Source organism: Mus caroli, unplaced genomic scaffold (genome assembly GCF_978045245.1).
Source record: "Mus caroli unplaced genomic scaffold, Mus_caroli_1 scaffold_7, whole genome shotgun sequence".
Lineage (NCBI taxonomy): Eukaryota > Metazoa > Chordata > Mammalia > Rodentia > Muridae > Mus > Mus caroli.
The window spans coordinates 91,812,102-91,884,190 of record NW_028227262.1 but is presented as its reverse complement, the minus strand read 5'-3'; the positions used below and the strand labels follow the sequence as shown (position 1 = coordinate 91,884,190).

At 39.5% G+C, this 72,089-nt stretch overlaps 2 protein-coding genes and 1 pseudogene across 2 annotated transcripts; all 3 read left to right on the top strand.

Moving 5' to 3' along the window:
• The first annotated feature begins 10,158 nt into the window (after positions 1 to 10,158).
• LOC110288947 (isopentenyl-diphosphate Delta-isomerase 1 pseudogene) lies at positions 10,159 to 10,939 on the top strand (annotated as a pseudogene).
• Positions 10,940 to 23,167: 12,228 nt separating this feature from the next.
• LOC110287705 (putative vomeronasal receptor-like protein 4) lies at positions 23,168 to 28,832 on the top strand. The gene is made up of 2 exons (XM_085840589.1): positions 23,168 to 23,336; positions 26,302 to 28,832. The coding sequence occupies exon 2, from the start codon at positions 26,352 to 26,354 to the stop codon at positions 27,261 to 27,263; it is 912 nt and encodes a 303-aa protein (XP_085696715.1). The 5' UTR covers positions 23,168 to 23,336; positions 26,302 to 26,351; the 3' UTR covers positions 27,264 to 28,832.
• Positions 28,833 to 55,870: 27,038 nt separating this feature from the next.
• Positions 55,871 to 67,135, top strand: LOC110288195 (vomeronasal type-1 receptor 90-like). Its single transcript, XM_085839688.1, has 2 exons — positions 55,871 to 55,886; positions 65,764 to 67,135. Exon 2 carries the CDS (start codon positions 65,816 to 65,818, stop codon positions 66,725 to 66,727), a length of 912 nt encoding a protein of 303 aa, XP_085695814.1. The 5' UTR covers positions 55,871 to 55,886; positions 65,764 to 65,815; the 3' UTR covers positions 66,728 to 67,135.
• Positions 67,136 to 72,089: the final 4,954 nt, after the last annotated feature.

Below are 72,089 nucleotides of genomic sequence, written 5' to 3'. Positions count from 1 at the left end.
ATAGCCTTTGGTAGAAGGATCTGATGGTGTTTTGGATGTCTTCAGGATCTGTTGTTATGTCTCCTTTTTCATTTCTGATTTTGTTAATTAGGATGCTTTCCCTGTGCCCTCTAGTGAGTCTGGCTAAGGGTTTATCTATCTTGTTGATTTTCTCAAAGAACCAGCTCTTTGATTGGTTGATTCTTTGAATAGTTTTTATTGTTTCCACTTGGTTGATTTCACCCCTGAGTTTGATTATTTCCTGCCGTCTACTCCTCTTGGGTGAATTTGCTTCCTTTTGTTCTAGTGCTTTTAGGTGTGTTGTCAAGCTGCTAATGTGTGCTCTCTCTAGTTTCCTTTTGGAGGCACTCATAGCTATGAGTTTTCCTCTTAGAAATGCTTTCATTGCGTCCCATAAGTTTGGGTATGTTGTGGCTTCATTTTCATTGAACTCTAAAAAGTCCTTAATTTCTTTCTTTATTCCTTCCTTGACCAAGGTATCATTGAGAAGAGTGTTGTTCAGTTTCCACGTGAAGGTTGGCTTTCTATTATTTATTTTGTTATTGAAGATCAGCCTTAGTCCATGGTGATCTGATAGGATGCATGGGACAATTTCAATATTTTTATATCTGTTGAGGCCTGCTTTGTGACCAATTATGTGGTCAATTTTGGAGAAGGTACCATGAGGTGCTGAGAAGAAGGTATATCCTTTTGTTTTAGGATAGAATGTTCTGTAGATATCTGCCAGATCCATTTGATTCATAATTTCTCTTAGTTTCACTGTGTCCCTGTATAGTTTCTGTTTCCATGATCTGTCCATTGGTGAAAGTGGTGTGTTGAAGTCTCCCACTATTATTGTATGAGGTGCAATGTGTGCTTTGAGCTTTACTAAAGTTTCTTTAATGAATGTGGCTGCCTTTGTATTTGGAGCATAGATATTCAGGATTGATAGTTCCTCTTGGAGGATTTTACCTTTGATGAGTATGAAGTGTCCCTCCCTGTCTTTTTTAATGACTTTGGGTTGGAAGTCAATCTTATCAGATATTAGAATGGCTACTCCAGCTTGTTTCTTCATGCCATTTGCTTGGAAAATTGTTTTCCAGCCTTTCATTCTGAGGTAGTGTCTATCCTTTTCTCTGAGATGAGTTTCCTATAAGCAGCAAAATGTTGGGTCTTGTTTGTGTAGCCAGTTTGTTAGTCTATGTCTTTTTTTCGGGGAGTTGAGTCCATTGATATTAAGAGATATTAAGGAAAAGTAATTGTTGTTTCCTGTTATTTTTGTTGTTAAAGTTGGCATTTTGTTCTTGTGGCTGTCTTCTTTTAGGTTTGTTGAGGGATTACCTTCTTGTTGTTTCTAGGGCGTGGTTCCTGTCCTTGTATTGGTTTTTTTCTGTTATTATCCTTTGAAGGGCTGGATTCGTGGAGAGATAATGTGTGAATTTGGTTTTGTCGTGGAATACTTTGGTTTCTCCATCTATGTTAATTGAGAGTTTGGCTGGGTATAGTAGCCTGGGCTGGAATTTGTGTTCTTTTAGTGTCAGTATAACATCCGTCCAGGATCTTCTGGCTTTCATAGTCTCTGGTGAAAAATCTGGTGTAATTCTGATAGGCTTGCCTTTATATGTTACTTGGCCTTTTTCTCTTACTGCTTTTAGTAATCTATCTTTATTTAGAGCATTTGTTGTTCTGATTATTATGTGTCGGGAGGTATTTCTTTTCTGGTCCAGTCTATTTGGAGTTCTGTAGGCTTCTTGTATGTTCATGGGCATCTCTTTCTTTAGATTTGGGAAGTTTTCTTCTATAATTTTGTTGAAGATGTTTGCTGGTCCTTTGAGTTGAAAATCTTCATTCTCATCCACTCCTATTATCCGTAGGTTTGGTCTTCTCATTGTGTCCTGTATTTCTTGGATGTTTTGAGTTAGGATCTTTTTGCATTTTACATTTTCCTTGATTGTTGTGCCGATGTTCTCTATGGAATCTTCTGCACCTGAGATTCTCTCTTCCATCTCTTGTATTCTGTTGCTGATGCTCGTATCTATGGTTCCAGATTTCTTTCCTAGGGTTTCTATCTCCAGTGTTGCCTCATTTTGGGTTTTCTTTATTGTGTCTACTTCCCTATTTAGGTCTAGTATGGTTTTGTTCATTTCCATCATCTGTTTGGATGTTTTTTCCTGTTTTTCTGTAAGGACTTCTACCTGTTTGATTATGTTATCGTGTTTTTCTTTAAGGATTTGTAACTCTTTAGCAGTGTTCTCCTGCAATTCTTTAAGGGATTTTTGTGCTTTCTCTTTATTGTCTTCTGCCTGTTTAGCAGTGTTCTCCTGCATTTCTTTAAGTGTGTTATTAAAGTCCTTCTTGAAGTTCTCTATCATCATCAGGAGATATGCTTTTAAATCCGTGTCTAGCTTTTCCGGTGTGTTGGGGTGCCCTGGACTGGGCGAAGTGGGGGTGCTGGGTTCTGATGATGGTGAGTGGTCTTGGTTTCTGTTAGTAAGATTATTACGTTTACCTTTCGCCATCTGGTAATCTCTGGGGTTAGTTGTTATCGTTGTCACTGTTTAAAGATTGGAGCAGAAGCTGTGTTCCACTCACCAGCAGTCTCTAAATCCTGCGGCGGGGGTCGTGGGTAGCTGACGGTACCCCGCTGCTGGTCCAGCCGGAAGAGGCCTGTGGTCCTACACAGGCCGTTTTTCTGCTTCCCTAACTAATGCAGTCTCTGGTCCCGCGTGCAATTGGATTGGAGCAGAAGCTGTGTTCCACTCTCCAGAAGTCTTAAGATCCTGTGGTGGGTGTTGTGGGTAGCTGGTGAGTGTCAGCTGACCCTGCGCCCCAGCTGCCCCGGTGCTTTTCTGACCGGAAGAGGGTTGTGTCCCTATGTAGGCCGGATTTCTCTCTCCCCAACCAGAGCAGTCTCAGGTCCCGCGTGATTGGACTGGAGCAGAAGCTGTGTTCCACTCACCAGCAGTCCCAAAATCCTGCGGCGGGGGTCGTGGGTAGCTGGCGGGTGTCAGGCAACCCTGCGCTCCCGCTACCCCGGCGCTGATCCGGCCGGATGAGGCCTGTGGCCCTTCTCAGGCCGCTTTCTGCTTCCCTAACTAATGCAGTCTCAGGTCCCGCGCAATTGGATTGGAGCAGAAGCTGTGTTCCACTCACCAGCAGTCCCAAAATCCTGCAGCGGGGGTCGTGGGTAGCTGGCGGGTGTCAGGCAACCCTGCGCTCCCGCTACCCCGGCGCTGATCCGGCCGGATGAGGCCTGTGGCCCTACTCAGGCCGGTTTCTGCTTCCCTAACTAATGCAGTCTCAGGTCCCGCGCAATTGGCGGGATTAGATCTTCTTTGAAGGTCTGATAGAACTCTGCACTAAACCCATCTGGTCCTGGGCTTTTTTTAGTTGGGAGACTATTAATGACTGCTTCTATTTCTTTGGGGGATATAGGGCTGTTTAGATCATTAACCTGATCTTGATTCAACTTTGGTACCTGGTATCTGTCTAGGAACTTCTCCATTTCATCCAGGTTCTCCAGTTTTGTTGAGTATAGCCTTTGGTAGAAGGATCTGATGGTGTTTTGGATGTCTTCAGGATCTGTTGTTATGTCTCCTTTTTCATTTCTGATTTTGTTAATTAGGATGCTTTCCCTGTGCTCTCTAGTGAGTCTGGCTAAGGGTTTATCTATCTTGTTGATTTTCTCAAAGAACCAGCTCCTTGATTGGTTGATTCTTTGAATAGTTCTTCTTGTTTCCACTTGGTTGATTTCGCCCCTGAGTTTGATTATTTCCTGCCATCTACTCCTCTTGGGTGAACTTGCTTCCTTTTGTTCTAGTGCTTTTAGGTATGTTGTCAAGCTGCTAATGTGTGCTCTCTCTAGTTTTCTTTTGGAGGCACTCAGAGCTATGAGTTTTCCTCTTAGAAATGCTTTCATTGTGTCCCATAAGTTTGGGTATGTTGTGGCTTCATTTTCATTGAACTCTAAAAAGTCCTTAATTTCTTTCTTCATTCCTTCCTTGACCAAGGTATCATTGAGAAGAGTGTTGTTCAGTTTCCACGTGAAGGTTGGCTTTATATTATTTATTTTCTTATTGAAGATCAGCCTTAGTCCATGGTGATCTGATAGGTTGCATGGGACAATTTCAATATTTTTGTATCTGTTTAGGCCTGTTTTGTGACCAATTATGTGGTCAATTTTGGAGAAGGTACCATGAGGTGCTGAAAAGAAGGTATATCCTTTTGTTTTAGGATAGAATGTTCTGTAGATATCTGCCAGATCCATTTGATTCATAATTTCTCTTAGTTTCACTGTGTCCCTGTTTAGTTTCTGTTTCCATGATCTGTCCATTGGTGAAAGTGGTGTGTTGAAGTCTCCCACTATTATTGTATGAGGTGCAATGTGTGCTTTGAGATTTACTAAAGTTTCTTTAATGAATGTGGCTGCCTTTGTATTTGGAGCATAGATATTCAGAACTGATAGTTCCTCTTGGAGGATTTTACCTTTGATGAGTATGAAGTGTCCCTCCCTGTCTTTTTTAATGACTTTGGGTTGGAGGTCAATCTTATCAGATATTAGAATGGCTACTCCAGCTTGTTTCTTCATACCATTTGCTTGGAAATTTGTTTTCCAGCCTTTCATTCTGAGGTAGTGTCTATCTTTTTCTCTGAGATGAGTTTCCTGTAAGCAGCAAAATTTGGGTCTTGTTTGTGTAGCCATTTTGTTAGTCTATGTCTTTTTATCGGGGAGTTGAGTCCATTGATATTAAGAGATATTAAGGAAAATTAATTGTTGTTTCCTGTTATTTTTGTTCTTAAAGTTGGCATTCTGTTCTTGTGGCTTTCTCTTTTAGGTTTGTTGAGGGATTACCTTCTTGTTGTTTCTAGGGCGTGGTTCCTGCCCTTGTATTGGTTTTTTTCTGTTATTATCCTTTGAAGGGCTGGATTCTTGGAGAGATAATGTGTGAATTTGGTTTTGTCGTGGAATACTTTGGTTTCTCCATCTATGTTAATTGAGAGCTTGGCTGGGTTGTAGATTGGGCTGGAGTTTGTGTTCTTTTAGTGTCTGTATAACATCCGTCCAGGATCTTCTGGCTTTCATAGTCTCTGGTGAGAAATCTGGTGTAATTCTGATAGGCTTGCCTTTATATGTTACTTCTCCTTTTTCTCTTACTGCTTTTAGTATTCTGTCTTTATTTAGAGCATTTGTTGTTCTGATTATTATGTGTCGGGAGGTATTTCTTTTCTGGTCCAGTCTATTTGGAGTTCTGTAGGCTTCTTGTATGTTCATGTCATCTCTTTCTTTAGATTTGGGAAGTTTTCTTCTATAATTTTGTTCAAGATGTTTGCTGGTCCTTTGAGTTGAAAATCTTCATTCTCATCCACTCCTATTATCCATAGGTTTGGTCTTCTCATTGTGTCCTGTATTTCTTGGATGTTTTGAGTTAGGATCTTTTTGCATTTTACATTTTCCTTGATTGTTGTGCTGATGTTCTCTATGAAATCTTCTGCACCTGAGATTCTCTCTTCCATCTCTTGTATTCTGTTGCTGATGCTGGTATCTATGGTTCCAGATTTCTTTCCTAGAGTTTCTATCTCCAGTGTTGCCTCATTTTGGGTTTTCTTTATTGTGTCTACTTCACTTTTTAGGTCTAGTATGGTTTTGTTCATTTCCATCATCTGTTTGGATGTGTTTTCCTGTTTTTCATTAAGGACTTCTACCTGTTTGATTAGGTTATCCTGTTTTTCTTTAAGGATTTGTAACTCTTTAGCAGTGTTCTCCTGCAATTCTTTAAGGGATTTTTGTGCTTCCTCTTTATTGTCTTCTACCTGTTTACCAGTGTTCCTTTGTATTTCTTTAAGTGTGTTATTAAAGTCCTTCTTGAAGTCCTCTACCATCATCATGAGATATGCTTTTAGATCCGTGTCTAGCTTTTCCGGTGTGTTGGGGTGCCCTGGACTGGGCGAAGTGGGAGTGCTGGGTTCTGATGATGGTGAGTGGTCTTGGTTTCTGTTAGCAAGATTATTACGTTTACCTTTCGCCTTCTGGTAATCTCTGGGGTTAGTTGTTGTCGTTATCACTGTTTAAAGATTGGAGCAGAAGCTGTGTTCCACTCACCAGCAGTCTGAAAATCCTGTGGCGGGGGTCGTGGGTAGCTGGCGGGTGTCAGCCGACCCTGCGCTCTATCTACCCAGGTGCTGGTCCGGCCGGAAGAGGCCTGTGGTCCTACTCAGGCCGGTTTTCTGCTTCCCTAACTAATGCAGTCTCAGGTCCCGCGCGCAATTGGATTGGAGCAGAAGCTGTGTTCCACTCACCAGAAGTCTTAAGATCCTGTGGTGGGTGTTGTGGGTAGCTGGCGAGTGTCAGCCGACCCTGCGCCCTAGCTACCCCGACGCTTTTCTGACTGGAGAGGCTTGTGGCCATACTCAGGCCGGATTTCTGCCTCCCCAACCAAAGCAGTCTCAGGTCCCGCGTGATTGGACTGGATCAGAAGCTGTGTTCTACTCACCAGCAGTCTCAAAATCCTGTGGCGGGGGTCGTGGGTAGCTGGCGGGTGTCAGCCGACCCTGCGCTCTAGCTACCCTGGTGCTGGTCCGGCCGGAAGAGAGCCGAATGCCTAATTTCATTTCTCCTCAAACTATTCCACGAAATAGAAACAGAAGGTACTCTACCCAATTCATTCTATGAAGCCACAATTACTCTGATACCTAAACCACAGAAAGACCCAAACAAAGAAAGAGAACTTCAGACCAATTTCCCTTCTGAATATCGATACAAAAATACTCAATAAAATCCTTGCAAACCAAATCCAAGAACACATCAAAACAATCATTCATCCTGACCAAGTAGGCTTCATCCCAGGGATGCAGGGATGGTTTAATATATGGAAATCCATCAACATAATCCATTACATAAACAAACTTAAAGACAAAAACATCATGATCATCTTGTTAGATGCTGAGAAAACATTTGACAAGATCCAACACCCCTTCATGATAAAAGTCTTGGAAAGATCAGGAATAAAAGGCCCATACCTAAACATAATAAAAGCATTATAGAGCAAACCAGTAGCCAACATTAAAGTATATGGTGAGAAGCTGGAAGCAATCCCACTAAAATCAGGGACTAGACAAGGCTGCACACTTTCTCCCTACCTATTCAATATAGTATAATATAGGGAGTGGGTGGCTTGGGGAGTAGGGCGGGGGGAGTGTATAGGGGTTTTGGAGATAGTATTTGAAATGTAAATAAAGTAAATATCTAATTAAAAAAAAGAAAATGGCCATCATACCAAAAGCAATCTACAGGTTCAATGCAATCCCCATCAAAATTCAAAGACAATTTTTTATAGTCTTTAAAAGAGCAATTCTTACCTTCACACAGAAAAAGGAAAAAAAAAACTCAGGATAGGCAAAACAATCCTGAATAATAAATGTACTTTAGGAGGAGTCACCATTCCTGATTTTAAACTGTACTAAAGAGTTATAGTGATAAAAACAGCATGGTATTGGTATAGAAACAGACTTGTTGATCAATGGAATAGAATACAAAGCCCTGATATAAACTCACAGAATTATGGCCTATTAAACTAATAAAATTTATTTTAAAATATACATTCAGTATTGATATTTTTTAAGTCATCAAAAATAATTTATAATAGTTAAATGCGGACACAAGTCCCTTCCGGTGCACTCCAGCTCCGGGGTGCCTTGCCCACAGAGTCTCCGGACACCTGCAAGGACCCACACAGGATCCCCCACGGGACCCTAAGACCTCTGTTGAGTGGAACACAGCGTCTGCTCCAATCCAATCGCAAGGGACCTGAGACTGCATTAACTAGGGAAGCAGATAACCCGGCCTGATCAGGGGCACACGTCCCTTCCAGTCCACTCCAGCACGGGGTTCCTTGCACACGGAGTTTCCAGACATCCCCAAGGTCCTCACATAACCCTCCCCGGGATCTTAAGACCTCTGGTGAGTGGAACACAACTTCTTCCAGGAGGGAGGTTCCAACACCAGATATCTGGGCACCTTCCGTGCAAGAAGAGAGCTTGCCTGCAGAGAATACTCTGACCACTGAAACTAAGGAGAGAGCTAGTCTCCCAGGTCTACTGATAGAGGCTAACAGAGTCACCTGAGGAGCAAGCTCTAATCAGAGACAACTATAACAACTAGCTTCAGAGATTACCAGATGGAGAAAGGCAAACGTAAGAATCCTACTAACAGAAATCAAGACCACTCACCATCATCAGAATGCAGCACTCCCACTCCACCTAGTCCTGGGCACCCCAACACACACGAAAAGCAAGATCAGGATTTAAAAGCATATCTCATGATGATGGTAGAGGACATCAAGAAGGACTTTAATAACACACTTAAAGAAATACAGGAGAACACAGCTAAACAGGTAGAAGAACTTAAAGAGGAAATACAAAAATTCCTTAAAGAATCGCAGGAAAACACGACCAAACAGGTGATGGAATTGAATAAAACCTTCCAAGACATAAAAAGGGAAGTAGACACAATAAAGAAAACCCAAAGTGAGGCAACACTGGAGATAGAAACCGTAGGAAAGAAATCTGGAACCATAGATTCGAGCATCAGCAACAGAATACAAGAGATGGAAGAGAGAATCTCAGGTGCAGAAGGTTCCATAGAGAACTTGGGCACAACAATAAAAGAAAACGCAAAATGGAAAAAGATCCTAACTCAAAGCATCCAGGAAATCCAGGACACAATGAGAAGACCAAACCTATGGATAATAGGAGTGGATGAGAATGAAGATTTTCAACTTAAAGGGCCAGCAAATATCTTCAACAACATTATAGAAGAAAACTTCCCAAACCGAAAGAATGACATGCCCATGAACATACAAGAAGCCTACAGAACTCCAAATAGACTGGACCAGAAAAGAAATTCCTCCCGACACATAATAATCAGAACAACAAATGCACTAAATAAAGATAGAATATTAAAAGCAGTAAGGGAGAAAGGTCAAGTAACATATAAAGGCAGGCCTATCAGAATTACACCAGACTTTTCACCAGAGACCATGAAAGCCAGAAGATCCTGGACAGATGTTATAGAGACACTAAGAGAACACAAATGCTAGCCCAGGCTAATATATCCGGCCAAACTCTCAATTACCATAGATGGACAAACCAAAGTATTCCACGACAAAACCAAATTCACACATTATCTTTCCACGAATCCAGCCCTTCAAAGGATAATAACAGAAAAAAACCAATATAAGGATGAAAATCATGCCCTAGAAAAAGCAAGATATTAATCCCTCAACAAACCAAAAAGAAGACAGCCACAAGAACAGAATGCCAACTCTAACAAAAAAAATAAAAGGAAGCAACAATTACTTTTCCTTAATATCTCTTAATATCAATGGACTCAATTCCCCAATAAAAAGACATAGACTAACAGACTGGCTACACAAACAGGACCCAACATTCTGCTGCTTACAGGAAACCCATCTCAGGGAAAAAGACAGACACTACCTCAGAGTGAAAGGCTGGAAAACAATTTTCCAAGCAAATGGTATGAAGAAACAAGCTGGAGTAGCCATTCTAATATCGAATAAAATCGACTTCCAACCCAAAGTTATCAAAAAGTCAAGGAGGGACACTTCATACTCATCAAAGGTAAAATCCTCCAAGAGGAACTCTCAATTCTGAATATCTATGCTCCAAATTCAAGGGCAGCCACATTCATTAAAGACACTTTAGTAAAGCTCAAAGCACACATAGCAGCTCACACAGTAATAGTGGGAGACTTCAACACACCACTTTCATTAATGGACAGCTCGTGGAAACAGAAACTAAACAGGGACACAGTGAAACTAACAGAAGTTATGAAACAAATGGGCTTAACAGATATCTACAGAACATTTTATCCTAAAACAAAAGGATATACCTTCTTCTCAGCACCTCACTGGACCTTCTCCAAATTTGACCATATAATTTGTCACAAAACAGGCCTCAACAGATACAAAAATATTGAAATTGTCCCATGCATCCTATTAGACCACCATGGAATAAGGCTAATCTTCTATAACAACATAAATTATAGAAAGCCAACATTCACGTGGAAACTGAACAACACTCTTCTCAATGATACCTTGGTCAAGGGAGGAATAAAGAAAGAAATTAAAGACTTTTTACAGTTTAATGAAAATGAAGGGAGCATGCTGCGAATAGGATTGAATTACAGCTCTCCGCACAGCTTCTCAGCACCTGCAGCCGGAATCTCTGTGTTCTAGGCCAGATCAGACATTCTGTCACAATGCCTGAAATAAATACCAGCCATCTTGATGAAAAACAGGTTCAGCTTCTAGCAGAGATGTGTATTCTCATTGATGAAAATGACAATAAAATTGGGGCTGACACCAAGAAAAATTGTCACCTTAATGAAAACATCGACAAAGGATTAATACATCCAGCTTTTAGCGTCTTCTTGTTTAATACTGAAAATAAGCTCCTGTTACAGCAGAGATCAGATGCCAAAATTACCTTTCCAGGTTGCTTCACCAATAGTTGCTGAAGTCATCCATTAAGTAACCCAGGCGAGCTGGAAGAGAACAACGCCATTGGTGTGAAGTGAGCAGCACAGCGGCGCTTAAAAGCCGAGTTGGGAATACCCTTGCAAGAGGTTGATCTAAATGAAATGAATTATCTAACAAGAATTTACTACAAGGCCCAATATGATGGTATCTGGGGTGAACATGAAGTTGATTACATTCTGTTTCTGAGGAAGAATATAACCTTGAATCCAGATCCCAACGAGATTAAAAGTTATTGCTATGTAACAAAGGAAGAAGTCAGAGAAATTTTGAAGAAGGCAGCCAGTGGTGAAATTAAGTTAACTCCATGGTTTAAGATAATTGCAGATACTTTCCTCTTCAAATGGTGGGATAACTTAAACCATTTGAGCCCATTTGTTGGCCACGAGAAAATACATAGATTGTGAATGTGTAAATGATTTGAAAAATTTTCTACCTGGTAAGAATGGTTTGGTTTGGTTTTAAGTTGGGCCCTCTTGTATGATGCATAGGTATTTTACAACCAGAATTTGTTTTGAGAAAAGAAAAACTCAACTAGCTTACAGTTTTATATTATATATCCCATATATATACACTGATGTCTGTAAAAGACATTTGGGAGAGTTTATTGGGAAATTATGCCATAAGTAAAACTTAATTTAGCCTGTCCAAATACCTGGCTATGACAAGATTGAGGAAATAACTAGAACTCATATTTTACATTTGACAGACACTTTCAGAACACTTTGCCAATTGCCAAGTGTTTTTTATATCATTTGATTTTTATCTACCTCAGAAAATTGAGCAGAAGGCACTGCTTGGCTGCTTTGAAACAGCACTAAGAGGTGAAATGGGCAGGGCTCAGGAGACAGCTCAGTGTACCATGATTGCCTTGCAGGCATGATGTCATGGCTGTTGAGTCCCTAATCCTAAAGATAATTGTAACAGCAATAGCAACAGACAGAGCAGGTTCAGAGGAAAGTACATGGCTCTCTCGGTCTTCATACAGCATGGTTAATCTCAGGAATCCCTGTATAACCAATACGGTGGATGTTCAAGTCAATAGAATGCATTGTATTTGCATATTACTGACTACACTTCACCTCATCTCTGGCGTGGTCATGACACTAAACATAGCGTAAATACTCATGTAAATGAATGTTGTACTACGCTTTATGATAAGGAGAAGTCTGCATGTGCGGTACAGATCAAGTATTAATAGATAGTTGCTTGAGCCCTTGGATGTTTGACGCACAGATTTAAAAGGCCAGTTCTGTATACTAATTTTTGTCATTCTCAGTTGATTTTGTGCTTTAGCCATCCTGAATTTATTATTTTACTACTTAAAGGTAACTGTTACTTTTGGTAGTAATGGTAACTGATTAGCTATGCAGCAAAATCAGCTTACAGTCCTAGTGAAAAAGATGGTTAGTCATACGGTGGGAGTGAGTTCTACTCTAAAGAGTTGGGAAAACCTTTGACTTTATCATGGCTGGCCCTGGATCCTCTTGTTGGAGGGGGTCTGGTTTGAGTTAGATAATTTAGTAGCATTAGCACCCCTTTGTTAAGACAACAACAACAAAAGAAAAATCTAGGGAAGAGTCGGGAGGGGTGTTTCTTTCTCTGTGTAGCTCTGGCTATTCTAGAACTCAATTTGTAGACTAGGCTAGCCTCAAAACTCAGAGATCACCTTCCTCTTACTCCCAGGTACTGGGATTAGATTGTACCACATGGCCAGCAACAACCAGAATTTTAATGGGTGATAATCAAGAGTCCCATAACGGGCTCACTGTCCTATGATCAGGTCTTATTTTAGAGGTGGAAGTGGGAAGGAGTAGTGGTGAGGAAACATACAGTGACTAGACTGATGTCCCAGAATAGGCATGCATTAAGATTTTGAGGTTATAGAATAGGCATATATTGATACTGTGTTTTGATTCATGTTCTTTTAAAACTTGCCACAGGTGTGTCACATTTGAGCTCTTTAGACACCTTTATTCTTTTTTTTTAATATTTTTATTACATATTTTCCTCAATTACATTTCCAATACTATCCCAAAAGTCCCCCATAGCGCCCCCCACTTCCCTACCCACCCATTCCCATTCTTTTGGCCCTGGCATTCCCCTATATTGGGGCATATAAAGTTTGCAAGTCCAATGGGCCTCTCTTTCCATTGATGGCCGACTAGGCCATCTTTCGATACATATGCAGCTAGAGACAAGAGCTCCAGGGTTCCGGTTAGTACATCATGTTGTTCCAACAATAGGGTTGCAGATCCCTTTAGCTCCTTGGGTACTTTCTCTAGATTCTCCATTGGGAGCCCTGTGATACATCCAATAGCTGACTGTGAACATCCACTCCTGTGTTTGCTAGGCCCCGGCATCGTCTCACAAGAGACAGCTATATTTGGGTCCTTTCAGCAAGATCTTGCTAGTGTATGCAATGGTGTCAGCGTTTAGAAGCTGATTATGGGAAGGATCCCTGGATACAGCAGTCTCTAAATGGTCCATCCTTTCATCACAGCTACGAACTTTGTCTCTGTAACTCCTTCCCTGGGTGTTTTGTTCCCAATTCTAAGAAGGTGCACAGTGTCCACACTTTGGTCTTCATTCTTCTTGAGTTTCATGCGTTTATCAAATTGTATCTTATATCTTGGGTATCCTAAGTTTTGGGCTAATATCCACTTATCAGTGAATACATATTGTGTGAGTTCTTTTGTGATTGTGTTACTTCACTAAAGATGATGCCCTCCAGGTCCATCCATTTGGCTAGGAATTTCATAAATTCATTCTTTTTAATAGCTGAGTAGTACTCCATTGTGTAAATGTACCATAATTTCTGTATCCATTCCTCTGTTGAGGGACATCTGGGTTCTTTCCAGCTTCTGGCTATTATAAATAGGGCTGCTATGAACATAGTGGAGCATGTGTCCTTTTTACCGGTTGGGACATCTTCTGGATATATGCCCAGGAGAGGTATTGCTGGATCCTCCGGTAGTACTATGTCCAATTTTCTGAGGAACCGCCAGACTGATTTCCAGAGTGGTTGTACAAGCTTGCAATCCCACCAACAATGGAGGAGTGTTCCTCTTTCTCCACATCCTCGCCAGCATCTGCTGTCACCTGAATTTTTGATCTTAGCCATTCTGACTGCTGTGAGGTGGAATCTCAGGGTTGTTTTGATTTGCATTTCCCTGATGATTAAGGATGTTGAACATTTTTTCAGGTGCTTCTCTGCCATTCGGTATTCCTCAGGTGAGAATTCTTTGTTCAGTTCTGAGCCCCATTTTTTTAATGGGGTTATTTGACTTTCTGGAGTCCACCTTCTTGAGTTCTTTATATATATTGGATATTAGTCCCTTATCTGATTTAGGATAGGTGAAGATCCTTTCCCAATCTGTTGGTGGTTTTTTTGTCTTATTGATGGTGTCTTTAGCCTTGCAGAAGCTTTGTAGTTTCATGAGGTCCCACTTGTCAATTCTCGATCTTACAGCACAAGCCATTACTGTTCTATTCAGGAATTTTTCCCCTGTGCCCATATCTTCAAGGCTTTTTCCCACTTTCTCCTCTATAAGTTTCAGTGTCTCTGGTTTTATGTGAAGTTCCTTGATCCACTTAGACTTGACCTTAGTACAAGGAGATAGGAATGGATCGATTCGCATTCTTCTACATGTTAACAACCAGTTGTGCCAGCACCATTTGTTGAAAATGCTGTCTTTCTTCCACTGGATGTTTTTAGCTCCCTTGTCGAAGATCAAGTGACCATAGGTGTGTGGGTTCATTTCTGGGTCTTCAATTCTATTCCATTGGTCTATTTGTCTGTCACTATACCAGTACCATGCAGTTTTTATCACAATTGCTCTGTAGTAGAGCTTTAGGTCCGGCATGGTGATTCCACCAGAGGTTCTTTTATCCTTGAGAAGAGTTTTTGCTATCCTAGGTTTTTTGTTATTCCAGATGAATTTGCAGATTGCACTTTCTAATTCGTTGAAGAATTGATTTGGAATTTTGATGGGGATTGCATTGAATCTGTAGATTGCTTTTGGCAAGATAACCATTTTTACAATGTTGATCCTGCCAATCCATGAGCATGGGAGATCTTTCCATCTTCTGAGATCTTCTATAATTTCTTTCTTCAGAGACTTGAAGTTTTTACTATACAGATCTTTCACTTCCTTAGTTAGAGTCACGCCAAGATATTTTATATTATTTGTGACTATTGAGAAGGGTGTTGTTTCCCTAATTTCTTTCTCAGCCTGTTTATTCTTTGTGTAGAGAAAGGCCATTGATTTGTTTGAGTTAATTTTATATCCAGCTACTTCACCGAAGCTGTTTATCAGGCTTAGGAGTTCTCTGGTGGAATTTTTAGGGTCACTTATATATACTATCATATCATCTGCAAAAAGTGATATTTTGACTTCATCTTTTCCAATTTGTATCCCTTTGATCTCCTTTTGTTGTCGAATTGCTCTGGCTAGGACTTCAAATACAATGTTGAATAGGTATGGAGAAAGTGGACAGTCTTGTCTAGTCCCTGATTTTAGAGGGATTGCTTCAAGCTTCTCACCATTTACTTTGATGTTGGCTACTGGTTTGCTGTAGATTGCTTTTATCATGTTTAGGTATGGGCCTTGAATTCCTGATCTTTCCAAGACTTTTATCATGAATGGGTGTTGGATCTTGTCAAATGCTTTTTCCGCATCTAAGGAGATGACCATGTGGTTTTTGTCTTTGAGTTTGTTTATATACTGGATTACGTTGATGGATTTCCGTATATTGAACCATCCCTGCATCCCTGGGATGAAACCTACTTGGTCAGGATGGATGATTGTTTTGATGTGTTCTTGGATTCGGTTAGCAAGAACTTTATTGAGGATTTTTGCATCAATATTCATAAGGGATATTGGTCTGAAGTTTTCTATCTTTGTTGGGTCTTTTTGTGGTTTAGGTATCAGAGTAATTGTGGCTTCATAGAATGAGTTGGGTAGAGTACCTTCTGTTTCTATTTTGTGGAATAGTTTGTGAAGAACTGGGATTAGATCTTCTTTGAAGGTCTGATAGAACTCTGCACTAAACCCATCTGGTCCTGGGCTTTTTTTAGTTGGGAGACTATTAATGACTGCTTCTATTTCTTTGGGGGATATAGGGCTGTTTAGATCATTAACCTGATCTTGATTCAACTTTGGTACCTGGTATCTGTCTAGGAACTTCTCCATTTCATCCAGGTTCTCCAGTTTTGTTGAGTATAGCCTTTGGTAGAAGGATCTGATGGTGTTTTGGATGTCTTCAGGATCTGTTGTTATGTCTCCTTTTTCATTTCTGATTTTGTTAATTAGGATGCTTTCCCTGTGCCCTCTAGTGAGTCTGGCTAAGGGTTTATCTATCTTGTTGATTTTCTCAAAGAACCAGCTCCTTGATTGGTTGATTCTTTGAATAGTTTTTCTTGTTTCCACTTGGTTGATTTCACCCCTGAGTTTGATTATTTCCTGCCGTCTACTCCTCTTGGGTGAATTTGCTTCCTTTTGTTCTAGTGCTTTTAGGTGTGTTGTCAAGCTGCTAATGTGTGCTCTCTCTAGTTTCCTTTTGGAGGCACTCAGAGCTATGAGTTTTCCTCTTAAAAATGCTTTCATTGCGTCCCATAAGTTTGGGTATGTTGTGGCTTCATTTTCATTGAACTCTAAAAAGTCCTTAATTTTTTTCTTTATTCCTTCCTTGACCAAGGTATCATTGAGAAGAGTGTTGTTCAGTTTCCACGTGAAGGTTGGCTTTCTATTATTTATTTTGTTATTGAAGATCAGCCTTAGTCCATGGTGATCTGATAGGATGCATGGGACAATTTCAATATTTTTATATCTGTTGAGGCCTGTTTTGTGACCAATTATGTGGTCAATTTTGGAGAAGGTACCATGAGGTGCTGAGAAGAAGGTATATCCTTTTGTTTTAGGATAGAATGTTCTGTAGATATCTGCCAGATCCATTTGATTCATAATTTCTCTTAGTTTCACTGTGTCCCTGTTTAGTTTCTGTTTCCATGATCTGTCCATTGGTGAAAGTGGTGTGTTGAAGTCTCCCACTATTATTGTATGAGGTGCAATGTGTGCTTTGAGCTTTACTAAAGTTTCTTTAATGAATGTGGCTGCCTTTGTATTTGGAGCATAGATATTCAGGATTGATAGTTCCTCTTGGAGGATTTTACCTTTGATGAGTATGAAGTGTCCCTCCCTGTCTTTTTTAATGACTTTGGGTTGGAAGTCAATCTTATCAGATATTAGAATGGCTACTCCAGCTTGTTTCTTCATGCCATTTGCTTGGAAAATTGTTTTCCAGCCTTTCATTCTGAGGTAGTGTCTATCCTTTTCTCTGAGATGAGTTTCCTGTAAGAAGCAAAATGTTGGGTCTTGTTTGTGTAGCCATTTTGTTAGTCTATGTCTTTTTATCGGGGAGTTGAGTCCATTGATATTAAGAGATATTAAGGAAAAGTAATTGTTGTTTCCTGTTATTTTTGATGTTAAAGTTGGCATTTTGTTCTTGTGGCTGTCTTCTTTTAGGTTTGTTGAGGGATTACCTTCTTGTTGTTTCTAGGGCGTGGTTCCTGTCCTTGTATTGGTTTTTTTCTGTTATTATCCTTTGAAGGGCTGGATTCGTGGAGAGATAATGTGTGAATTTGGTTTTGTCGTGGAATACTTTGGTTTCTCCATCTATGTTAATTGAGAGTTTGGCTGGGTATAGTAGCCTGGGCTGGAATTTGTGTTCTTTTAGTGTCTGTATAACATCTGTCCAGGATCTTCTGGCTTTCATAGTCTCTGGTGAAAAGTCTGGTGTAATTCTGATAGGCTTGCCTTTATATGTTACTTGGCCTTTTTCTCTTACTGCTTTTAGTATTCTATCTTTATTTAGAGCATTTGTTGCTCTGATTATTATGTGTCGGGAGGTATTTCTTTTCTGGTCCAGTCTATTTGGAGTTCTGTAGGCTTCTTGTATGTTCATGGGCATCTCTTTCTTTAGATTTGGGAAGTTTTCTTCTATAATTTTGTTGAAGATGTTTGCTGGTCCTTTGAGTTGAAAATCTTCATTCTCATCCACTCCTATTATCCGTAGGTTTGGTCTTCTCATTGTGTCCTTTATTTCTTGGATGTTTTGAGTTAGGATCTTTTTGCATTTTACATTTTCCTTGATTGTTGTGCCGATGTTCTCTATGGAATCTTCTGCACCTGAGATTCTCTCTTCCATCTCTTGTATTCTGTTGCTGATGCTCGTATCTATGGTTCCAGATTTCTTTCCTAGGGTTTCTATCTCCAGTGTTGCCTCATTTTGGGTTTTCTTTATTGTGTCTACTTCCCTTTTTAGGTCTAGTATGGTTTTGTTCATTTCCATCATCTGTTTGGATGTGTTTTCCTGTTTTTCTGTAAGGACTTCTACCTGTTTGATTATGTTATCATGTTTTTCTTTAAGGATTTGTAACTCTTTAGCAGTGTTCTCCTGCAATTCTTTAAGGGATTTTTGTGCTTCCTCTTTATTGTCTTCTGCCTTTTTAGCAGTGTTCTCCTGCATTTCTTTAAGTGTGTTATTAAAGTCCTTCTTGAAGTCCTCTATCATCATCAGGAGATATGCTTTTAAATCCGTGTCTAGCTTTTCCGGTGTGTTGGGGTGCCCTGGACTGGGCGAAGTGGGGGTGCTGGGTTCTGATGATGGTGAGTGGTCTTGGTTTCTGTTAGTAAGATTATTACGTTTACCTTTCGCCATCTGGTAATCTCTGGGGTTAGTTGTTATCGTTGTCACTATTTAAAGATTGGAGCAGAAGCTGTGTTCCACTCACCAGCAGTCTCTAAATCCTGCGGCGGGGGGTCGTGGGTAGCTGACGGTACCCCGGTGCTGGTCCAGCCGGAAGAGGCCTGTGGTCCTACTCAGGCCGTTTTTCTGCTTCCCTAACTAATGCAGTCTCTGGTCCCGCGTGCAATTGGATTGGAGCAGAAGCTGTGTTCCACTCTCCAGAAGTCTTAAGATTCTGTGGTGGGTGTTGTGGGTAGCTGGTGAGTGTCAGCTGACCCTGCGCCCCAGCTGCCCCGGTGCTTTTCTGACCGGAAGAGGGTTGTGGCCCTATGTAGGCCGGATTTCTCTCTCCCCAACCAGAGCAGTCTCAGGTCCCGCGTGATTGGACTGGAGCAGAAGCTGTGTTCCACTCACCAGCAGTCCCAAAATCCTGCGGCGGGGATCGTGGGTAGCTGGCGGGTGTCAGGCAACCCTGCGCTCCCGCTACCCTGGCGCTGATCCGGCTGGGTGAGGCCTGTGGTCCTACTCAGGCCGGTTTTCTGCTTCCCTAACTAATGCAGTCTCAGGTCCCGCGCAATTGGATTGGAGCAGAAGCTGTGTTCCACTCACCAGCAGTCCCAAAATCCTGCGGCGGGGGTCGTGGGTAGCTGGCGGGTGTCAGGCAACCCTGCGCTCCTGCTACCCTGGCGCTGATCTGGCCGGGTGAGGCCTGTGGCCCTACTCAGGCCAGTTTCTGCTTCCCTAACTAATGCAGTCTCAGGTCCCGCGCAATTGGATTGGAGCAGAAGCTGTGCTCCACTCACCAGAAGTCTTAAGATCCTGTGGCGGGTGTTGTGGGTAGCTGGCGAGTGTCAGCAGACCCTGAGCCCCAGCTGCCCAGGTGCTTTTTCGACACCTTTATTCTTAAATGCTGCATAATGGATACATTTTTTCTTGTAAAAATTTTATAAACTTAATTTCTTGCTAATTCTGAACAGTTGATTTATCTTTGGGGATATGGCTATGTCGCAAGAATTTATTGAAAATTAAAAATAAATTATTTTAATATTGAAAAAAAAAGAAAATGAAGGCACAACATACCCAAACCTATGGGACACAATGAAAGCATTTCTAAGAGGGAAACTCATAGATCTGAGTGCCTCCAAAAAGAAACTAGAGAGAGCACAGATTAGCAGCTTTACAACACATCTAAAATCTCTAGAAAAAAAGGAAGCAAATTCACCCAAGGGGAGTAGACGGCAGGAAATAATCAAACTCAGGGGCGAAATCAACCAAGTGGAAACAAGAAGAACTATTCAAAGAATTAACCAAACGAGGAGTTGGTTCATTGAGAAAATCAACAAGATAAATAAACCCTTAGCTCGACTCACTAGAGGGCACAGGGACACCATCCTAATTAACAAAATCAGAAATGAAAAGGGAGACATAACAACAGATCCTGAAGAAATCCAAAAACACCATCAGATCCTTCTACAAAAGGCTATACTCAACAAAACTGGAAAACCTGGACGAAATGGACAAATTTCTAGACAGATACCAGGTACCAAAGTTAAATCAGGATCAAGTTAACGATCTAAACAATCCCATATCCCCTAAAGAAATAGAAGCAGTCATTAATAGTCTCCCAGCCAAAAAAAGCCCAGGACCAGATGGGTTTAGTGCAGAGTTCTATCAGACCTTCAAAGAAGATCTAATTCCAGTTCTGCACACATTATTCCACAAAATAGAAGTAGAAGGTACTCTACCCAACTCATTCTATGAAGCCACAATTACTCTGATACCTAAACCACAGAAAGATCCAACAAAGGTAGAGACCTTCAGTCCAATTTCCCTTATGAATATCGATGCAAAAATACTCAATAAAATTCTTGCTAACCGAATCCAAGCACACATTAAAGCAATTATCCATCCTGACCAAGTAGGTTTTATTCCAGGGATGCAGGGATGGTTTAATATATGGGAATCCATCAACGTAATCCATTATATAAACAAACTCAAAGACAAAAACCACATGATCATCTCGTTAGATGCGGAAAAAGCATTTGACAAGATCCAACACCCATTCATGATAAAAGTCTTGGAAAGATCAGGAATTCAAGGCCCGTACCTAAACATGATAAAAGCAATCTACAGCAAACCAGTAGCCAACATCAAAGTAAATGGAGAGAAGCTTGAAGCAATCCCACTAAAATCAGGGACTAGACAAGGCTGCCCACTTTCTCCCTACCTATTCAACATAGTACTTGAAGTCGTAGCCAGAGAAATTCGACAACAAAAGGAGATCAAGGGGATATAAATTGGAAAAGATGAAGTCAAGATATCACTTTTTGCAGATGATATGATAGTATATATAAGTGACCCTAAAAATTCCACCAGAGAACTCCTAAACCTGATAAACAGCTTCAGTGAAGTAGCTGGATACAAAATTAACTCAAACAAGTCAATGGCCTTTCTCTACACAAAGAATAAACAGGCTGAGAAAGAAATTAGGGAAACAACACCCTTCTCAATAGTCACAAATAATATAAAATATCTTGGTGTGACTCTAACTAAGGAAGTGAAAGATCTGTATGATAAGAACTTCAAGTCTCTGAAGAAAGAAATTAAAGAAGATCTCAGAAGATGGAAAGATCTCCCATGCTCATGGATTGGCAGAATCAATATTGTAAAAATGGCTATCTTGCCAAAAGCAATCTACAGATTCAATGCAATTCCCATCAAAATTCCAACTCAATTCTTCAACGAATTAGAAAGTGCAATCTGCAGATTCATCTGGAATAACAAAAAACCTAGGATAGCAAAACCTCTTCTCAAGGATAAAAGAACCTCTTCGGGAATCACCATGCTTGACCTAAAGCTGTACTACAGAGCAATTGTGATAAAAACTTCATGGTATTGGTATAGGTACAGACAAATAGACCAATGGAATAGAATTGAAGACCCAGAAATGAACCCACACACCTATGGTCACTTGATATTTCACAAGGGAGCTAAAACCATCCAGTGGAAAAAAGACACCATTTTCAACTAATGCTGCTGGCACAACTGGTGGTTATCATGTAGAAGAATGTGAATTGATCCATTCCTATCTCCTTGTACTAAGGTCAAATCTAAGTGGATCAAGGAGCTCCACATAAAACCAGAGACACTGAAACTTATAGAGGAGAAAGTGGGGAAAAGCCTGGAAGATATGGGCACAGGGGAAAATTCCTGAATAGAACAGCAATGGCTTGTGCTCTAAGATCGAGAATTAACAAATGGGACCTCATAAAATTGCAAAGCTTCTGTAAGACATAAGACACGGTCAATAAGACAAAAAGGCTACCAACAGATTGGGAAAGGATCTTTACCTATCCTAAATCAGATATGGGACTAATATCCAATATATACAAAGAGCTTATTGTATTTCTTATAGTTGCCATTGACTTGAAATTCTTCTCTGTCACCTTGTATATTTGGTTTATTTTATAGTGTCCCACATACACAATACTTTCTAGGCCTACACTCTGCCAACTGAGGTACAATTTTAACAACACAGCCTGATTTCTGGTGACAATATAGTCATATTTCCTCCTATGTGTGTGACCTGTAAGAGAATTTAATATATAATGTCAGAATTTAATAATATCTCTCTGTAATGGTAAGGTAAGAAAAATCCTTTACTCTTAGTGTGTTTGGAGAAGGTGACAGTTTCCTAATTTTCTCAAAAGAGCTGTTAATTTCTAGGTGAGATACTGAAGGCACTGTCAGGTAAGTATGGAGGGTATCATGAATGCTTTTGAAACAGGATGGATACCTTGGGGAATCTAAATACTTTTTCTAATTTTCTTAAACTGGATATTATTATTCTTCCTTTTGTTTGTTCACAATGACTGGGAACAGTTAATCTCCACACTCTGTTATGGCCTGGAGAGAATATCTCACACCTGGGAAATACAGAGCTCAGCTGTTCCTACTTTACTATTCTCCTGAAATTAGAGAAGTTCACTTTTCCTTTTGATGGTACCACTTTGTAACTATGTTCAGGTCAAAAATGCCTACTCCACATGGCATGATAACTGTTGGTCTAGAGGGAGATTAGGTGATGCCATTTCTTCCATATAAACTATATGTTAGGGTCTCTTTCCACAAGGATGTTTATCGGAGGCTCAGACGGTAAGTATTTTTTTTTTTTAATTCTCTTCATTATAGTGAGAGCAGTAGGGGGTAGAATGAAGCAGGATTCTGTAATAAATGATTAAAGTATTATCTGCTTACAACTTTACTTTTGAACTATATTGTATCATAAGTAAACCAGAGACGCTTGTATACATAGGAATGTCAGTGTAATGATTAACAAAAGAATACAGATTTCAATCAGTTTGATCTCTTCTATAGTAGACAGGGCCTAACAAAAGGATGGATAGAGACAGGAAAAGCTAAAAGGCTGAAGATGATCATTGAGAATTATATATTAAATTAAAATATAATGACACCCATTAGTTTTTATATTGAATCTACACTGACCTATATTTAAAATGTAACTCCATCACAATCTATTTTTAAAAAAATATGTAATTTTAATTTATTTTTACACTACATTTTCCATTCTCCACTCATCTCAACCTTTTAAAGAGCCTATCTGATGGAGGATTGTATTGACTATGTGTTCTAAGAAATCTAAGATCATGGTTCCATCTAGGTATGGCCACGTTTGTTAGGTTTCCATCCCTGTAACAAAACACTTGAGCTGTCTTAATGAGTTAATACCAAATGACAATCATTTATTGTTTTGCACAGGTCAATTTTAATATTGATGCATTTGAATTGTGTTTTGTATTTTTCCATTCTACTCATTTCTCACTTCATGGAATTTGTGATGACACTCTGTGTATGATTGTTTCCCCAGTCTCTGCAGTGACATTCCTGCTGCTGCTGCTGCTGCTGCTTCATCTTAAGGGAACTGGCTTTTGACTTAGATTATAAAGCTCAACATCTGTATGTCTTCAGTTACACCTGTGCTAAACTTAATTTACAAACAAGAATTACTGCATTTAAATTATTTCAGAGTGTCAGGTAAGAGCTATCAATTACTACTTTATTAAAAAGCATCAAAGATTCTTGCTGGCATTCTATATTTTATAAAGATTTCATGGAATTAATTTTTGATACCAAGTACTTTCTCTTTCGGGGATTTCTAAAAAATGTTTTTGTGTTTCTAACAATGGACAACCAACAATTTCACTTGTCACCTGAAAGTCACATATTCACTTCATGTACTCTCTGAGCAGTCATACAGCTTATAGGTCATTACCCACCAAATGTGTTGACACATAAAAATGAAAATGACACTTTGGAGTTACTATGCTTGTATGTTTCTTATACTATTAAGTCTTCAGAAACAGAATACATGGATTAGTATACATACACAAACAAACTGTTCTAGATTCAAATATTGTTATAATGAAGAGGTAGAGTGAGAGTGTAGAGCTGTGCATGAAGACAAGTTCTCTCTCTCATTCTGTCTCTCTGTGCCTCTGTCTCTGTCTCTGTCTCTCTGTCTCTCTCTCTCTTATGCTTTTCAAACACATGCCTGCAGACTGCTTAGTCTTTTGGTCAATTTAATAGTCATGGCTTCTCCACTACCATAAATGTTTGTGGGTATACTATGGGTTTTAGTACTTACAAGTAAATATTGCAATTTAAACTAATGTGGATGTCAGAAATGCACTTTTCTTTTTTAATAAAAGATGATTTTTATAAGTACATATCCCTGTTAACAAACCTGTTTACTCATGATAGCAATTTTCTTTTTTCACCAACCCTCAGCTCCAATGAGCCTCAATTAAAAATGCCAATTTATGAATTAGAAGGTTTGTTATTTTCTGTATGGTATAAATATTTACAAAGCAATGGGTATGAAATAGAGAGGATGAAGTGCATATTTTTGCAATAAGAAAAAAACATTTTACATTATTATCTTTTACCTTATTATATTAACATCTTTTTATATTAATTATAATTCCTGTGAATCTTAATATTATCGAAGCATAATTAATAATAAATTATCGTATCAATATGGCTTGTCTATTTGTAGGTTTAAAATTAGAATTGGGCTACAGTTCTTACATTTTGCAGTCTAAGGCATGAATTAATAATTTTCCTGCAGCTTTATTTATCTTTCTTTCTATATATGTATATATGTGTGTATATGTATATGTATATGTATATGTATATTTTGTCTACATATAGTATCTGTGTACCTCTTGCATGCTTGGTCAGACAGAGTTTGTATCTCCTTCAACCCCAGTCACATATGATCACAAGCCACGATGTCATTGCTGAGAACCAAACCCAGGTCTTTCCAAAAGGAAAACATGTTCTTGACCATCTCCACTGTGTATCCTGGAGCCTTTATAAACAGAAAACCTACTGTTTATGTCTGTTGGTGAGAGAGTTCGATATTTTGGATCTGGTAATTGGCATGAATCCATTCCTTTACTAGATTAAGCTTTTCAGGCACAAAATAATGTAAATATTAAAGTGTGACTTATGGTGAGATAGTCATAGAGAAGTTAAAGGATGGTCTCAGACACTAGCTTCTGCATTATTTCTATACATACATGCATCTGTCTATATATGTGGAATATGTGTGAACTTGAAAATATAATTGGACACTCTTTTTCTCACAAGAATCTGATTCAGTGTAGTCATTTTCAATTTCTCTATCACAAGCTGATTTAAAGTAATGAATTAAATTAATTACATAATAAATTTATCCTGGTCACCAGGTCAAATAACTAACATAGTCACTAAATGTAAGACTGTTGAGTGAAATGGTGAAAAGTGTGTGGGTTCTGATGACGTGTGGTAACGCTTTTTTTCTACTGCATGGGAAGGAATATGTTTTGAAAGAAAAATATACAAATAGCCTCACTATCTGGTTATCTTCAGTGAGTTCATGTTTGTCATACCATGTTGATAATAGTGTTTATCTTAGCACCCAAGTTCTTTCTTATTGGAGAGATGTATGTAGCCGGTAGTAACTACCGAAACCAGTAAAGCAAAAAAAGAGCATTGACCATATAGGGGTGTGGTGGAAGCAATAGAGAGAAGAATAGCAGGGCACAAATGATCTCAGCAGTGCACTAGGGAAATGGCCGCTTCTCAGATTGTGGAGGGAGATATATACAGAAGAATGAGGTAAGTAGTTGAAATACCAACATAGATTTCTGAAAAGCCATAACTATTCATTCTATTAACTAATTACACTGCCCCTCCAAAATGTAAAGAAAAAATACTATCTGTCTTGGTAGCTGGGACTTAGTTCTTTAAATCTGAAGTTTCACAAAATGTCATAGGATGGGACCTAAAGAAGGAGAGGCCTAGGACCATTTAGAACCACACAATTAATCATCATAGGGTATGGATATTAAGCTAATGGTCTCAAACTGTATCTATATTTTAAATTCATATTTTATTGATATAAGATTTCCTTGAAAAAGGAACATCAAAAACATAGGTTAAGACCTTAGGCTGATTAAAATACTGGGGTTACCATGAATTACCACTGTGATTGCATTAGAATAACAAGTTAAACATGGATAGTTGCAAACTAGAGTACAGTAAATTTATAGAACATAATACTAAATCACCTGATATATTGGATTTCTTTGGAAAATATTTTCAGATTATTGTAACATTCATTCTGCCATAGGAATATGATTAACATTCTGTGCGTATCACTACTATTTATGCATTAAGTATGAAATGAGGCAATTAAATAACTATGAGGCATGAGACTCATCTAATACAGGGCTACAATGAGTATTCTGTATAGATATGACTATGATTATATTTATTATCTATAATTTTCTCTCTATACAGCAGATATATTGAAGACATAGAAATGTTGCTATGATGTACAGTCTGTAAGATCAAGAGTTAAAGAGTCATGATATTCAAGAATTAGTTTGAAAAATAGAATGTTAATATAGGCAGTGTATTACAATCTTGATGTGTGCTCTATTATTTTTTTCAGATATATGAAATAAACTTCTACTCATCTTAAGATGAGTTGAATCTCTACTTATGTTGTCAATCCAGAATGTTCTTTATTTCCAAGCTGGGCTTGGAGTCCTAGCCAATATGTTTCTTGTTTGTTTCTATATTTACATAATTCTATGTCACAGACCTAAGTCCACAGACATGATCTCCTGTCAACTGACCTTTGTTCACATAATCATGTTACTCACTGGAGGGAATATTTGGCTTACAGACATATTTGAATCACTGAACATTGAGAATGGATTCATATGTAAGGCAACTTTTTACATAAGCAGAGTGATGAGAGGCCTCTCTATGTGCATCACCTGCCTCCTGAGTGTGTTCCAGGCTGTCACCATCAGTCCCAGTACCTCCTTGTTGGCAAAATTTAAACAAAAACTAAAAAAATACATGATATATTCTTTCTTATGTATATGGTTTTTCAATTTGTCCTTCAATAGTAACCAGATCTTTTATGTTGGTGCTTATACCAATGTGAGTGGGACCAACCAGATGAAGGCCACTAGATCCTGCTCACTCTTACCCATGAACTACATCATCAGAGGACTTATTTTAACAGTGACAACTTCCAGAGATATGTTTCTTGTAGGAGTCATGCTGACTACAAGTACATATATGGTGATTATCTTGTTCAGACATCAGAGGCAATGCAAGTATCTTCATAGCATCAGTCACCCGAGAGCATCCCCTGAGAAAAAGGCCACTCAGACCATCTTGTTGCTAGTGGTTTGCTTTGTGGTCATGTATTGGGTAGACTTCATTATCTCAATGACCTCATTTTTGTTATGGATGTATGACTCAGTCATCCTGACTGTTCAGAAGTTTGTGATGAATGCCTATCCCACAATTACTCCTTTGGTACAGATCAGTTTTGATAGCAGAATAATCATTATGCTGAAAAAGCTCCAGTCAAAATATCACCATACATTTTTTTAAAAAAGATGTTTAATCTCTTCTTTAAAAACTATTTTTTAATTTCTTAATTTTATGTAGAAGTGTTGTGCCAGAGTGCATGCATGTGTGCATTCCTGGTGTCCACAGATGTGAGAAGATGTCATGGGATCGCATGGAACTTGACATAGAGCTGGTTATAGAGAATCTTCCTGTGCAGCCACAGTCACTTTGTCTCTAAATTAGAGATTCTTTTTATACTTTAATGGGTCAAGTAGCAAAGCAAAGTTCTTCATATGATTTTAAGTAAAATGTGCTATTACACATATACATTCTTTTGACACTTCTGTTTTCAAGTAGTAGAGTGTTCTTAAGTTAATTTTACACAGTAAGTTGATACTTCCACATAAATTCTCTTTCTCCTATTTCCTTTATATAATTAATATTGCTTTGATGATGAGGTCACTGAAAAGAAGATCCTTTTTGATATTCACTTTTAAGCTTTCTTTTGTTTTTAATTTACATTCACTAATCAAAAATATTTTATTTTGTTGTAGCTATATTTTCCCCTAATTATAATTTATGTGGATCCACAAAAAGAATGTGAATTTTAAGTTTCCATTTTTACCACAGTTATTTAATGAGTCGTTTATGAAACTATCATGTGCCTGTTTAATTGTTCTTCATTTTATCTATTTATTGAAATATTAATGGCAAATAATTTTTTATATCCATGGACATGTTGTACAATGTGTTTATTGTGTATCTATATCCATTTATGTACGTGTGAGTTCGCAGCTGAAGGATATATGTATGTGTACACATTGAGAGTAGGAGTTAATGTTGGCTGTTGTCCTTCGTCTGCCATTCATCTTGTGTCTTGATAGGGCATCTCTCTCTGTGACCTGTACCAAGATGGTAGTCTCAGTGTTTTTCCTGTTTCTCTCTCTCTAGCTCTTTGACCACAAGTATTTACCATAATACTCTATCATTGCAACATTGCTTTTCTTTTATTGAAAAAATTTTTTTCACATAATATATTCTGATTAGAGTTTTCACATCTCCTGCTCCTCTCAGTTTTATACTCTTGCCTCAATCTCCAACCCCATCAATTCATAACTATCTATTCTATTTTCCCTTTTTAGAGAGATGCAATGTTGTGCTAGGAAGTGTTTATGAATGCCAAAAGACCACCAGGGAGCCAGTTTTGATGTAATTTTACCAGGGTCACTTTATTACAAGCTCAGGCTTGGGGTCTCTTCTAACCGAACCCTAAGAAAGCAGGAATAGATGGCAGAGAAGCCTGGAACCCTCAGCAGGACAAGGTTTTATGGAGGCTGGTTTCAAGATGGAATAGGTTTGTCATCGGAGACTCCTTCTCCTCCTTCTCTTATCCTATACTTAAACCTTGTGGTTATGTGGGTTATGGATTGATTTGGAATGACTTAATAGTTAAAATTCACATATAAGTAATAATGTATACCATGTTTGTTTTTGTAGGTCTGTTTACACAACTCTGAATGAGGTTTTCCTGTTTTATCCTTTTACCTGCCAATGCCATTAATTAAATGGCTGAGTAATGTTCTATTATTGAAATATATTACATTTTCTTTGCTCATTTATCTGTTGATGGATATCTTGGTTGTTTCCAATTTCTGGATATGATGAATATTCAGTGCCCATGTAGTAGGGTGAAATTTCCTACTGGTTTATGTTTTTTTGTTGGTTATTATATTTTTTTAGATTTCAAGTGTTACTCCCATTCCTAGATTTCTCTCCACAAATGCCCCATCCTCTCCCCCTGCCCCCTTCCCCTATGAGTGTGCTTCAAATCCCACCTCAGCACCATAGCATTCCCCTATGCTGGGGCATCAAGCCACAACAGGATCAAGGGCCTCCTTTCTCATCGATGGTAGATAAGGCAATTCTCTGCTACATATGCAGCTCATGTCATAGGTCCCTCCATGTGTACTCTTTGTTTGGTCGTTTAGTCCTTGGGAGCTCTGGGGCAGGGGCTTCTGGTTGGTGGATATTGTTATTCTTCCTATGGGGTTGCAAACCACTTCAGCTCCTTCAGACCTTGCCCTAACTCATCCATTTTGGTCCCCTTGCTCAGTCTTATGTTTGACTGTATGCATCAGCTTCAGTATTGGTCTGCTTCTGGCAGAGCCTCTTAGGGAACAGCTATCACCAGGCTCCTAATAGCACATGTTTTTTTGGCATTAGCCATAGTGTCTGGACTTAGTGTCTGCAATGGAATATATCCCTAGGTGGGGCAGACTCTGAATGGCCTTTCCTTCAGTCTCTGCTCCACTCTTTGTCCCTGCATTCTCTTTTTACAGGAGGAATTCCAGATTATTACTTTTGATGTGGGTGGTAAATGAAAAGTGAGCTATAACAACAGAAACTGAAGAACTTAAAAAAATTATCAGATGCTACTACAAAAGCTTATACTCAACCAAACTTTAAAATCTAGATGAAATGGATGATTGATTTTCTAGACAAATATCAGGTACCAAAGTTTAATCAGGATCTGATAAAACATCTAAACCCTCCCATAACCCCTAAAGAAATAGAAGCAGGCATTAAAAGTCTCCCAACCAAAACATGCCCAAGTCCAGATGGTCTTAGTGCAGAATTCTATCAGACCTTCAAAGAAGATTTAATACCAATACTTCTCAAACTATTCCACAAAATAGAAACAGAAGGAACCCTACCCAATACATTCTATGAAGCCACAGTTACACTGATACCTAAACCAGGCAAAGACCCAACAAAGAAAATAAGTTCAGACCAATTTCCCTCATGAATATTGATGAAAAATTAATCAATAAAATCTTTTAAAAACTAAATCCAAGAACAAGTCAAAAATGATCATTCACTATGATCAAGTAAGCTTCATCCCAGGGATTCAGGAATGGTTCAATATAAGGACATCCATAAAGTAATACAATATATAAACAAACTCAAAGAAAAAAAACCTTATGATCATTTCATTAGATGCTGAAAAATCTTTTGACAAACTACAACACCCATTATGTCAAAAGTATTGAAGAGATCAGGAATTCAAGTCCATACCTAAAGATAATATAAGCAATATACAACAAACCAACAGCCAACATAAAACTAAATGGAGAGAATTTTGAAGCCGTCCCACTAAAATCAGGGAGAAGACAAGGCTACCCACTCTTTCACTATCTATTCAATATAGTACTCAAAGTTCAGCCAGAGCAATTAGGCAACAAAAGGAGATCAAAGGGATAAAAATTGGGAAGGAAGAAGTGAAGTCACTATTTGTGGTTGATATGTTAGCATACATAAGTGACCCCCCCAAAATCCAGGAGAGATACACAACTTCAGCAAAGTGACAGGATATAAATTAACTCAAACAAATTAGTAGATTTCCTCTACTCACAGGATAAACAGGCTGAGAAAGAAATTAGGGGAACAACACCATTCATAATAGTCACAAATAATATAAAATATCTTGGTGTGACTCTAACCAAGCAAGTGAAAGATCTGTATGACAAGAACTTCAAGTATTTAAAGAAAGAAATTGAAGATTTCAGAAGATGGAAAGATCTCCCATGATTATGGATCCGCAGGATTAACACAGTGAAAATGGCCATCTTACCAAAAGCAATCTACAGATTCAATGCAATACCCATCAAAATTCCAACATCAAAATTCAACTCTTCACAGAGATAGAAAAAGCAATGTCCAAATTTATCTGGAATAACAAAATACCCAGGATAGCAAAAACCATTCTCACAAATTGGAAAGGAAGAAGTGAATATGTCACTATTTGCAGAAGATATGTTAGTGCACATAAGTGACCCCAAAAAATCCAGGATAGAATGCCTAAAGCTGATAAAACCTTCAGCAAAGTGTCAGAATATAAAATTAACTCAAATTCATAGCTTTCTTCTCAAATGATAAACATTCTGAGAAAGAAATTAGGGGAATAACACCATTCAGAATACAATAATACAAAATATCTTGGTGTGACTCTAACTAATCAAATGAAACATCTGTCCAACAAGAACTTCAATCCTCTAAAGAAAGAAATTGAAGAAGACCTCAGAAGATGGAAACAAGAAACCCAGGATAGCAAAAAGCATTCTCAACAATAAAATTACTTCTGGGGGAATCATCATCCGTGACCTCAAGTCATACTAGAGATTAATAGTGATAAAAATCGAATGGAATTGGTACAGAGACAAGCAGGTCAATCAGTGGAATAGGACTAAAGAAATAAACTCATAAACCTTTGGTCACTTGATCTTTTTCAAAGAAGCTAAAACCATCCAGTGGAAAAAAAGCCAGCATTTTCTATAAATGGTCCTGGTTCAACTGGTAGTTGGCATGTAGAGGAATGCAAATTGATCCATTCTTATCTCCTTGTACAAAGCTGAAGTCTAGCTGGACCAAGGACCTCCATATACAACAAGGTACGCTGAATCTCATAGAAGAGAAAATGGGAAAGAACCTTGAACACGTTGGCACAGGTGAAAATTTCCTGAATGTGTGTATGTTTAATATTGGTATATATGCATACTTTTTAAATTTATTTACATTCCAAATGTTATCCCCCTTCCCAGTTTCTCCTCCACAATCCCCTAACTTTCCCTACTTCCCCCTGCTTCTATGTAAGTGTTTCCACACATACACCCACACTCCTGCCTCACCAACCTAGCACTACCTTGTGCTGGAGCATGGCTCCACAACAGGACCAAGTGCATCCCCTCCCATTGATGCCAGACAAGGCAATCTTCTGCTCCATATACAGTTTGTGCCATGGGTCCCTCTAGGTGTACTCTTTGTTTGGTGGTTTAGTCCCTGGGATTTTTGGGGTTCTGATGGTTGATATTGTTGTTCTTCCTATGGGGTTCCAACCCCCTTCAGCTCCTACAGCCATTGCTCTTACTCCTCCTTTGGGCTCTGCATGCTAAGTCTGATGGTTAGTTGTAACCGTCAATAGTTTTGATATGGGTGGGTGGCCCCACCTCTCAACTGGGGGCCTTGTCTAACCAAGAGATATGGTCTCTACTTCTTTGTTAGGTATTTTGGCTAATGTCACCCCTGTTGGGTTCTGGGAGACTTTTGCTTCCCTGGCTCCTGGAACTTTCTAGTGGCTACCCCAGCTTCCACATCCTCCACTGCTACACACCTCTATTCAATATCCTGATCCTCTGTACTTCTCTTCTGTCTCCTCTCACACCTGATCCTTTCCCGTTTTCCCCTCCCCTCCCTTGTCTCTCTCAAGTCCCTCCTTCCCTCTATCTCCTATGATTATTTTGTTTCTTGTTCTATGTAGGATTGAAGCATCCATACTTTGCTCTTACTTCTTCTTAAGCTCCATATGTTTGTGGGTTATATTGTGAGTTTTGTGAGCTTTTGTTATACTATCCTCTTATCAGTGAGTACATACCATGTGTGTTCTTTAATGTCTGGGTTACCTCAATCAGGATGCTTTCCATTCCCATTCATTTGATTGCAGATTTCATGAAGTCATTTTTAATAGATGAATATTCCTCCACTGTGTAAGTGTATCACACATTATGCATCCATTCTTATGTTGAGAAACATCTGGGTTGTTTCCAGCTTCTGGCTATTATAAATAAGGCTGCTATAAACATAGTGGAGCATGTGTCCGTGTTATATGTTCTAGCATCTTTTGGGTATATGCCCAGTTATGGTATAGCTGGATCTTCAGATAGAACTATTTCCAGTTTTCTGAGTACTCACCAGACTGAATTCATGAGTGGTTTTACCATCTTGCAATTGCATCAGCAATTGTGGAATGTTCCCCTTTCTCTACATCCTTGCCAGCATCTGCTCTCACCTGAGTTTTTGATCTTAGTCATTCTGACTGGTGTGAGGTGCAATATCAGTGTCCTTTTGATTTGCATTTCCCTGATGACTAAGGATATTGAACATTTCTTTAAGTGCTTCTCCTCCATTTGAGATTCCTCAGCTCAGAATTCTGTTTAATTCTGTACCCCATTTTTAATATATTTTCTTCATTTACATTTCAAATGCTATCCTGAAAGTCCCCTATACCCTCCCCACCCACGCTGCTCCCCAACCCACCCACTCCCGCTTCCAGGCCCTGGAATATTCCCCCTGTACTGGGGCATATAATCTTTGCAAGACCAAGGGCCTCTCCTCCCAATGATGGCCAACTAGGCCATCTTCTGCTACATATGCAGCTATAAACATGAGCTCAGGGGGTACTGGTTAGTTCATATTCCTGTTCCTACTATAGGGTTACAGACCCCTTCAGCTCCTTGGGTACTTTCTCTAGCTCCTCCATTAGCGGCCCAGTGTTCCATCCAATAGATGATTCTGAGCATCCACTTCTGTATTTGCCAGGCACTGGCATAGCCTCACAAGAGAGAGCTATATCAGGGTCATGTCAGCAAAATTTTGCTGGCATATGCAATAGTGTCTGAGTTTGGTGGCTGATTATGGTATGGATCTCCGGGTCAAAGCCTCTGGATGGTCCTTCCTTCTGTCTCAGCTCCAACCTTTGTCTCTGTAACTCCATTCTATGGGTATTTTGTTCCCTATTCTAAGGAGGAATGAAGTATACACACTTTGGTCTTCCTTCTTCTAGAGTTTCATGTGTTTTGCAAATTGTATCTTGGGTAGTCTAAGTTTCTGGGTTAATATCCACTTATTAGTGAGTACATATCATGTGAGTTCTTTTGTGATTGGGTTACCTCACTCAGGATGATATCCTCCAGATGCATCCATTTGCCTAAGAATTTCATAAATTCATTGTTTTTAATAGCTGAGTAGTACTCCATTTTGCAAATGTACCACATTTTCTGTATCCATTTCTCTGTTGAGGGCCATCTGGGTTCTTTCCAGCTTCTGGCTATTATAAATAAGGCTGCTATGATCATAGTGGAGCATATGTTCTTATTACTAGTTGGAACATCTTCTGGGTATATGCCCATTAGAGGTATTGCTGGATCTTCCGGTAGTATTATGTCCAATTTTCTGAGGAACAGCCAATTAGAGAAACAACACCCTTCACAATAGTCACAAAAATTATAAAATACCTTGGTGTGATTCTACATAAGGAAGTGAAAGATCTGTATGATGAAAATGTCAAGTCTCTGAAGAAAGAAATCAAAGAAGATCTCAAAACATGGAAAGATCTCCCATGCTCATGGATCGACAGGATTAATATAGTAAACATGGCTATCCTGCTGAAAGCAATCTACAGATTCAATGCAATCCCCATCAAAATTCCAACTCAATTCTTCACAGAGTTAGAAAGGGAAATTTGCAAATTCATCTGGAATAACAAAAAAACCTAGGATAGCAAAAACTATTCTCAACAATGAAAGAACCTCTGGTGGAATCATCATGCCTGACCTCAAGCTATACTACAGAGCAATTGTGGTAAAAACTGCATGGGAATGGTACAGAGCCAAAGAGGTAGATCAATGGAATAGAATTGAAGACCCAGAAATGAACCCACACACCTATGTTCACTTGATTTTTGATAAGGGAGTTAAAACCATCCAGTGGAAAAAAGACAGCATTTTCAACAAATGGTGCTGGCTCAACTGGCAGTTATCATGTAGAAGAATGTGAATTGATCCATTCTTATCTCCTTGTACAAAGCTCAAGTCTAAGTGGATCAAGGAATTCCACATAAAACCTGAGACACTAAAACTTATAGAGGAGAAAGTGGGGAAAAGGCTCGAGGATATGGGCACAGGGGAAAAATTTCTAAACAGAACAGCAATGGCTCGTGTTGTAAGATCAAGAATCTACAAATGGGTACCTCATAAAATTGCAAAGCTTCTGTAAGGCAAAAGACACCGTCAATAAGACAAAAAGGCCACCAACAGATTGGGAAAGGAGTTTTACTAATCCTAAATCTGATAGGGATCTAATATCCAATATATAGAAAGAACTCAAGAAGCTGGACCCCAGAAAATCAAATAATCATTTTTAATGGGGTACAGAGCTAAACAAAGAATTCTCAACTGAGGAACACTGAATGGCTGAGAAGCACCTGAAAAAAATGTTTAACATCCTTAATCATCAGGGAAATGCAAATCAAAACAACCTTGAGATTCCACCTCATACCAGTCAGAATGGCTAAGATCAAAAATTCAGGTAACAGTAGATGCTGGTGAGGATGTGGAGAAAGAGGAGCACTACTCCATTTCTGGTGGGATTGCAGGCTTGTACAACCACTCTGGAACCCAGTCTGGAGATTCCTCAGAAAATTGGACATAATACTACCAGAAGATCCAGAAATATCTCTCCTGGGCATATACCCAGAAGAAGTTCCAACTGGTAATGAACACATGCTTCACTATGTTCATAGCAGCCTTATTTATAATAGCCAGAAGCTGGAAAGAACCCAGATGTCCCTCAACAGAAGAATGGATACAGAAAATGTGGTACATTTACACAATGGAGTACTACTCAGCTATTAAAAACAATGGATTTATGAAATTCTTGGACAAATGGATGTATCTGGAGGATATCATCCTTAGTGAGGTAACCCAATCACAAAAGAAGTCATTAGATATGCACTCACTGATCAGTGGATATTAGCCCAGAAACATAACATAGAACACCCAAGATACAATTTGTAAAACACAAGAAATTCAAGAAGAGGGAAGATATATATATATATATATATATATATATATATATATATATATATATATATGAGTGTATATATTGGAATTTAAACCTCTGTCAGATATAGGATTGGTAAAGACCTTTTCCCATTCTGTTGGTTGCCTTTTTGTCTTATTGACAGTGTCCTTGACTTATAGAAGCTTTGCAATTTTATGAGGTCCTATTTGTTGATTCTTCATCTTATAGTACAAGCCATTGGTGTTCTGTTCAGGACTCTCCCCCCTGTTCCCATATGTTTGAGGCTTTCCTCAATTTCCCTTCCATAAGTGTCAGTGTATCTGGTTTTATGTGGATGTCCTTGATCCACTTGGACTTGAGCTTTGTACAAAAATCTAAGAATGTATCAGTTTTCATTCTTATACATGACCACCACCAGTTGAGCCAGCACCATTTGTAGAAAATTCTGTCTTTTTTTTCACTGGATGGTTTTAGTTCCTGGTTTTAGCTCTTTTGTCAAAGATCAAGTGACCATAGGTATGTGGGTTCATTTCTTGGTCTTCAGTTCTATTCCATTAATCTACCTGCCTGTCACTGTACCTATACAATGCAGTTTTTTTTTTAAATCACAATTGCTTTGTAGTACATCTTGAGGTCACGGATTATGATTCCACCATAAGTTCTTTTATTGTTGAGAACAGTTTTCACTTTCCTAGGTTTTTTGTTATTCCAGATGAATTTGCAAATTGCTCTTTCTAACTGTGAATAATTGAGATGGAATTTTGATGGAGATTGAAGTGAATCTGTAGATTGCTTTTGGCAAGATGGACACTTTTACTATATTAATCCTGCCAATTTATGAGTATTGGAGATGTTTCTATCTTCTGAGATATTCTTCATTTTATTTCTTCAGAGACTCAAAGTTCTTATCATACAGATCTTTCACTTCCTTAGTTAGAGTCACCCCAAGGTATTTAATATTATTTGTGACTATTGTGAAGGGTGTTGTTTCCCTAATTTCTTTCTCAGCCTGTTTATCCTTTGTGTAGAGGGAGGTCACTGATTTTTTAAAGTTAATTTTATATCCAGTTACTTTGCCGAAGTTGTTTATCAGGTTTAGGAGTTCTCTGATGGAATTTTTGATGTCACTTAAGTATACTATCATATCATCAGCAAATAGTGATATTTTGACTTCTTCCTTTCCAATTTGTATCCCTTTGATCTCCTTTTGTTGTCTATTTGCTCTGGCTAGGACTTCAAGTAAGTACTATATTGAATCAGTAGGGAGTGAGCTTGCAGCCTTGTCTAGTCCCTGATTTTAGTGGGATTGCTTCCAGTTTCTCTCCTCTTAGCTTGATGTTGGCTACTGGTTTGCTGCACATTGCTTTTACTATGTTTAGGTATGGGCCTTAAATTCTTTATCTTTCCAATTCTTTTGTCATGAAGGGAGGTTGGATTTTTTCGAATGCTTTATCAGCATCTAATGAAATGTTTATGTGTTTTTTTTTTTTTTTTTTAGTTTGTTCATATAGTGGATTACATTATTGGATTTCCATATACTAAACCATCCCTGCATCCGTGGGATGAAGCCTACTTGATAATGATGAATTTGATATGTTCTTGGTTTTGGCTTGTGAGAATTTTTGAGTATTTTTGCATCAATGTTCATAAGGGAAATTGATCTGAAATTCTCTTTCTTTATGTGGCCTTTCTATTTGATGCTTTTTATTTATTTGTGCATTGTGTTTTCCGATAGAGTTTCAATTCATCTGTTTTTGGTTTGTTTTTTGTTTTCTATATTAAATATTTTAAATATAAGATGAGTGGAAATCCATAGATTCAACACAATCCCCATCAAAATCCCTACATACTTCTTCAACAAAATGGAAAGAACAATTTTCAAACTCATCTGAAAGGGCAGCACAGCAAAAACACTTTTTTTTTTTTTTTACCATATGGTAACATTATTTTTTTCAAGGCCTACTTCTTTTTTTTTTAATTTTTAATATTTTTTATTACATATTTTCCTCAATTACATTTCCAATGCTATCCCAAATGTCCCCCATAGCGCCCCCCTTCCCTACCCACCCATTCTCATTCTTTTGGCCCTGGCATTCCCCTATATTGGGGCATATAAAGTTTGCAAGTCCAATGAGCCTCTATTTCCAGTGATGGCCGACTAGGCCATCTTTCAATACATATGCAGCTAGAGACAAGAGCTCCGGGGTACTGGTTAGTTCATCATGTTGTTCCAACTATAGGGTTGCAGATCCCTTTAACTCCTTGGGTACTTTCTCTAGCTTCTCCATTGGGAGCCCTGTGATACATCCAATAGCTGACTGTGAGCATCCACTCCTGTGTTTGCTAGGCCCCGGCATAGTCTCACAAGAGACAGCTATATTTGGGTCCTTTCAGCAAAATCTTGCTAGTGTATGCAATGGTGTCAGCGTTTAGAAGCTGCTTATGGGATGGATCCCTGGATACGGCAGTCTCTAGATGGTCCATCCTTTCATCACAGCTCCACACTTTGTCTCTGTAACTCCTTCCATGGGTGTTTTGTTCCTAATTCTAAGAAGAGGCACAGTGTCCACACTTTGGTTTTCATTCTTCTTGAGTTTCATGCGTTTAGCAAATTGTATCTTATATCTTGGGTATCCTAAGTTTTGGGCTAATATCCACTTATCAGTGAATACATATTGTGTGAGTTCCTTTGTGATTGTGTTACCTCACTCAAGATGATGCCCTCCAGGTCCATCCATTTGGCTAGGAATTTCATAAATTCATTCTTTTTAATAGCTGAGTAGTACTCCATTGTGTAAATGTACCATAATTTCTGTATCCATTCCTCTGTTGAGGGACATCTGGGTTCTTTCCAGCTTCTGGCTATTATAAATAGGGCTGCTATGAACATAGTGGAGCATGTGTCCTTCTTACCGGTTGGGACATCTTCTGGATATATGCCCAGGAGAGGTATTGCTGGATCCTCCGGTAGTACTATGTCCAATTTTCTGAGGAACCGCCAGACTGATTTCCAGAGTGGTTGTACAAGCTTGCAATCCCACCAACAATGGAGGAGTGTTCCTCTTTCTCCACATCCTCGCCAGCATCTGCTGTCACCTGAATTTTTGATCTTAGCCATTCTGACTGGTGTGAGGTGGAATCTCAGGGTTGTTTTGATTTGCATTTCCCTGATGATTAAGGATGTTGAACATTTTTTCAGGCGCTTCTCTGCCATTCGGTACTCCGCAGGTGAGAATTCTTTGTTCAGTTCTGAGCCCCATTTTTTAATGGGGTTATTTGACTTTCTGGAGTCCACCTTCTTGAGTTCTTTATATATATTGGATATTAGTCCCTTATCTGATTTAGGATAGGTAAAGATCCTTTCCCAATCTGTTGGTGGTTTTTTTGGTCTTACTGATGGTGTCTTTAGCCTTGCAGAAGCTTTGCAGTTTCATGAGGTCCCACTTGTCAATTCTCGATCTTACAGCACAAGCCATTACTGTTCTATTCAAGAATTTTTCCCCTGTGCCCATATCTTCAAGGCTTTTCCCCACTTTCTCCTCTATAAGTTTCAGTGTCTCTGGTTTTATGTGAAGTTCCTTGATCCACTTAGACTTGACCTTAGTACAAGGAGATAGGAATGGATCGATTCGCATTCTTCTACATGTTAACAACCAGTTGTGCCAGCACCATTTGTTGAAGATGCTGTCTTTCTTCCACTGGATGGTTTTAGCTCCCTTGTCGAAGATCAAGTGACCGTAGGTGTGTGGGTTCATTTCTGGGTCTTCAATTCTATTCCATTGGTCTATTTGTCTGTCACTATACCAGTACCACGCAGTTTTTATCACAATTGCTCTGTAGTAAAACTTTAGGTCCGGCATGGTGATTCCACGAGAGGTTCTTTTATCCTTGAGAAGAGTTTTTGCTATCCTAGGTTTTTTGTTATTCCAGATGAATTTGCAGATTGCACTTTCTAATTCGTTGAAGAATTGATTTGGAATTTTGATGGGGATTGCATTGAATCTGTAGATTGCTTTTGGCAAGATAGCCATTTTTACAATGTTGATCCTGCCAATCCATGAGCATGGGAGATCTTTCCATCTTCTGAGATCTTCTATAATTTCTTTCTTCAGAGACTTGAAGTTTTTACTATACAGATCTTTCACTTCCTTAGTTAGAGTCACGCCAAGATATTTTATATTATTTGTGACTATTGAGAAGGGTGTAGTTTCCCTAATTTCTTTCTCAGCCTGTTTATTCTTTGTGTAGAGAAAGGCCATTGATTTGTTTGAGTTAAGTTTACATCCAGCTACTTCTCCGAAGCTGTTTATCAGGTTTAGGAGTTCTCTGGTGGAATTTTTAGGGTCACTTATGTATACTATCATATCATCTGCAAAAAGTGATATTTTGACTTCATCTTTTCCAATTTGTATCCCTTTGATCTCCTTTTGTTGTCGAATTGCACTGGCTAGGACTTCAAGTACAATGTTGAATAGGTATGGAGAAAGTGGACAGCCTTGTCTAGTCCCTGATTTTAGAGGGATTGCTTCAAGCTTCTCACCATTTACTTTGATGTTGGCTACTGGTTTGCTGTAGATTGCTTTTATCATGTTTAGGTATGGGCCTTGAATTCCTGATCTTTCCAAGACTTTTATCATGAATGGGTGTTGGATCTTGTCAAATGCTTTTTCTGCATCTAAGGAGATGACCATGTAGTTTTTGTCTTTGAGTTTGCTTATATACTGGATTACGTTGATGGATTTCCGTATATTGAACCATCCCTGCATCCCTGGGATGAAACCTACTTGGTCAGGATGGATGATTGTTTTGATGTGTTCTTGGATTCAGTTAGCAACAACTTTATTGAGGATTTTTGCATCAATATTCATAAGGGATATTGGTCTGAAGTTTTCTATCTTTGTTGGGTCTTTTTGTGGTTTAGGTATGAGAGTAATTGTGGCTTCATAGAATGAGTTGGATAGAGTACCTTCTGTTTCTATTTTGTGGAATAGTTTGTGAAGAACTGGGATTAGATCTTCTTTGAAGGTCTGATAGAACTTTGCACTAAACCCATCTGGTCCTGGGCTTTTCATGGTTGGGAGACTATTAATGACTGCTTCTATTTCTTTGGGGGATATAGGGCTGTTTAGATCTTTAACCTGGTCTTGATTCAACTTTGGTACCTGGTATCTGTCTAGGAACTTCTCCATTTCATCCAGGTTCTCCAGTTTTGTTGAGTACAGCCTTTGTTAGAAGGATCTGATGGTGTTTTGGATGTCTTCAGGATCTGTTGTTATGTCTCCTTTTTCATTTCTGATTTTGTTAATTAGGATGCTTTCCCTGTGCCCTCTAGTGAGTCTGGCTAAGGGTTTATCTATCTTGTTGATTTTCTCAAAGAACCAGCTCCTTGTTTGGTTGATTCTTTGAATAGTTCTTCTTGTTTCCACTTGGTTGATTTCACCCCTGAGTTTGATTATTTCCTGCCGTCTACTCCTCTTGGGTGAATTTGCTTCCTTTTGTTCTAGTGCTTTTAGGTATGTCGTCAAGCTGCTAATGTGTGCTCTCTCTAGTTTTTTTTTGGAGGCTCTCAGAGCTATGAGTTTTCCTCTTAGAAATGCTTTCATTGCGTCCCATAAGTTTGGGTATGTTGTGGCTTCATTTTCATTGAACTCTAAAAAGTCCTTAATTTCTTTCTTTATTCCTTTCTTGACCAAGGTATCATTGAGAAGAGCGTTGTTCAGTTTCCACGTGAAGGTTGGCTTTCTATTATTTATTTTGTTATTGAAGATCAGCCTTAGTCCATGGTGATCTGATAGGATGCATGGGACAATTTCAATATTTTTATATCTGTTGAGGCCTGCTTTGTGACCAATTATGTGGTCAATTTTGGAGAAGGTACCATGAGGTGCTGAGAAGAAGGTATATCCTTTTGTTTTAGGATAGAATGTTCTGTAGATATCTGCCAGATCCATTTGATTCATAACTTCTGTAGTTTCACTGTGTCCTTGTTTATTTTCTGTTTCCATGATCTGACTATTGGTGAAAGTGGTGTGTTGAAGTCTCCCACTATTATTGTATGAGGTGCAATGTGTGCTTTGAGATTTACTAAAGTTTCTTTAATGAATGTGGCTGCCTTTGTATTTGGAGCATAGATATTCAGGATTGATATTTCCTCTTGGAGGATTTTACCTTTGATGAGTATGAAGTGCCCCTCCCTGTCTTTTTTGATGACTTTGGGTTGGAAGTCAATCTTATCAGATATTAGAATGGCTACTCCGGCTTGTTTCTTTATAACATTTGCTTGGAAAATTGTTTTCCAGCCTTTCATTCTGAGGTAGTGTCTATCTTTTTCTCTGAGATGAGTTTCCTGTAAGCAGCAAAATGTTGGGTCTTGTTGGTGTAGCCAGTTTGTTAGTCTATGTCTTTTTATCGGGGAGTTGAGTCCATTGATATTAAGAGATATTAAGGAAAAGTAATTGTTGTTTCCTGTTATTTTTGTTGTTAAAGTTGGCATTCTGTTCTTGTGGCTGTCTTCTTTAAGGTTTGTTGAGGGATTACCTTCTTGTTGTTTCTAGGGCGTGGTTCCTGTCCTTGTATTGGTTTTTTTCCTGTTATTATCCTTTGAAGGGCTGGATTCGTGGAGAGACAATTTGTGAATTTGGTTTTGTCGTGGAATACTTTGGTTTCTCTATCTATGTTAATTGAGAGTTTGGCTGGGTATAGTAGCCTGGGCTGAAATTTGTGTTCTTTTAGTGTCTGTATAACATCTGTCCAGGATCTTCTGGCTTTCATAGTCTGGTGAAAAATCTGGTGTAATTCTGATAGGCTTGCCTTTATATGTTACTTGGCCTTTTTCTCTTACTGCTTTTAGTATTCTATCTTTATTTAGAGCATTTGTTGTTCTGATTATTATGTGTCGGGAGGTATTTCTTTTCTGGTCCAGTCTATTTGGATTTCTGTAGGCTTCTTGTATGTTCATGGGCATCTCTTTCTTTAGATTTGGGAAGTTTTCTTCTATAATTTTGTTGAAGATGTTTGCTGGTCCTTTGAGTTGAAAATCTTCATTCTCATCCACTCCTATTATCCGTAGGTTTGGTCTTCTCATTGTGTCCTGTATTTCTTGGATGTTTTGAGTTAGGATCTTTTTGCGTTTTACATGTTCCTTGATTGTTGTGCAGATGTTCTCTATGGAATCTTCTGCACCTGAGATTCTCTCTTCCATCTCTTGTATTCTGTTGCTGATGCTCGTTTCTATGGTTCCAGATTTCTTTCCTAGGGTTTCTATCTCCAGTGTTGCCCCATTTTGGGTTTTCTTTATTGTGTCTACTTCCCTTTTTAGGTCTAGTATGGTTTTGTTCATTTCCATCATCTGTTTGGATGTGTTTTCCTGTTTCTCTTTAAGGACTTCTACCTGTTTGGTTGTCTTTTCCTGTTTTTTTAAGGACTTCTACCTGTTTGATTGTGTTATCCTGTTTTTCTTTAAGGACTTGTAACTCTTTAGCCATGTTCTCCTGTAATTCTTTAAGTGAGTTATTAAAGTCCTTCTTGATGTCCTCTACCATCATCATGAGATATGCTTTTAGATACGTGTCTAGCTTTTCCGGTGTGTTGGGGTGCCCTGGACTGGGCGAAGTGGGAGTGCTGGGTTCTGATGATGGTGTGTGGTCTTGGTTTCTGTTAGTAAGATTATTACATTTACCTTTCGCCATCTGGTAATCTCTGGGGTTAGTTGTTATCGTTGTTACTGTTTAAAGATTCGAGCAGACTCTGTGTTCCACTCACCTGAAGTCTCAAAATCCTGTTGCGGGTGTCGTGGTTTGCTGGCGGGTGTCAGCTGACCCTGTGTTCTAGCTACCCCGATGCTGTTTAGGCCAGAAGAGGCCTGTGACCCTACTCAGGCCGGTTTTCTATTTCCCTAACCAATGCAGTCTCAGGTCCCGCGCACAATTGGATTGGAGCAGAAGCTGTGTTCCACTCATCAGAAGTCTTAAGATCCTGTGGCGGGTGTTGTGGGTAGCTGGCGGGTGTCAGCCGACCCTGAGCTCTAGCTACCCCGGTGCTGGTCAGGCCGGAAGAGGCTTGTGGCCCTACTCAGGCCGGATTTCTGCCTCCCCAACCAAAGCAGTCTCAGGTCCCGCGTGATTGGACTGGAGCAGACTCTGTGTTCCACTCACCTGAAGTCTCAAAATCCTGTTGCGGGTGTCGTGGTTTGCTGGCGGGTGTCAGCTGACCCTGTGTTCTAGCTACCCCGATGCTGTTTAGGCCAGAAGAGGCCTGTGACCCTACTCAGGCCGGTTTTCTATTTCCCTAACCAATGCAGTCTCAGGTCCCGCGCACAATTGGATTGGAGCAGAAGCTGTGTTCCACTCATCAGAAGTCTTAAGATCCTGTGGCGGGGGTCGTGGGTAGCTGGCGGGTGTCAGTCGACCTTGCGCTCTAGCTACCCCGGTGCTGGTCAGGCCAGAAGAGGCCTGTGGCCCTACTCAGGCTGGTTTTCTGCTTCCCTAACTAATGCAGTCTCAGGTCCCGCGCGCATTTGGATTGGAGCAGAAGCTGTGTTCCACTCACCAGAAGTCTTAAGATCCTGTGTCGGGTGTTGTGGGTAGTTGGCAAGTATCAGCCGACCCTGCCCCCTAGCTAACCCGGTGCTGTTCTGACCGGAAGAGCCAAAAACACTTCTTAACAGTAAAAGAACTGCTGGTGGACTCACCATCCCTGATGTCAAGCTATACCACAGAGCAATAGTGATAAAAATTGTATGGTATTGGTTCAGAAACAAACATGTAGATCAATGGATTAAATTAGTAGACCCAGAAATAAAACCACACACTTATATATACTTGATCTTTGATAAAAAAAGCCAAAAATATACAATGGAAAGAAAAAAGCATCTTCAATAAATGGTGCTTGTCTAATGGACTGTTTGCATGTAGAAAAATGAAAATATCCTCCTTTTTGTTACCTTGCACAAAGCTCACATCCAAGTGGATCAAGGACCTCAGCAAAACTCAGATACACTGAATCTAATAGAAGAGAAAGTGAGAAAGACCCTTGAACTCATTGGCTTATCGGGAAAAAGTAATAACATGAGGCATGTGGGAGGGAGGGTTCTCGGTGGGAAAGAGGACAGGCTGTGGAAGGAAGGAACATGATCAGGTATTGCATTGGGGGACAGGTCCCTGAGGACAAGCAGAATGAATGGAAACAGGCAGCCTCAGGAGGTAGGAGGTTGGGGGTGGGTGGGTGTCTCCAAAATATACCAGAGACTTGGGAGGTGAGTGCCACAGACCCTCTGGGTCCCTTTGTCTGCGTGGAATGGGTCTCTAGTTGCAGGTGGACAAGGAGTCGGTGAAATGAATGACAGAATCAACATGAGAGGTTGTGTAGAATCTGAATGTAATTTGTCAAATTGAGCATCAAACTTTTTATACAGAAAACATAGGGAAGGTAGGTGACACATCAGCAAGGTACATATGAGGTTACTGGATGCTTAATGACTCTTACACAAAACAGAGGAATGTAAACACAAAGACTGGCAGGAATTGGGCAATAAAACAACTGAGACAAAGTCAGCCCAATCTAACATCAGCTATAGTCTTAGAAGCCAGGTATGAGGTCTTTACACTCCTAGGGCAAGGGCTTTCACACCCAAGTCATGGTTCTAATTAGGGAGTTCCACTCTAGCTAACCTTCTCATGAATAATGCAATACTCTAAAACCACAGCCTGATCTACTTCCTAAACCATTGGAAATTCCTGTATATGGGAGCGACTTGACTTTTATTCTAAGTGATAGTGTAATACTATAGGCAATTCTGAATGTCACTGAATAAGCAACATTCTTACTTAATTCCAAGGCCATGGTCAGCTCAAGGACTTTCTAGGATGTTGGAACACTGTCAAAGGCTTAGCTATGTCAGAATTCAATCGTAAAAGGCACTTATAATAAAATAATACTAAAAGAGAGCACATGGATCCATACACCAGACTAATGCGGGGATAGGGTTTGAGTATATGGGTTATGAGAACACCAAAGTTCCAGGAGTTCTGTGAAACTCTTTGCCTCGTGAGTGCTCCCAGGCCTCTCAGCCTGCTAAGCAAACTTCACTGGAGGGTGCGTAGCAGGTGAGAGACTCTCAGGATTCAAAGGGAGGGACCTTAGATGAAATGACCTACAGTGGGCAGAGGTATCTTGAAGAGCTCACCTCTAGCAGAAAGACAGGGCATCAAGTGAGACAGAGGGTTATCCCGAGCTTTTGTTCCCGCCAGCAGAAACACACTCAGGACAACTGGAATCTTCTGCAGCAAAGCTTTATTGCTTACTTCTTAGGAAGACCCCGACCCCAGAAAATGGAGTCCCTTATATAGTGCTCAGCCATGATATTTCAGCACCTGATGTGGCGTGACAGCTCCTGATTCGTTGCTCATCCATCACCCCACTATTACACCCCGAGAATGGGCAGTGACTAGGAGTGAGTTCACTCTCGCACTTGCGCACAAGGCTTGTTTACTAGTTAGTCACAGCGGAGGCCAGCGCCATCTTATAATGGTGATTGCTTGCTGCACGCGCACGGCTCTCCACAGCGATTGCTCGTGGCACGGCTCTCCACATCTCCCCCTTTTTATTTTATTAAATTGAGGATGGACTAGGTCTGTGTAATTATGCCCATCCGCTGTGGCTCCTGTCTTAGGTCGTTCCTCCAATGTCATAGCCTTTCCTGTCATAGGGTAACCCTATCACCACCGGGCCCCATGTCTTAGGTTGATCTGTGCATGAGGAAAGTTGCCCGTCCCTGGATACCGCAGTGCTATGTGACAGTAACTACTAAATGACCTAGGGCGAACTCTACAAAAGAGGCCAGCCACCAATGTCAACTAATTTTTGAGCATAGATAGCCAGATTTCAGGGGAGGCCCCTTGCTCAATGGCAGCAAGTGCTTGAGCTATCACAACCTTGTCACGTGTTTGTTGGTTTCTGAGCTTGCAAACCAACCAGAGCATGAACACAAGTCCACAGCAGGTGGCAACACCAAATAAACCCACCCCCACCCATTCCTTAAAATAAGAAAATGCAGATGAAATCCAGGAGGAGAGGCCCTCTGTCAATGACATGTCCACTCGCGTTGAGTTGATCTTTAAAACTGCCACCCTCAGGGCCTCAAGAGTCTCATCGAATCCCTCAGACCAATTTCCTGCAAGATACAAGGAAAGCTGTCTAGACAGATTAGCTGCATAAGTAAAATTTTCATATTGGACACTGGTAATACACAGAGCTTCCGGTTTTCTTTCACAACCCAACTGGGCCATCTGGTATAAAATTCCTATCTGTTCTTCCACCAGGTCAAGGCGCTGATTCAAAATCATCAGCCCTCCCTTTAACTTGGTACTATCAGAATTTTGGACAGTGATGGCATCAGACAGATCTGCTGAAAGCTGATTTAATTTTGTGCCTGATTGAACCGTACTAGCCATAGCATACCCTGCAGCTGTAGCAGCAGCTGCACTGGCTGAAATTGCTATGATCACGGCAGCAGTAATTCCAAAATCTCTCTTTTGTCAAAACATGGATAAGGTGGAGGGTGTTTCCACCGGAACAGGGATCCAACATGGGATCCGTGCTACCATGGCATGGGTATTCTTTGTTACATCCCAACATTGAGAAATCCAACAAGAATCATTGGAACAGACTTCAAATGAATCATTTGAAAGAATAAACAAGAAAGGGGGATAAACACAGACTGGGGTAGATGGATAATTAATCTGGTTTACTAAAGTTTTATTGAACCCAGTGATCTCTACACTGGTATTAGTATATCCATAAGAGTCCTGGGAGGCATCATGTATTCCCCAATACTGAGCAAATCTTGAGATGCCAGTAAAAGAAGCCTTTCCAACTGCTCCTCCCTGGATAAAGATCAAAGGATTGAGTTCTGTACAACTGCCATTGGCTCCACAAAGCACCCACTTGTGAAAGGGATGAATTCTAAAGTCCTGTATGAAAAGTCCCTTTTTCATAACAAATTCCTTCTCTGGGTCATCTATCATGTTGGGAGAAAAGGAAAAGGTTTTACTCTGATCTGCCCAACGAGTGATGGAAGATTGACAATCAGACCAAGGCAGTATCAGCCCTTCATCTTCCAAGCTACAATGAGGGGCTATTTTTGGTTGGTGGGGACGTTCTTTGTCTGAAAAGTTAGGTGGTAGAAATGTACCATTAACCCAAATTGCCTCCTGCCAAAAGGTCCGATTTGTAAAGGTTATATCTGCGTTGGAAGTATCTTGGGTTGTGCTTACCCAACTCCTCGGTGCTCATAAAACTTCCCCAAAGCTTGAGCTGTGAGGGTGATACATTTTCCTGGTCCATTAATTTGAAAACATAAAGAACCCTGTTCTAATAAAGAACGATTTTCCCCTAATGGTGCTTGGGTGGGATCATAGGGTAGATATGGTAAATCTAATGTTTTATTAGTAGTAAAGAATTTTGGACAAACTATAGCATCATGGCGAACTGGCATTGGTTTAGGGAAAGTTGAGAGAATGGCCCATCTCTGCTCGCCCTCATACTAGGAACCTGAGACAAGTTCAGCATTGTCAGGATCAGGAGCAGTCCTCGGGAGGTCGGCATCTTCTGCACCATCCTTGATGAATATCTTGCGGGTGAGTCGTTCCGGCAGCCAAAATGGGTTGTCTTCACTCTGTGGAAAAACACAAACAGCTCCCCTGGATCTTATCAAAATAGGATCCGGGCCTTTCCACAGACCAGTTAAGACATCCTTCCATTTGACCATTTCTTTTGGTCTATCAGGGTCTGAGCTATGTCGATCAGCTGCAGAGCGACCTTGCTCGTCAAGATTCAAAAAATTAAGTGTAAAGAGTGCCATAGATACAGCTACTCTTGGCACTGAGAGTAGAGTCTCATCAACTCCCCCTTTTTGTTTTATAAGATAAGACTTGAGTGTACGGTGGGCACATCCCACAATGCCTTGTCCTTGAGGATTATAAGGAAGGCCAGTCAAGTGAGTGACATCCATTTGATGACAAAATTGCTGAAATTTAGTAGAGGTATATGCTGGCCCATTATCAGTTTTAAGAATTGTGGGCTTGCCCCAAGCACTCCACGCTTCTAAACAGTGCTGTATAACATGAGAGGCTTTCTTACCTGTTAAAGGTGTAGCACACATAACAGCAGAGCAGGTGTCAATGGAAACATGTAAATATTGATTTCTTCCAAAGGAGGAAATATGAGTGACATCCATTTGCTAGACCTGTAATGATCTGATGCCTCGGGGGTTTACCCCTACATGAGGAGTAGGCAGAAATTGACAACAGTTTTGACATTGGTGACAATGTCTTGAGCTTCTTTCCTGTTTAAGGTGAAACGGCGGCGTAATGTTTCAGCTGTCACGTGGAAGCGTTTATGAAACTCCCTTGCAGCCTCTGCCTGCAAGGACAGAGCAGCAGCCACGATTCTAGTGGCTTTGTCTGCCAAGTCATTTTCATGAGACATGGGGCCAGGAAGGCCAGAATGAGCCCTAACATGAGTAATATACACAAGATGTCGTCTATGTAACAAGGCTGACTGAATTTGCTGAAAAATGTGAGCAAGCTTGCTAGAGGGTCTAATTAAGCCAGCAACTTCAAGCATATTAACTGCATTGACCACATATAAGGAATCAGATACAATATTGACTGGTCCCGGAAAAGTTTCAAGGACCTCTAGAACTACCAAACACTCTACAACCTGGGGTGATGTCTCATTATATTGTTTAGATGTTACTTGGCCATTTACTACATATGCACCTATGCCAGATTTGGATCCATCTGTATACATTACTACCCCATCCGGAAGTGGGTGTTTGGCTGTTATTACTGGAAACACTATGGCTTGGCTTAAGGCGAACTGTAAAATTGGATGTTTTGGATAATGATTATCAATTTGTCCTGAATAAGAGGCAAACAAGACTGCCCAATCGTTAGTTGTTGCTGCCAGAGTTTGAACTTGAGCAGAAGTATAAGGCATGATTAGCATATGTGGTTCTTTCCCAAAATGAGTAATGGCTGCTTTTATCCCCCTAAGTGCAAGTTGAGCAACTGCATTAGGATACCACTCAATGATTTTTGCAGGGGAAGCATTAGGATGGACCCACAATAAGGGTCCTTTTTGCCATAAGACTGCTGTTGGTAACTGTGCAGTTTTTAATATGCACAATTCAAATGACTTTGACTCATCAATATAAGACTGCTGTTGGTAACTGTGCAGTTTTTAATATGCACAATTCAAATGACTTTGACTCATCAATGTGTTGTAATTGAGCATCTTGTAAGGCCTTTGCTATCGTTTGTAAAGCTTGACATGCAGCTGGGGTAAGTGCTCTGTGGGAGGAGATGTGGGTATCTCCCTCTAATATGTCAAATAAGGGCTTTAATTCCGCTGATGGAATTTTTAAAAATGGTCTTAGCCAATTAATATCTCCTAGCAATTTTTGGAAATCATTCAAGGTATGTAGTTGATCTTTGCAAATCTCTAATTTTCGAGGAACAATTTTGTCAGGATAAATGAGTGACCCTAGGAAGGCTCCCATTCGAGCAACTTGCACCTTTTCAGTGGCCACCTGCAATCCCCATTGCTCTAACGGTTTTACTAATATAGGGTAAGCATCTTGCAATAATTGTGAATTTTTATGGTAAATCAGAATATCATCCATATAAATTATCACCTGTAATGATGGAAAATGCTCTCTAACTGACTTAAGTGCCAATTGCACATACAGTTGACACATGGTGGGACTATTTGCCATCCCCTGAGGTAGGACCTTCCATTGGTATCTTTGATCCGGCACTAAATGATTAATGGCTGGGGTGGTAAATGCAAATCTTTGCCTATCTTGAGGGCATAAAGGTATAGAGAAAAAGCAATCTTTAATATCTATAATTATAATTTCCCAATTTTTGGGTAAGGCAGAAAGCAATGGTAGCCCTCGCTGAACTGGTCCAAATAGACGCATTTGTGTATTAATAGCTCTAAGATCATGTAATAAGCGCCATTTGCCAGATTTTTTCTTAATTACGAAAATAGGTGTATTCCAGGGTGAGGTAGAGGGCTCTAAATGACCAAAGCGTAGCTGTTCAGAAATTAGTTTTGTAGCTGCTTCTAACTTTTCAGAGGAGAGAGGCCATTGAGGAACCCATACAACTTCCTCTGTAAGCCATGGTATGGGCATGGAGCCCTCAACGGCCCCTAGAAAAAACCCAAACCTTGTCTCCCATTATTACCTTTTTGAGGGATAGGTTCAAGTTTACCCTGCTCTCCTTTCCCTAATCCCCTTCCTTCTTTATAGCCCATTTTCTTCATCATTTGAATAGCTTGTGGCGAGTATTCATTAGTCAAGGTCAGTCCTAGTGCCTGTAAGATGTCTCTTCCCCAGAGATTTACTGGGAGTGGTAAAACATAGGGAGTGAATCGTCCCGTTTGACTTTCAGGAGCTGTCCAGCTCAAAGAACAGGAACTAATAGTGGGACAGGGCTGATAACCTAAACCTTGCAAAGAACGTGATGACTGAGTAACGGGCCAAGTTTTTGGCCACCATTGGGAAGAAAGGATACTTTTATCTGCTCCTGTGTCTAAAATCCCTTTAAATTGTTTTCCTTCTATAACTATTTCTAAGAATGGCCTGGAGTCAAGAGGCATCACTAAGTAAGCAGAATCATTTCCAGTAGAACCAATCCCTCTGGTAGCTCGAGGGACACCAGAGGAAGGAAAACAGCCATGTAGGCTTGGCAAAATTATTAACTGAGCTATTCTATCCCCTTGTGAAATAGAAAAGACACCCTGAGGACAGGAACAGAGAACTTGAAGTTCCCCTTCATAGTCTTGATCTACGACTCCAGGGTGAACAATAAACCTTGTAAGGTAAGGGAGGCCCTGCCCAATATTAGGCCAACACTCCTGGATGGCAGAGGCCCTTTATAGTCAGTAGGAATAGGCTGCACTCCCATTTGGGGCATTAGCATGAATCGGGTGGTGGTACGGAGGTCCAACCCAGCTGATCCTTCTGTTGCCCTGCGGACTGTGGGGTCCACCTTTTGCCTGTCGAGGTCCCATATGTTTTCGGGCCCTGAGACCTGAGGGCCCTGTACTGGTTTTTTGGAATGGTCTCATTATCTACTGCTTGAGGGATCCCGGCTGCAGGGGCCTGCCTCGAATGTCCCTGACTGAACAACAATCTCTTGTCCAATGATATCCTTTCCCACACTTAGTACACAGTCCTGGCGCTCTCCTTTTGACAAGGGCTCTACAGTCCTTTTTTAAGTGTCCTGGTTTGCCACAATTATAGCAGAGTTTGAGCTCAGCCATGTCAGGGCGTTTTTGCCCTTGTAGAATGGCAGCTGCTAAACCGGCATTAGTGAGTGGCCCTCCAAGCTCACGGCAAACCTTCAACCATTCCTGCAGTCCCTTGCTCTTTCTAGGTGTAATAGCCGCCCTGCATTCCTGGGTAGCCTGTTCATAGATCAACTGTTCAATTAAAGGCATAGCTGTCTCTGGGTCCCCAAAAATTCTCCCTGTCGCTTCTGTCATTCTAGCCACAAAATCTGAGAATGACTCCTGGGCGCCCTGGGTAATCTTGGTCAAATGCCCACTTGCCTCTCCCTTCTTAGAGAGTGCCTTCCATGCCTTAACTGCAGCAGCTGAGATCTGAGCGTAAGCTCCCCAATGGTAATTTGTCTGGTTATTAGCGTGTTGTCCCTGACCTGTAAGCAACTCAAAAGTCCATGTTCCTTGGTCCCCTTCAACATTGGCATTGGCCCTTGCCTGTGCTTGGCAGGAGTCTTGCCACAAAGCTTTCCATTCTAAATACATTCCCATGTTAGGAGATGCGGCTTTTACTACTGTCATCCAATCGCCGGGGGTCATTGCCAGAGTCGCAAGCCTTTGGACTTGGGCTACAGTAAAGTTGGCATTGACTCCATAGTTACGAACTGACTCTGCAAGTTCTTTAATCTGTATATACTCCACTGGGGCGTGAACGCGTCTGCCCTCTGCGCCTTCAAAGACTGGGAACGCTTGCTGCACTTTTCTCTGTTCCTCTTTTGAAATGAATGTGTCTTATTGATACCTCTGCACATAGGGTGGAGGTGTACTAGGACCCAGAGGTTGCAGATCTGAAGATCACATAGTGATTTGACATTTGTCTCTAGCTACTTTTGCTTTCTTTATGTTATTCTGTGACTGATTAGCTCGTCTTTCATCTAGCTGGTATCTTTCTTCCTCTATGTCTGTCTCCTCAGAGCAGCTAAATTCCTTATCCAATTCTGAGCTACTGACAGCTAGTGCCTTGAACTCATCTAATGGCGGTTAGAGGCTCCTTTCCTTATGTGCCTCTCCAGTTCTTTCTCTCTTCTTCTCTCCCTTTCCATCCCTTTTTCTAATCTCACCCAAGGCATTCTTTCCTTTATATCTCTTTTCCTCGGGCTCTAGGCCCATGGAAAGGCCTATATTTTTCGGTGCACCTTGTTTCGTTCCAACTTTCAATCTCTCTCCCCACTCTGCCTCTGATAGACTGTCTTGAATTTCGTCCAAAATCTTCTGCCCCGCTTCTACCATTTGCTGACAATCCTCATCTGTTAAGCACGATCTCACCAATTTCCATAAGGGCATGATCCCTGCTTTAAGTTTGCCGTTCTGCTGTTCCCTAACTAGATCTCCTTTCAGTTTGTCCCAAGAAGTGACAGTTAATGAACCTGAGCAAGCATACCATGGTGCCACACGGTCTATCTCCCTGACAAATGCCTCTATACTCTTAGTGGCGATTTTTAGGCCACACTGCTTCAGGACCGACCTTAATGCCACTACTACAGAGTGAGAAATTCCCATACTGCCACTGTCCAGTCCTGACCGCGACTGAAACTGGTCGCTGTCCAGGCGCTGTCCAGGCCTGACCGCGACTGGGAACCAGTCAGCAGTTCCAGTGGTGGAAGCAAAACGAAACCGAAAGGGAAAGTGCAATCACTGTGCAAACAATCAAAAGGGCATATAACTCTGGAGAAATTTCAAGACTATACTTACCTTGCAGAGCTGTAATGTCCCGCAGTTCTGGTTCCGCCCTGCGAATGAGGGATCTCCCTTGTGCTGGTGTGATGGTAGTTCCCGGGTCTTCAGCGCACGTATCCCGAGCTTTTGTTCCCGCCAGCAGAAACACACTCAGGACACCCGGAATCTTCTGCAGCAAAGCTTTATTGCTTACTTCTCAGGAAGACCCCGACCCCAGAAAATGGAGTCCCTTATATAGCGCTCAGCCATGACGTTTCAGCACCTGATGTGGCGTGACAGTTCCTGATTCGTTGCTCACCCATCACCCCACTATTACACCCCGAGAATGGGCAGTGACTAGGAGTGAGTTCACTCTCGCACTTGCGCACAAGGCTTGTTTACTAGTTAGTCACAGCGGAGGCCAGCGCCATCTTATAATGGCGATTGCTCGTGGCACGGCTCTCCACAGGGTTGCCATCCCACAGTCAAAAACTCTGACTCATAATTGTTCCTGTCTGAAAGAACTGAAGGGACAAAAACGGAGAAGAGTCTGAGGAAAAGAAGGTCTATTGACAGGACTATATGGGGATCCAGCTCAAGGGGAGGCCTTAAGGCCTGATACTATTACTGATGCTAAGGACTGCTCACAAAAAGGAACCTATCATGACTCCCCTCTGAAAGACCCAAAAAAGTAGCTGAAAAAGTCAGATGCAGATATTTATATCCAACCAATAGATAGAAGCTGCTGACCCCTGTGGTTGAATTAGGGAAAAGCTGGAAGAAGCTGAGGAGAAGGGCAACCTTGTAGGAGGAATGTCAGTATCAATTAACCAGGATCCCCAAGATCTCTTATACACTGGACCACCAACCAGGCAGTATACACCTGCTGATATGAGGTCCCCCAACACATATACATCAAAGGACTGCTGGGACTGGTTTCAGTCAGTGAAGATACACCTAACACTTAAGAGACTGGAGACCCCATGGAGTGGAGAAAGTGGTGGGGAGAGGACATGCTTGTGAGGATGGATGGATGAATGGATGAGACAACGGAGGAGGTATGGGATGTGAACAGTCAGAGGGATGACTAGGATAGCCATGAAATCTGAATTTTAATGTAAAAGAAAGATTAAATAAAGTTAAAAAGAAAACAAACAAACAAAAAGATACATGGAAATTTTGATTGTGCCTTTGGCTTTTCTGTTTTCTTTTTCTTTTTCTCTTTCTTTTTCTTTTTCTCCCCCCCCCTTCTGTGGGCTTCTTAAATAAAATGGTCGTGTCTTTGGGGCAGTTTTTTTCCCCTATGATCTTATTGAAGTTCTTGTGTTTGCCATTGATTTGGAATTCATCTCTGTCTCCTATGAGTATAATTTGAAGGTTTGATTTGTTTTATGGTGTCCCACATCCACAACACTTTCTAGGCCTACACTAGGCCAACTGAGCTATATTTACAGTCCTACATCCCGATTTCTTCTGAAAATAACTGTGCTACTATCTCCTGTGTGTGTGCTCTCTATTAAACATCACTTAACCTTAGTGTGTTTGAATGAGATGACACTTTTCTAATTTTCTTTAAAGAGCTGTTAATTTCTAGCTGTGACACTGCAGTCACTGTCATATACATATGAAGGGCACCAGGAATGCTTTGGAAGCAGCATGGATTCCTTGGGGAATATAAATTGATATTCTACTTCTTTTAAATAGGATACTATTTAGTCTTACTTTTTTTTTTTTTAACAAGGCCTGGGACCAGTTAATCCACATGCATATAGATATGGCCATGAGAGAATATCACACACATGGGAAACACAGAGCTCATCTGTTCCTATACTACTGTTCTCCTGGAATTAGGGAAGTTTACTTTTCTATTTGATGTTTACAGTTTACAACAATGTTAAGGTCAGAACTGCCTTCTCCAGATGAAGTGTAACTATGGGTCTGGAGGGAGATGACCTGGTGACATTTCTCCCATATAACTACTTCTGAGGGCCAACTTCTTCAAGGATGTTCTGGGAAGCCCAGATGGTGAGTGGTTTTGCTTTGTTTTCTCTTTATTATAGTGAGACAGTAGGTGGTAGAATGAAGGAGGATTCTTTAATAAATGAGTAGAGAATTTTCTGCTTACAATTTTACTTTTGAGCTATAATGTATCATAAGTAAATCAGAGATGCTTGCAGATATGGATAACAGTGCATTGATTTATAAAAGAACACTGATTACATTCAGTTTGGTCTCTACTATATGTGACAGTATAGAGGGCCTAGCAGGATGGATAGAGACAGGAAAAGCTAACAGGCTGAAGATGATCATTGAGTATTATATAGTAAATGAAAATGTCACTACACTCACTACTTTTTATAATGAATCTATGCTGGCATATATTTAAAAATTAACTTTATCTCAATATTTAAATGAGCCTATCAGACAAAAGATTGTACTGAATGCTCTATGAATTCTCGATCATAGTTCCACCTAGGTATGGCCAACTGTGTTAGTTTTCCATCCCTGTAACAAAACTGAATAGTCTTAGGGAGTAAAAACCAAGTGACAACTATTTATTTTCTTGCAGGGGTCAGTATATAATATTGATGCAATCGATTTGTGTTTTGTATTTTTCCATTTTACACTTTTCTCCAGTTTTTTTTTTTTTACATAGATTTGTTTAATCTATTGCAATGATCTCTCATAATGTAAACACTTTACAGGCACCTCAAAATATTTGGAAATCTTACCTCATTACTCAAATGAATTATTCTTTTTCAAATGTAATTTTCAGTAGGACTTTTAGTTATTTTATTAAAATGAATTCCTTTTTCCTATTTCAGTTTTTCTAAATTGAACATTGTAGCATTAAAGCTGAATAGTATTGTGTAAGACTTTAATTAGTAGTGAGAAATATATTTATAATTCTTTAATAGCATAAAATTATTTAAAATCAAAATCACTAAGTTTCCTCTAACAGTTACAAAGTACAATTGCTTTTTAAAATCTACTTACACACACACACACACACACACACACACACACACACACACACTCACACACACACACACAAAATGTTAAGTAATTTAAGTTTAGTAATGAATATCACAAGTCAATTTTTTTCTTGGAATACCAGTAACTAATGTTTATAGGAGATTAAAGTGGAAAATAATGGCAGTTGTGTTGGCACATGCCTTTGATCTCAGCACTTATTTTTAAATAGAAAGAAGCATTTAATTTGGGGCCTGTAGGCTTAGATTTTTCAAAACCTACTTTAATAAGGGTTCTCAAATATTTCAACCCATCTTCTAGTGCACTGTCCAATGGTAGGGGAGAAAGGATGGTAAATAGAACAGGGAGATATGGACCAATTTAGAAATAGTTCTTTGGGGGACATTCCAATTTCTGTTGTCAGGATACTAACAGTCTGGTTCAGTAGTGTCAGGATGATCCAAGCACTTTCAAAGTTAAGGCAGGAGAATCATGGGTTTGATTGAAGTCAGTGTGAACTTCTGTCTATCTTTCTATCTGTATGCCTGTCTGTCTCCATCTCATACACACAAACAGAAATCCAAGGAAATCCAAGTGGAAAACTGAGAATGTAGAATTATAAATTATAGTCAACAAAATGGAGCAAAATAATGCCAGTAACCATTATGAACTCTGTGGCCCAGAGTTTCAATCTTATAAAAGCAGTTCTCAGAAGCATGAGTTTATGTTTGTAAGCATTATAGAATTTTCAGTTTGTTTTGAATAATTTACCTTAAAAGTTTGTACCAGTGCTCTGGGAAGGACCATTGTGGAAATAAATATGTCACCCAGAAAACAGAGGACATTCTTCCATTTTCCTTCATGCTCATTTTATTTCATGAACATATTTGATATGACATTCAGTTTTTCACTCAAGTGATATAAATGTATTCACACTAGCAGCTCCAGAACACAATATGCTTCTTGTTATCTATTCATGGATATGATAATCTCATTCTCTCCCTTTTCTTTTCCCTCCTTCTCTCCATCTTCCTCTTCTCTTTCTCCTTCTGTCTTGTGCATACAACACATTCAAACATGCAAACACACACACACACACACACACACACACACAGAGAGAGAGAGAGAGAGAGAGAGAGAGAGAGAGAGAGAGAGAGAGAGAGAGAGAGAGAGAGAGAGAGATTTACAGTGAACACTCATGTATTTCCCAAACTCACACCATTTAACTTGTGATGAAGCTCTGGGTATGATTGCTTCCCCACAGTCTCTGCAGTGACATTTCTGTTGCTTTTAGAACTAATTTGGAGATTAGGTTTTTTTTTTTAACTTTTGGGCTTTCCTAAAAATGCTTTCATTTATTTATTTTATTATTTTATTTAAAAGAAAATTGCAGTTTTGGCGGCTCCCATGTTAGTTTAAGTTGCAATATTTAGTTGTCAGTACTAACACCCAGGTATATCCATAAACATTTGTAATAGTGGAGAAACCATCACTGTTACATTCACCCAGACAAAAAGACTAAGCAGTCTATAGCCACGTGTCTGAAGAAGCATTGACAGTAGGCTATATATCAGCCAACAATTTTACTTGTCACCTGAAAGTCACAATTTATGTTCTCTCTGAGCAGTCATACAGCTTTTAGGTCATTATTCACTAAATGTGTTGACACTTCAAATGAAAATGACACTTTTGTTATACTATACTTGTTTGTTCCTGTATTATTAAATCTTCACAAACAGAATACAAAGATCACTATATGTGTATAAAACAAACTTTCAGATTCAAATATTGTGATAAGGAAAAGATGAAGTGATTGTTCTTGGGAGAGTACAGAGCTGTACATGAAGACACTTTTACTTTTCTCTATCCCTCTTTTCTCTCTCTTTCTGTCTGTCTTTGTCTCTCTTTCTCTCTTTCTGTCTCTGTCTCTGTGTCTCTCCCTCTCTCTTCCTCTGTTATATGCGTCTTCACACACATGGCTGTAGACTGCTTAGTCTTTTGGTCTGGGTCAATTTAATAGTGATGGATTCTCTGTCATTATAAATGTTTATGAATATACTCTGGGATTTAATACTTGCAACTAAATATTGCAACTTAAACTAACATGGAATTCGCCCAAACTGCAATCTCCTTTTAAAATAAAAGATGGTTTTTCTCTGTACATATCCATGTTAAAAAAAAACAGTTTTCACTCATGAGAGCTATGGTCTTTTTTCACCAAACCTCAGCTCCAGCGAGCCTCAAATAAAAATGCCAATTTATGAATTAGAAGGTTCGTTATTTTCTGTCTGTGATATATATTTACAAAGCAATAGATATGACGTAGAGAGGATGAAGTTCATAAGTTTGGGCTAAGAAAACCATTTTACATTAATATATTTTACCTTATTATGTTATCATCTTTTATATTAATTATAATACTTGTGTTTATATTAATAAATTATTGAATATAATTAATAGTAAATTAATATATGTATATGGTTTGTCCATTTGTAGGCTTAAAATTAGAATTGGACTATAGTTCTTAGGGTTTATAGACTAAGGTGGGAATTAAGTATTCTCCTGGAGGTTTATTTAGTTTTGTTATTTCATATATATATATATATATATATATATATATATATATATATATATGTTTATTTTGCCTACATATAGTTTCTGTGCACCTCCTGTGTACCTGGTTAGAGAGAGGTTGTATCCCTTTCAAACTGAGTCACATAGTCACAAGCCAGTAATGTCATTGCTGAGAATCACACCTGAGTTTTTCCAAAAGCAAAAGATGCTCTTGACCACTGAGGTAAATCACTACCCCATATCCTGGAGCTTTTATAAACAGAACACCACTCTACAGCTACTGTAAATGTCTGTTGGTGAAAGAATTGGATTTTCGGCTCTGGTAATTGGGATGAACTCATTCCTTTACTAGATTGAGCTTTTTAGGAGCAAAATATTGTAATTATTAAATGTGTCTTATGGTGTCATATTCATTTAAAAGTTATAGGATAGTCTCAGACACTAGCTTCTGAATTACGTCCATCCATACATGCATGTATTTTTATATTTGGAATAGATGCATAAACTTGACAATATAGTTGGACACTTTTTCTCATAAAAATTTGTTTCAGTGTAGTTGTGTTTTATTTCTCTCTCACAAGCTGAGTTAAAGTAATGAATCAAATTAATTCAATAAATTGATCCTGGTCACTATAGACATTACTGCACTGAAACTGAATATCTGGTTTAGGAGTTGGCTGGTGGAATTTTTGGGGTCATGTATATATACCCTCATATCATCAGCCAATAGTGATATTTTGACTTTGTCTTTTCCAATTTCTACCCCCCTGATCTCCTTTTGTTATCTAATTGCTCTGGCTAGGACTTCAAGTAAGTACTATATTGAATAGTTAGGGAGTGAGCTTGTAGCCTTGTCTAGTCCCTGATTTTAGTGGGATTGCTTCCAGTTTCTTAGCTTGATGTTGGCTACTGGTTTGCTGTATATTGCTGTTATTATATTTAGGATGGGTCTTGAATTCCTGGTCTTTGCAAGACTTTTATCATGAAGGGGTGTTGGATTTTGTCAAATGCTTTCTCAGCATCTAATGAGATGATCATGTGGTTTTTGTCTTTGAGTTTTTTTACGTAGTGGATTACGTTGATGAATTTCCATATATTAAACTATCCCTGCATTCCTGGGATGAAGCCTACTTGATCATGATGGATGATTGTTTTGATGTGTTCTTGGATTCGGTTAGCGAGAATTTTATTGACTATTTTTGCATGGATATTTATAAGGGAAATTGGTCTGAATTTCTCTTTGTTTGTTGGGTCTTTGCGTGACTTAGTTATCAGAGCACTTGTGGCTTCATAGAATGAATTGGGTAGAGTACCTTCTGTTTCTATTGTGGAATACTTTGAGGAGAATTGGAATTAGGTCTTCTTTGAAGGTCTGATAGAACTCTGCATTAAACCTATCTGTTCCTGGGATTCTTTTAGTTTGGAGACTATTAGTGACTGTTTCTATTTCTTTAGAGGGTATTGGACTGCTTAGGTCATTAATCTGATCCTGATTTAACTTTGGTACCTGGTATCGGTCTAGGAAATTGTCCATTTCATCCAGGTTTTCAAGTTTTCTTGAGTATAGCCTTTTGTAGTAGGATCTGATGATTAGGATTCCCTCAGGTTCTGTTGTTATGTCTCCTTCTTCATTTGTGATTTTGTAAATTTGATACTGTCCTTGTTCCCTCTGGCTAGTCTGGCTAAGGGTTTATCTATCTTGTTGATTTTCTCAAAGAACCAGCTCCTGGTTTGGTTGATTCTTTGAATAGTTCTTTTGTTTCCACTTGCTTGATTTCAGCCCTGTGTTTGATTATTTCCTCTTGGGTGAATTTGCTTCCTTTAGTTCTAGAGCTTTTAGGTGTGCTGTCAAGCTGCCTGTGTATGCTTTCTCTATTTTTGTTTTATTTTCTTGGTGGCATTCAGAGCTATGTGTTTTCCTTTTATGAATGCTTTCATTGTGTACCAAAAGTTTGGGTTGTTGTGGTTTCATTTTCATTAAATTCTACAAAGTTTTTAATTTCTTCATTTCTTCCTTGACCAAGGTATCATTGAGTAGAGTGTTCTTCAGCTACCATGTGTATGTTGGCTTTTTTTCTTTCTTTCTTTTTCCTTTTTTTTTTTTACTAGATATTTTCTTTATTTACATTTCAAATGCTATCCTCAAAGTTCCCTATACTTTCCTCCTGCCCTGCTCTCCTACCCACCCACTCCTGCTCCTTGACCCTAGCATTCCCCTGTACTGGGGCATATAAAGTTTGCAATACCAAGGGGCTTCTCTTCACAGTGATGGCCGACTAAGCCATCTTCTGCTACATATGCAGCTAGAGATAAGAGCTCTGGGGGTACTGGTTAGTTCATATTGTTTTTCCACATATAGGGTTGCAGACCCCTTCAGCTCCTTGGGTACTTTCTCTAGCTTCTCCATTGGGGGCCCTGTGTTCCAACTTATAGATGACTGTGAGCATCCACTTCTGTATTTGCCAGGCACTAGCATAGCCTCATATGAGACAGCTATAACAGGGTCCCTTCAGCAAAATCTTTCTGGCATATGCAATAGTGTCTGAGTTTGGAGGCTGATTATGGGATGGATCCATGGGAGGGGTAGTCTCTGGATAGTCCATCCTTTCATCTTAGCTCTAATCTTTGTCTCTGTAACTCCTTTCATGGGTATTTTGTTCCCTATTTTAAGGAGGAATGAAGTATCCACCCATTGGTCTTCTCTCTTCTTGATTTTCTTGTGTTTTGCAAATTATATCTTGGGTGTTCTATGTTTCTGGGCTAATATCTACTTATCAGTGAATGCATATCTAAAGACTTCTTTTGTGACTGGGTTACCCTACTAAGGATGATATCCTCCAGATACATCCATTTGTCCAAGAATTTCTTAAGTCCATTGTTTTTAATAGCTGAGTAGTACTCCATTTTATAAATGTACCACATTTTTTGTATCCATTCTTCTGTTGAGGGACATCTGGGTTCTTTCCAGCTTCTGGCTATTATAAATAAGGCTGCTATGAACATAGTGGAGCATGTGTTCTTATTTCTAGTTGGAACTTCTTCTGGGTATACACCTAGGAGAGATATTGCTGGATCTTCCAGTATTATGTCCAATTTTCTGAGGAACCTCCAGACTGACTTCCAGAGTGGTTGAACAAGCTTGCAATCCCACCAGCAATGGAGGAGTGTTCCTCTTTCTTCACATCCTCTCCAGCATCTGCTGGCACCTGAAATTTTGACCATTGTCATTCTGACTGGTGTGAGGTGGAATCTTAAGGTTGTTTTGATTTGCATTTCCCTGATGATTAAGGATGTTGAACATTTTTTTTCCAGGTGCTTCTAAGCCATTTGGTATTCCTCAGTTGAGAATTCTTTGTTTAGCTCTGTACCCCATTTTTAATGGGGTTATTCGAATTTCTGGAGTCCAGGTTCTTGAGCTCTTTGTATATATTGGCTATTAGTCCCCTATAAGATTTAGGATTGGTAAAAATCCTTTCCCAAAATAAAGCCACAACGTACCCAAACCTATGGGACACAATGAAAGCATTTCTAAGAGGGAAACTCATAGCTCTGAGTGCCTACAAAAAGAAAATGGAGAAAGCACACACTAGCAGCTTGACAACACATCTAAAAGCTCTAGAAAAAAGAGAAGAAAATTCAACCAAGAGGAGTAGATGGCAGGAAATAATCAAACTCAGGGGTGAAATCAACCAAGTGGAAACAAGAAAAACTATTCAAAGAATTAACCAAACTCGGAGTTGGTTCTTTGAGAAAATCAACAAGATAGATAAACCCTTAGCTAGACTCACTAGAGGGCACAGGGACACCATCCTAATTAACAAAATCAGAAATGAAAAGGGAGACATAACAACAGATCCTGAAGAAATCCAAAACACCATCAGATCCTTCTACAAAAGGCTATACTCAACAAAACTGGAAAACCTGGACGAAATGGACAAATTTCTAGACAGATACCAGGTACCAAAGTTAAATCAGGATCAAGTTAATGATCTAAACAGTCCCATATCCCCTAAAGAAATAGAAGCAGTCATTAATAGTCTCCCAGTCAAAAAAAGCCCAGGACCAGATGGGTTTAGTGCAGAGTTCTATCAGACCTTTAACGAAGATCTAATTCCAGTTCTGCACAAACTATTCCACAAAATTGAAGTAGAAGGTACTCTACCCAACTCATTCTATGAAGCCACAATTACTCTGATACCTAAACCACAGTAAGATCCAACAAAGATAGAGAACTTCAGACCAATTTCCCTTATGAATATACATGCAAAAATCCTCAATAAAATTCTTGCTAACTGAATCCAAGAACACATCAAAACAATCATCCATCCTGACCAAGTAGGTTTCATCCCAGGGATGCAGGGATGGTTTAATATACGGAAAACCTTCAACGTTATCCATTATATAAACAAACTCAAAGACAAAAACCACATGATCATCTCATTATATGCGGAAAAAGCATTCGACAAGATCCAATACCCATTCATGTTAAAAGTCTTGGAAAATCAGGAATCCAAGGCCCATACCTAAACATGATAAAAGCAATCTACAGCAAACCAGTAGCCAACAACAAAGTAAATGGTGAGAAGCTTGAAGCAATCCCTCTAAAATCAGGGACTAGACAAGGGTGTCCACTTTCTCCATACTTATTCAACATTGTACTTGAAGTCCTAGCCAGAGCAATTCAACAACAAAAGGAGATCAAGAGGATACAAATTGGAAAAGATGAAGTCAAAATATCACTTTTTGCAGGTGATATGATAGTATATATAAGTGACCCTAAAAATTCCACCAGAGAACTCCTAAACCTGATAAACAGCTTCAATGAAGTAGCTGGATACAAAACTAACTCAAAAAAGTCAATGGCCTTTCTCTACACAAAGAATAAACAGGCTGAGAAAGAAATTAGGGAAACAACACCCTTCTCAATAGTCACAAATAATATAAAATATCTTGGCGTGACTCTAACTAAGGAAGTGAAAGATCTGTCCCTAAATTTGTCCATTTCGTCCTGGTTTTCAAGTTTTGTTGAGTATAGCCTTTTCTAGAAGGATCTGATGGTGTTTTGGATTTCTTCAGGATCTGTTGTTATGTCTCCCTTTTCATTTCTGATTTTGTTAATTAGGATGTTGTCCCTGTGCCCTCTAGTGAGTCTAGCTAAGGGTTTATCTATCTCGTTGTTTTTCTCAAAGAACCAACTCCTCGTTTGGTTATTCCTTTGAGTAGCTCTTCTTGTTTCCACTTGGTTGATTTCACCCCTGAGTTTGATTATTTCCTGCCTTCTACTCCTCTTGGTTGAATTTTCTTCCTTTTTTTCTAGAGCTTTTAGATGTGTTTTCAAGCTGCTAGTGTGTGCTCTCTCTAGTTTCTTTTTGGAGGCACTCAGAGTTATGAGTTTCCCTCTTAGAAATGCTTTCATTGTGTCCCATAGGTTTGGGTAAGTTTTGGCTTCATTTTCATTAAACTGTAAAAAGTCTTTAATTTCTTTCTTTATTCCATCCTTGAACAAGGTATCATTGAGAATAATGTTATTCAGTTTCCACGTGAATGTTGGTTTTCCATTATTTATGTTGTTATTGAAGATCAGCCTTAGTCCATGGTGGTCTGATAGGATGCATGGGACAATTTCAGTCTCTTTCTTTGAATCTGAAGTTTCACTAAAGGTCATGGGATGGGACATAATTAGGAGAGGCCTAGGGCCACTTAGAACCACAATTAATCATCATAGGGTATGGAAATTATACTAATGAAATGTATCTATCTTTTAAATTCATATTCTGGGGATATACGATTTCTTTGAAAAAGGATCATAAAAACAGATAGATTGAGAAAGGTATTTGGCAGATTGAAATAGTGGGATTACCATGAATTATCACTGTGATTGGATTAGAATTATGAATTAAACATGGATAGTTGCAAACTAGAGTATAGTAAAATTATAGAAAATGATACTGAATCAACTGGTATATTGGATTTCTTTGGAGAATACTTTCAGGTTAATATAACATTTATTCCTTTGAAGGAATATGATTAACATTCTATACTTATTACTACTATTAAATCTTTAACTACAGAACAAGGCATTTAAATAAATAGGACCATATTTCTAAGGCATGAGACTCAGGTGTAGTACAGAACCACTGAGTATTCTGTACAGATATGATTGTGATAGTAATTATTATATATACTTTTCTATATGTAAAGCAGATACATGGAAGTAGCAGGAACATAGGTTATAATGTACATTCTGGAAGATCAAGAATTAAAGAGTCATGATAGTCAAGAATTAGTATTTAAAATAGAATGATTATGTAGCCAGTGTATCTCAAACTTAATGTATGCTCTATTATTTTTTCAGCTATATGAAATAAGCTTCCACTAAGCTCTTAAGATGAATACAATCTCCACTTATGTTCTCAATCAAGAATGTTCTTTATTTCCAAGCTGGGTTTGGAGTCCTAGCCAATATGTTTCTTGTTTGTTTCTATATTTACATAATCCTAGGTCACAGACCTAAGCCCACAGACCTGATCTCCTGTCAACTGACCTTCGTTCATATAATCATGTTCCTCACTGGAGGGGATATTTTGCTTACAGACTTTTTTGAGTTATTGAACATTGAGAATAACATCAAGTGTAAGGCAACTTTTTACATAAGCAGGGTGATGAGAGGCCTCTCTATCTCTACCACCTGCCTCCTGAGTGTGTTCCAAGCTGTCACAATCTGTCCCAGTACTACATTGTTGGCAAAATTTAAACACAAACTAAAAAAATACATGATATATGCTTTCTTATGTATGTGGTCTTTCAATTTGTCCTTCAGTAGTAACCAGATCTTCTTTGTTGGTGCTTATACCAATGTGAGTGAGACCAAACAGATGAAGGCTACTAAATACTGCTCACTCTTACCCATGAACAACATCATCAGAGGACTTATTTTAACAGTGACAACTTCCAGAGATGTATTTCTTATAGGAGTCATGCTAACCACAAGTACATACATGGTGATTATCTTGTCCAGACATCAGAGGCAATGCAAGCATCTTCATAGCATCAGCCATCTGAGAGCCTCCCCTGAAAAAAGGGCCACTCAGACCACCTTGCTGCTTGTATTTTTCTTTGTGGTTTTGTATTGGGTGGACTTCATCATTTCAACGACCTCATTCCTGTTATGGAGGTATGATCCAGTCATCCTGACTCTTCAGAAGTTTTTGATGAATGCCTATCCCACAATTACTCCTTTGGTACAATTCAGTTCTGATAACAGAATAATCATTATGCTGAAAAACCTACAGTCAAAACACCACCATATGTATTTTTAAAAATATGTTTTCACTCTTCTTTAAAAACCTATTAATTAATTACTTATTTATATGTATAAGTGTTATGCTAGAGTGCATGCATGTGTGCATTCCCCTGTGCCCACAGAGGTGAGAAGATGGCAGGCGCTCCCCTCGAACTGGACTTATCACTGGTTATAAAGAATCATCCTGTGTAGCACCAGTTATTTTGTTTCCAAAATATAGATTATTTTTACACTTAGTAACAAAGGAAAATTATTCACGTGATTTTAAATATAATATGTGCTATTACACATGTACATTCTCTTGACATTTCTGTTGTCAAGTAGTAGAGAGTCCTTAAATTAAGTGTACACAATAAGTTGATATTTCCACATGAATTTTCTTTCCCTTTTTACTTTATATAATAAATATTACTTTGATGCTGAAGTTATTCAAAAGAAGATTCTCATTGATATTCACTTTTTTCTTTTTCCTTTTTCTTTTTTATTAGATATTTTATTTACATTTCAAATATTATTCCCTTTCCTAGTCCCCCCCCCCCCCGAAAATCCCCTATTCCTTCCCCTGCCCTCTGCTCCCTGACCCACTCACTCCTGCTTCCTGGCCTTGGCATTCCCCTATACTGGGGTATAGAACCTTCACAGAACCAAGGTCTTCTTTCATTTATGACCAACTAGGCCTTCCTCAGCTACCTATGTAGCTAAACTCATGAGTCCCACCATGTGTTTTCTTTGGTTGGTGGTTTAGTCTCATGGAAATCTGGCGGTCCTGGTTAGTTCATATTGTATTTATGTTTACTCATCAAAAATAGTTTAAGTATTTTATTGTAGCTTTATTTCTCCCCTAATCATAATTCATGTGGATCCATAAAAAGAATGTGAATTTTAAGTTTCCACTTTTACCAGAGATATTTAATGGGTCTTTTATGAAAATACCTTGTGCCTATTTATCTGTACTTCATTTATCTACTTGTTGAAATATTAATGGTAAATAAACATTTTTTATATACACATACATCTTCTACAAGGTGTTTATTGTGTATCTGTATACATGTATGTATGTGCTTGTTCACAGGGGAGGGATGTGTGTCTATGTTCTCATTGAGAGCAGGAGTTAATGTTGGCTGTTGTTCTTCATCTGCCATTCATCTGGTGTCTTGATAGAGCATCTCTCTCTGTGATCTGTACCAGGATAATAGTCTCAGTGTTTCTCCTGTCTCTGTCTCTCCAGCTCTGTGACCACAAGTGTTTACCATCATACTCTATCATTGCAACATCGTATTTCTTTTATTGAAAAAAAGGTCTTTTTCACATAATATATTCTGATTAGGATTTCCACTTCCCCTACTGCTCTCAGTTTTATATTCTTGCCTCATCCTCTACCCCCATCCATTCATAACTATCTATTCCATTTTCCTTTTTTAGGGAGATGCAATGCTGTTCCAGGAAGTATTTGTGAATGCCAAAAGACCATCACGGATCCAGTTTTGATGTAATTATACTAATGTCACTTTATTACAAGCTTGGGCTTTGGTTCTTCTCTAACCCAACCTTAGTAGAGGAGGAATAGATGGCAGAGCAGCCTCATACCCTTAGCAGGACAAGATTTTATGGAGGCTGGTTTTGAAAGGAAATAAAACTTCAGACTTGTGATTCATGTAATGTATGTCAAATAGCCCAAAGAGTTGTTTGTGAGCTTTGAAACCTGGGGCTGAGAAAATAGCAGAACAGGCCAGGACATGCCCGGGCAAGCCTGTTGTTACATGTCCTGACTGGCCTGGTGCCTCCCTATCTCCCGTCCTTCTGACAGTCTGTTGATGTTTAAATGGACCAATCATGTGAAACCGCGCCAATTCCTCCCCCAGCCCCACCCCTTTTCTATAAAAGTCCCTAGCTTCCAAGCCTCGGGGTTGAAACCACTGTCTCCTGTGCGAGATACGTTTCAACCCGGAGCTCCGCCATTATGGCTCCACCATGTGGTCAACACCTCTGTCTCCTGCGGGAGATATGTGTCGGCCCGGAGCTCTGTCATTAAACTACCTCGTGTTCTTACATCAAGTTGGCCGTCTGTTCGTGATTCTTGGGTGCACACCGAATTGAGAATTGAGTGGGGGTTTCCCCACTAGGTTCTTTCAGTTTCAAGATGGAATAGGTTTGTCAGCTCAGCATCCTTCCACTCCTTCTTTTATTCTATACCTAACCTTATGGTTATGTGGGTTATGGCTTGATTATGAATGACTGAATAGTTAAAATTTACATATAAGTAATAACATATACCATGTTTGTTTTTGTAGGTCTGTTTACATGTCTCTGAATGAGGTTTCCCTGTTCTATCCTTTTACTTGCAAATGCCATTACTTAAATGGCTGAGTAGTGTTCTATTATATAAATACATCACATCTTCTTTGCTCATTCATCTGTTGATGGACATCTTGGTTTGTGGGACTGTGAAAGGCAGCCTGTTTTGGTTGCATGAGGCTTGCTCCAGAGACCTAGTAGAAAACTCTACAAGGGACAGAACAGTGAGCCATGTTCCCAGAGATAGATGCCTGAAACCATAGAGCCCCCAACTCCATAATTTTGTGACTATCAGTCACACAGACTAATCCCCAAGCTTCTGGCATTTTGGCAAATTCCACTCTCATAGTTACCTGACAATAGCCAAGTATGCTCCTCTCCACAGCTACCCTGCAACTGTAAGATAGTCCACCCCACTATAAAAGGTGCTGCTTGGCCCCTCCTCTATTTTTTTTTTTTTTGGTGATGTATGCATTTTGTTTCTGTTTTTGTTTTTTTTTTTCAAGTTGGATTTTTTATTATTAGATATTTTCTTCATTTACATTTCAAATGCTATCACAAAAGACCCCTATACCCTCCCTCTGCCCTGCTCCCCTACCCACTCACTCCCACTTCTTGGCCCTGGCTTTCCCCTGTACTGGGACATATAAAGTTTGCTAGACCAAGGGGCATCTCTTCTCAATGATAGCCAGCTAGGCCATCTTCTGTTACATATGCAGCTAGAGACATGAGTTCTGGGAGTACTGATTAGTTCATATATATTGTTGTTCCAACTATAGGGTTGCAGACCCCTTCAGTGCTACATCCACTCCAGTAGTGACAAATATGACAGGCCCCGAAAATCTGGGTGCTGTCCCGAGGTGAAAAGTTCGCAGAAACTTAGTCTCCTGGAATTGTGGCATCCTGTATAAAGAATGCTCCAATGTCCTTGGTTTAGTTGGTAAACAGATCTGTGTGCTTTCCCTTAATATTGCTTTATTACAAATGCTCCTAAGGATTGAGTTTTTGACATATAGCTAAGTTAGATTCTAGGCAGACCTTGATCCGACCTTGGGCATGGATAGCTAAATCACTGCCCTAAACAGGAATTTACCATTGCCTAAGAAGAAGGAAATTTGTGATCTAAGAAGGAACCAGAGTAGAAACTTAGAACTATAGATAGCTGAGTTATGCCCATACACAAGTATTTACAATGGCCTAGAGGGAAGGTGGACTATAAAATAGACTAGAATAGGAACTAGCTGGGCAAGAAGCCTTTGACCCTGGCTTCTAAGATTAAGTGGATCTTAGATGGAGCTGTTTTTGATCCCAGTTGTTAACATTGAACTTTATCCCAGTTGGTTCCTGCCAGTCCTTCCATGTTTGCATTCCTCTGTTTTGTGTAAGAAACCTCTTTGTAACTTGCCTGTGTGTCACCCAACTTCCCTACTTCCTTCTGTATAAAAAGTTTGATGCTCCATTTGACAAATTACATTCAGATTCTACTCAATCTCATGTGTCACTTCTGTTTGTTATTGGCCGACTCCTTGTCCCCTGACAGAGACCAGTTCCACAAAAATATGAGACCAAAAAAGGGGATAGTCTGCAGCACTTCAGCACTTGGGTACTTTCTCTAACTCCTACATTGGGGGCACTGTGTTACATCCTATGATGTAGTGGATGACTGTGAGCATTCACTTCTGTATTTGCCAGGCACTGGCAAAGCCTCACAGGAGACAGCTATATCAGGGTCCTTTCAGCAAAAATCTTGCTGGTGTATGCAATAGTGTCTGTGTTTCATGGCTGATTATGGGATGGACCCCTGGGTGGGGCAGTGTCAGGATGGTCCATCCTTTTGCCTTAGCTTCAAACTTTGTCTCTGCAACTCCTTCCATGGATATTTTATTCCCCATTCTAGGGAGGAATGAAGTATCCACGAGTTGGTCTTCCTTCTTGATTTTATGTTTTGGAAGTTGTATCTTGGGTATTCTAGGTTTCTGGGCTAATAGCCACTTATCAGTGAGTGCATATCCAGTGAATTCTTTTGTGATTGTGTTGCCTCACTCAGGATGATATCCTCCAGATATATCCATTTGCCCGAGAATTTCATAAATCCATTGTTTTTAATAGCTGAGTAGTACTCCATTGTGTAAATGTACCACATTTTCTGTATCCATTCCTCTGTTGAGGCCCCAGCATTGTATCACAAGAGACAGCTATATCTGGGTCCTTTCAGCAAAATATTGCTAGTGTATGCAATGGTGTCAGCGTTTGGAAGCTGATTATGGGATGGATCCCTGGATATGGCAGTCTTTAGATGGTCCATCCTTTCGTCACAGCTCCAAACTTTATCTCTGTAAATCTTTCCATGGATGTTTTGTTCCCAATTCTAAGAAGGGGCACAGTGTCCACACTTTGGTCTTCATTCTTCTTGATTTTCATGTGTTTAACAAATTGTATCTTATATCTTGGGTATCCTAAGTTTTTGGACTAATATTCACTTATCAGTGAGTACATATTGTGTGAGTTCCTTTGTGATTGTGTTACCTCACTCAGGATGATGCCCTCCAGGTCCATCCATTTGGCTAGGAATTTCATAAATTCATTGTTTTTAATAGCTGAGTAGTACTCCTTTGTGTAAATGTACCACATTTTCTGTATCCATTCCTCTGTTGAGGGGCATCTGGGTTCTTTCCAGCTTCTGGCTATTATAAATAAGGTTGCTATGAACATACTGGAGCATGTGTCCTTCTTACCGGTTGGCACATCTTCTGGATACATGCCCAGGAGAGGTATTGCTGGATCCTCCGGTAGTACTATGTCCAATTTTCTGAGGAACCACCAAATTGATTTCCAGAGTGGTTGTACAAGCTTGCAATCCCACCAACAATGAAGGAGTGTTCCTCTTTCTCCACATTCTCACCAGCATCTGCTGTCACCTGAATTTTTGATCTTAGCCATTCTGACTGCTGTGAGGTGGAATCTCAGGGTTGTTTTGAGTTGCATTTCCCTGATGATAAAGGATGTTGAGCATTTTTTCAGGTGCTTCTCTGCCATTTGGTATTCCTCAGGTGAGAATTCTTTGTTTAGTTCTGAGCCCCATT

Coding starts and splice junctions, on each gene's coding strand:
- LOC110288195 (XM_085839688.1), top strand. CDS start 65,816: ATGTTCTCAATCAAGAATGTTCTTTATTTCCAAGCTGGGTTTGGAGTC.
- LOC110287705 (XM_085840589.1), top strand. CDS start 26,352: ATGTTGTCAATCCAGAATGTTCTTTATTTCCAAGCTGGGCTTGGAGTC.